The sequence below is a fragment of the Sebastes umbrosus genome, chromosome 4 (assembly GCF_015220745.1).
Source record: "Sebastes umbrosus isolate fSebUmb1 chromosome 4, fSebUmb1.pri, whole genome shotgun sequence".
Taxonomy (NCBI): domain Eukaryota; kingdom Metazoa; phylum Chordata; class Actinopteri; order Perciformes; family Sebastidae; genus Sebastes; species Sebastes umbrosus.
Genome location: NC_051272.1, coordinates 31,330,560 through 31,381,798, shown reverse-complemented (window position 1 = coordinate 31,381,798; position 51,239 = coordinate 31,330,560). Strand labels below are relative to the sequence as shown.

Below are 51,239 nucleotides of genomic sequence, written 5' to 3'. Positions count from 1 at the left end.
ATACCAAATAGGCTAGAAATGATTGAAAAGCATCATAAACCACCAAACAGAATACAGAAAGTTAGTGATTTCAGTTTTTTAGTGAACTCAGGCTGATTAATCATCATATTACACTATGATGTCTGAAGGTTGGCAAACATGCTGATCAACCATACTTATCTATCATTGACCATGATTATTGACTTGACTTTTCATCTATAAATGCGTCAAAATTGAAAATTTGACTGAAAAGAAAATCCTTGGGGATTGAGGAGTGGTGACCTCTGACCCCTACGGTGACCTCTGACCCCTACGGTGGGTAATGTCACAGAAGGCCTACTCATAAAATGCACTGACTTCACTGATACCGAATCTCCCTCCAAACTAAATTGTAAAGCTGACGGCCCTTCAATATGATCTGATCAATACAATACAATCAAACTTTATTGTTCACCAGGCTGGAAATTTGTCTTCGGCTCACAAAACACAGAAAACAACAGACATTAAAAACCAGACAGCAGTTAGTAAAAAACAAAGACAGGTTATGTTACACATTAAAACAGTTCATGTCAGTGTCTGTGGCTCAGATCTGCTCAGTCACTGTGTTGAGTTTAGAATATTGATGGCATTTGGGATGAAAGACTTTTTAAACACATGTTTAGTTGCCAGAGGGGCTCTATAGCTCCTCCCGACTGGCTGAGGAGAGGATGGGAGCTATCTGCCAGGATACTCCTCGCCTTCTTCCTCGTCCTTTCTGTAAAAAGTTGAGTCAAGGGCTTTTGGGGTTTACCAACTATTTTGCCTGCCATTGACACAATCCTAGACAGTTTATTCTTCTATCTACAGTGTAGGTGACCGTACCAGGCAGGAAGGTTAAAGGTTAAAACCCTCTCAACAATAGTTTTGTACACTAATTCTAAAATCTGCCGGCTGACACCGAGGCCACTGAGTTTCCTTAGAAGATAAAGGTCTCTGTGAGCATCTCTTGAAAATATACTCTGTATTTACAGAGAAGCTCACCTGGGTGTCCAGGACTGTACCGAGGTATTTAAAGTGTCCCACAGTTTCAACATGTTGGCCATCAAGTGAAACTAGCTCTGTGATCAAATGTTGTTTTGTGCAGCACATGATTAATTCTTTCTTCTCAGCCACATTGATTTCTAGCTGGCTAGTGTGACACCGTGTCTGAAGGGCTGTAGTGTGGGCCAGATAGGCAGCTTCACCTAGTGGGCCTGTTTCCTGTAAAAGGTCAACTAAGGCCATGTCATCCGCATACTTAAACAGTCTAAAATGTTTCTCATTGATCATAAATTCATTAGTAAAAAGAGAGAATAGCACAGGGGAAAGAACACAGCCTTGTGGGCAGCACGTCTGACATGTTCTCTCTGATCCACACAACTAACCCTGTGTTGATGTTGAGATCAATGAGCCTTTTCAGGAGAATATGCGTCTTCATTGAGTTAAAAGCTGAGCTAAAATCCGCGAATAAAGCTCTGGCATAACCTTTAGGATGCATAAGGTGTTTTGTGACTGTGTTAAGCAGAGTCAGCACAGCGTCATCTGGGCCTCTGTTGCTCTTATTTAAGCGAACTGGAGCAGATCTAGCACTGTGCTGGTCAGGTGGTTGGCAAGAACTCGTTCCATGGTTTTACACAATATGGAGGTTATTGCGATAGGCCAAAGATCATTTGGCTTACTTGCGTCGGCTTTTTTAGCACAGGCCTAATTATTGTGAATTTCCATGATTTTGATGAAGTGGCCTTCAGTCCAGTACTATTGTCATGACAGACAGAGCTTTATTCTGTCTAGCTGGCACTAATGTCATAATCGCTGGTTGAAAAATTAGCATTATCATGATGTAGAACTACTCGGCTACAGCCTTCCTAATGGAGTAAAAGGATCAGGTGGAAGTGTCAGGTGTGTTGAAAGGAGTAGCCACATAGTGCTTCTCACCTGCCGACATAAAGAAACAGCCCATAGTAAGAGTGTGATTGAGAAAAGTGTCAATTATGTGAGAGTTCTGAATAACATCTGTAGAGACCCTCCCTGTAATTTATCACACACTTTTTGGATAAAAGACATTCATGTGTTAATGAAAAGAACAAAACAAAAAAATATCTATGTATGTATTTATTTGTGTATTTATTTAGCCTATTTATCTTCTACTGTTACTTTGATCCTGTTCTTAAATAATGTTACACTTTTATAGAATGACCAAACTATCTTCTTGGCTTTTATTTTGACATGTTTGCCTTCACTTCCTGGTCACGTGACTGCCGTTCTCCGCTCTTCGATTCAAAACAGAAAATAACAGAAAGAAACTTGAAGAAACTAAATCGGATCGTTTTTTTTAATTTGTTTTTTTCGTTTTTCGTTTGGAAACAAAAAACAAACAGAGCACCACGTGATTCCGTTTTTCGTTTGTGGTTTAAAACGAAAAAACGAAAAACCCACGTGACTTCCGTTCTTCAATTCAAAACGAATAATGAGAAAAGGAATTCGCAAAAACAAACAAACGGCCCGGTTTGGGTTCGTTTTTCATTTTTTGATTCAGAAACGAAAAACGAGAAAACGGCCGTTTTCTCGTTTTTCGTTTAAAACGAAAAAATAAAAAAACGTTTTTTCCTTTCTGAATTCCAAAGGAAAAACGGAATATCCGATGATACCCAGACCCACATGACTGCTGGATTTGGGGAGCACAGGAGCATGCTCCCTGGAAACAGGTACAGGTGTGCTGACTGGGCAGCTGACACAGACAGGTGCATTGAGTGAGTTCATTCACTGTTTGAGCTTTGATTGAGGAGGTTTCCTTTGTTCCTGAGTGGGTTGAGAGGGTAGTTTATGCCATTTTATTTGATATTCTAAGTCATGTTTACTGTTGTCGCTGTAAAGTTGTACATCCAACATCTCTCTAGTTCATTCTGACATTAGTATTGTAAACAGTTCCCATGTACCCTTTACATAACTGCACATCCCCAACCAGTATGTCACGCTATTTTCGTACACCAGAGATAGCTGATACACGTACCCCTTAGACATACATACGTCCGTCCTACGAAGGTGGTTCACTTCTTACCGGTGTTGATCATCAGGGTAACTGATGCTGAACAGAACCTGCTCCTGATCAGGTCATGTTCCAGATAAGAGATACACCTCCTGCTGACCAATCAGAGCTCAGTGCGGTGATTGTATGATAATATCACACACATACTAAGAAGTTACAGTCATAATCCATTCATCAATAACACACCTTAAAGCTATTTATATCTAGATGACTATGACCGACTTTTGAGTGTTCCGTTAAAAAAAACATGTTTTTGTTGATATTTTGTTGTATTCATGTTTATTACATGCAAAGAGTCAAAGAACCAAAGCCATATAAATCTAGTTTCCATGGAAACATAAGAATGGAATGTCATCGATTACCGCTCATCGATGTCACGCTCTAAATGAAATACGATGATGTCATTCCATCGCATGACGTAACAAAGCCACACTCTAAATGGAACTACGATGATGCCATTCCAACCTATGGCGTAACAAAGCCACACTCTAAAGGAACTACGTTGAAACATTAACGAGTAGAGAAATCTGACAGCTTTCTGTTAGTCTGTAGAAAGTTGGTAACAGAGACAGTTATCAGCAGCATCCCATAACAGCACAGCAAATCTTTGCATTTGAGAGAAGACTGTAGTTATGGTACCAGTAAGTATTTATTTCCTTTTATTAACACGTTATTTTTATTATTTTTTAAGTTGATATCTCATAAAAAAGCTGGGACAGTGTATTGACTCTTTGAGTTCAAAGTCAGGGCTCTTTCTCTGCAGTTTAGTTTGCTATAATCTAGTTAAACACTGAGAGGTTCAGCTTTATTGTGTTTTGTATATCAAGTATATCAAACATATACACAACTGAGCACCAGTTTTCTTTCTTTTCTAAAAATGGGATTACTATTTATTTTCTAACAGCTTTTAAATTCAGTATGTGTGTCCCCTATCAGGTTTATTACTTCACCTACTGGCTATACTACAGTAGGTGAGGTCATTTGTGTTAATGTATATACTACTATACTGTAATTACTTGTTTAATTACATTTTGCTCTCCTTCACTTGGTTCAAAGTCTTATTATACATTTAAAAATGTCAACTACATTACAGTGTGTTGTAAAGCATTTCATTGTTTCAATGCTTAATAGAACAAAGACTGTAGATGAAACAGTTTATGCTCAATTTGAACATCGTTGCACTGTCTTGTGCTCGATCTGGGAACAGATTTGAAGATGTTTCTGATTACTTGGACCCTCTTTCATCACAGATCTTTAATTTACGCTCCTGCCTAAACAGAAATAATTATCATCATTGTTTTAAATTCTGTTCAATGTTTAAATTCTGTTCAATGTTTAAATTCTGTTTTATGTTCAGCTCAAGAAACTAGTGCGAATGGCACCAAGGAGGAGGTTTCCTATCAAAGACAAGCCCCAGGCCACCCGGGCCCTGAAGTTCATCCAGCTCCAGCTGATGGAGCTGGCCAAAGACTGTGACAACAAGCTGAAGAACGGTCAGGTCAGCCCCAACTGCTTTGTGGAGCTGGAAACCCAACTGGAGAAGATTCTCCACGAGGTAGGCCTTTCTCATCTTTGAGGCATTTTTTAAAAGGCTATAACATGTGATCAAACCAATTTCAGTGTATCAACATACAGTGCTGGCAGTAATTGTAATAGCAAAACAGCCAATCAGTTAAAAGTGCCAAAAAGAGAATTCCACTGAATTAAATAAACGTGAGCTTAATAAAGCCAGGTCTGTCAGGTCACTGGTTTTAGTCTGTTTGAGCAGATTATTTTTTAATGCCCTTTAACGTATTATAATTCCAAAAGGTCATATTGTGTTTTTTTTTAATAATATCATTGTACTTGTATTTGTTCACTTACAGACTGCAAAGCAATATAGAGTTGTAATATGATTATTGTTTATAATTCCACTGAAGGTGTATTTAAATTTAAAGTATTACACAGTCCCATTGGATAAACTGAAAAAAGGCTGGGTTGTCAAGCTCAAAACAAGGCTGCTTTTCTGATATACCTTTAGCTTAATATACATTTTGTATTTCAACCTTTTTTGTCCTTCCTGCGTTTGATTTAGACCCGCGCAGCCTGCAAGCCTCCTCCAACAAAACCGGCGAAGAGGGACTTCAAAATCATCAGAGAGGTTTCCCGTGGCGCCTTTGGGTGAGTAAGACAGACTGCTTTCTTTGTGTTCAGACTGACTCTTCGGATAGGGCAGAGAGTCCAGTCAAAGCAGAAAAGAACTTGAAATGTGTTGTAGAATTGTTTTGTCCCATCTGAACAGTTTCTTTTCAAATCAGAGCTGATATTCAGTCATAGAAGCTGCTCACATTTCCTTTTCCCTCTTATCCAGGACTGTAAACCTTGTGTGGCACATCAAGACCAAGGAGATCTTTGCGATGAAGCAGATTGCACTGAAATACCCCAGCCAGAGAGCTGATGTTCTGTTGGAACGGGACATGCTCACCTACCTTGACCACCCCCTCGTCGTGCCCATGTACTGCTCGTTTGAGACAGTAGGCCAAATGTACATGACGATGGAGTATGTGAAAGGTAAGGAGTTTTTTCTGGATTGGTCATGCATGCATGTACACTATATCCACTGTACACATCTGACACACACTAAGAAGACCTAAACATAGCATCTGACCTGTTATGTCTCTCTCTAACCTTGTAGGTGGGGATCTTGAAGACTTGTTGGAAAAGGAAAAGCATTTTCGTATGGACATGGCCCATTTCTACATGGCAGAGCTTGTCTTGGCTGTGGAGTACATCCACAGCTACGGCATCCTGCACATGGACCTCAAACCCAGCAAGTGAGTTCTCAACCTGTCTCTTAAGAGAGGACATCTTGAACATTTTGTATTATTTTTCGATGTCTGGTTTTAGGCCCTCCTTAGTTACTGTTACTACGCTTGTCATGCTTTTCGTTCTTGCATGGTACAGTTTACAACAACATCGGTGGCAGATATACCATTTGAGATTTCTAATTTCTCGGTCATCGGCTGGATATTAGAAGCTGCTACTGACGTTATTTCATGAGTTGGTGGAAAACACAGTCTCTGGCTGACTTTTCGTTTCCAACTGACCCATTTTAAAGCTAGAAAGGCACTTGGAGAGCGCAGACCTCCACTGTTTATTTATAATTAATTTATACATTTCATTTATACATATAAACACTGTTTAAAGCCATTCCTTTGCTCTTATATTTTTGGTTTAGGAAACTCAAAGCCTGACAGAACTGACATGCCTACATATAGTTGCTCAGCTGTGATTGGACGATTGCTGTTCAGGGGAGGGGTTTAACAAATCTTTTTTTAAGTTGGAGCAGAATTTACAGAAACTCTCCCAGTATTGATATTCTTTATATTTTTTACACAATCTTAAGTCAGAATGTGCGTGACTAGTTTAGGCCGTATTCTATCTAGTAATGTATCTATTACAGGGCTGTCAAAGTTAACGCGATAATAACGGGTTAATGCAAATTCCCTTTAACGTCACTAACTTCTTTAACGCATTAACACAATTGATATTCTGGAGGTTGTACTGGGATCAGTTTTAAATATACAGTGAAGATACTGGTATCATATGAAACTAGAAAAACCTAAGGAATCCATTGGTACCAATGTCATAGCTTGTCGCGAAGGAGGTTAAATACTGCTGCTAAACTTCTGCTAAATTTTGGCGAGGGGGTCGAAGTGTTCCCTTGACCTCTGACCTCAAGATATGTGAATGAAAATGAGTTCTATGGGTACCCACGAGTCTCCTCTTTACAGACTAGCCCACTTTATGATAATCATGCAGTTTGTGGCAAGTAAAAGTCAAGTCAGCACACTGACACACTGACAGCTGTTGTTGTCGGTTGGGCTGCAGTTTGCATGTTACGATTTGGGCATATTTTTTATGCTAAATGCAGTACCTGTTTAATTGACAAAAGTATTCTGTGTAGCCCAGAAACCCCCAATGACTTTCCTATTTGGCTCGCTTGCTATTGAAGTGGAATAGTCCTGGCATATAGTCTAACATGAGACATGTTCTGCTTCCCTCCATTGTAGTCTGTTGATCACTAAAGAGGGACACATCAAGGTGGCTGATTTCGGGCTGTCCAAGATTGGGTCAGTCAGCACGGCAGCCTTGATGACTGAAGCAGACTGTCGGCGAAATGCCAGAGAGTTCACCGACACAGAGGTTAGTCTCTTCTCTTCTCCACTTATTTAAACTTGTGTAAATCCTGTGTTATATGTATTTTCGTACTTCATTTTCCGTTTCCTCCCCTCTTTCATGTCCTCCTACAGACATGCGGCACACCTGTCTTCATGGCCCCAGAACTGTACCTAAAGACGGGCTATGGGAAGCCCGTAGACTGGTGGGCCGCAGGAGTGATTCTCTATAATCTCCTGTACGGTGTAGTACCTTTCGATGGCAACAATAAAAAAGAGGTCGCTAAACTTGTGACCGAAGGTAAGAATCTTTAGCTCCATTCATTATCTTCTCATCACATGCAACCTTCTACACATTTGTCATTCTAGCAGTTCTGAATGAATCTTTCTGTATTTTAAAACTGATTCAAAATGCACCCACTTTGAGATTTAACTTTAAAAATCTGGCACAAAGTAGCTTTCATTTCTTGTTTCTTTTAAATTTGGGATTTATTTCTTTACGCTAGGTTTATGATGTTTTCCTCTAAGAATTATGTCATTCAGTCCCTTTGGTGATGTCAATTAAATGTAAATTCCTTGATCAGATCAACTGATATGTGCTTCTTTTCCAGATGACATCCACTTTCCAGATGGGGGACATCCCAGCCTGGAGTTTGCCAGGCAGCTCATCAGTGGTCTCTTGGAAAAGGACCCTGTGAGGCGTTTGGGTACACGTAAGTGACAGCTTTACTAATGATAGACAGTATGAGAAACAGAGAAACTGCATTTTTATTAGAATACTAACTGGTGTCATGGTTAGAGGTGCGGTGCGCTACATACTGTATGAAGGGAAAATGTAGTCCATAGCGAGACTAGACCCTGAGACCTCCAGAGACCTTTGAACGTAGTGTGGAGTGTTTGGATCAGGTGCCAGGCCCAACATGTGTAGATGTACAAACTAACTGTTTGATTGTGTCACTTTTTATCCAGGAGGAGCCAGTGAGGTGAAAAGACACCCGTTCTTCCAGGGTGTGGACTGGAAGAAGCTCCCCTATGAGACACCTCCATATGTCCCTGATGTGAAAAAGATGCTGGACGGCAGCAGCTTTTCATGTATTTATCTCTCATATATTCCTTTTTTATTTCTATTCCAATTTGGTAATGCAGTGATATCTTTCACCGGTTGTCCACGTTAGGTCAGATAATCCTTTATTATATGTTGATGTAAAGTGTTCCAGCAGCAGAAGGAGCTGCTGTATCTCTCTTTCACTGAAGGAGCTATTTATAGTCCATCTTTGGAACATTGTAGTTTCACCACGGCACCACCGGCGTCACTAACATCCGCCGCCATCGCATCATAATCACGGCGCAGAGTGCAGTCGGATTCTCTTAACACCACGGTTGTCTTTTCCCTAAGTCCTCATGAATTCTCCTTCACATCTTTCCTTGACCTCATGACGTTTTCCATGGAGGTCAAGGAAAAGTGGACAGGAAAAGACATTCTTTTTTGACTTTTCGACCGCAGCCAAAGACTCATGTCTGACATGAGGAGTAGACTTGATTTTTCAGTAATGTCTGGTGTGAATTTCAATTAGAATAAATATGTCAGCCTTTCCCATGACTTAACGCATGTTGGTTGTTGCAGGTACTCCTTCAAAGCTGCGCCTCACATCCTCTGATTCTGATGATGACTATGACGAACCACCTACGGGGCAAACAAACTTCTGCACTGTTGCCTTCCGCTTCAACAAGGTAGGGTACAGTTTCTTCTCCAGCTCCTCACCCCTCACTGCTGTTTGAGGTTGTCTAAATCTGTTTCTCACTGTTGAATACACATTGAATGTAAATAACTGACAGCAGTTTTCTCTTAAAACTCCAGGTGTACGGCAGCCCAATGCCCCTGTCCCCCTGCACGCCTATGAATCGGCGCCTGTTGTCAGCAAAGCCGGGAGACAGCGAGGCAAAGGAGGAGCAGCAGGAAATTGAGGCGTCTGATGAAGGTTTTTCTGACGAAGAGGACTCCGACGACATGGGTTTCAGTGAAGCCTGTCTCGGACAAAGTGGACATGGCGAAAGTCAATCTGACAATTCTTCACCTTCCCCCCACCACTCCGCTCCAGGCCAAATGGACTCAGTCTACTTTGACAGTGATTCTGATGGAGAGGACAACAGCAAATTTAATTTCAGATTACCCTGTCTCCGACAAAGTGGACGGGACGAAAGTCAATCTGACTCCGCCCCTACACCTCCCCCCCACCACGCTGCTCCAGTCCAAATGGACTCAGAATACATTGACAGGGATTCTGAATGGGAGGACATCAGTCAGCATTCCAGTGAAGCCTCTCTCCGACAAAGTGGACAGGACGAAAGTCAATGTGACTCCACCCCTTCACCTGCCCCCCACCACGCGTCTCCAGTCCAAATGGACCCAGTGGAAGAGTGCCTGAGCAAGGACCTGCTCGATGCCACCTGGTCCCTGCTGGACATCCAGGTCCAGATGGCCGAGCTGGCCAGAGACTTAAGCAACACGCTGCAGAACGATCTGGTCAGGCCCGACTACTTTATGGAGCTCCACAGCCAACTGGTGGATATTCTCCAGGAGGTAGGCCTTTCTCATCTTTGAGGCATTTTTTTTTTTCCAGCCGATTCACTTGTTTATACATTGTCAAAAGTTCAGATAACAAACAGGAAACTTCGGACAAGCATCGATCAGATTGGACAGAATATTTAACAAAATTGAACACACTTTTTAAATCTTATTAACAAGGCACTCACTTTTCAGTGCTTGTGGCTGCTTTTCTGATATACCTTTAGTTAGCTTAATATACTTTTAATATTTTATTTATTTATTTATTACATAACGTTTTTGTCCTTCCTGTGTTTGATTTAGACCCACAAAGCCACCTGCAAGCCCACTGTTGAGGACGTCTCCAGTGAGGAGGACAGGGAACCAAATAATCAAGGCAGATGGCCACCCACCCAGAGCCCGGTTCTGCTCAAGGTTTCTACCCGTTAAAGGGGAGTGTTTCCTTGCTACAGCGCATAACCACAACTGTGCAATGCTCATGGGGTCTTACCCATATATATACGTATATATGTGATATCTATACGTATATATGTGATATATATATACGTATATGTGATATATACACATATATATACAATATACATATGCATGTATACTGTATATATGTGATATACTGTATATATATGTGATATGTATATATATGTGTGTGTGTGTGTGTGTGTGTGTGTGTGTATATATATATATATATATATGTGTGTGATATATATATACGTATATATGTGATATATACACATATATATACAATATACATATGCATGTATACTGTATATATGTGATATACTGAATATATATGTGATATATATATATATTTGTGTGTGTGTGTGTGTGTGTGTGTATATATATACGTGTGTATATATATATATATATACATATAATGTATAAATATATAAATAAAAAATGTTAAATTTAAAATCACGGTGGATGTAATGAAGCTTTCTGAACATAATGTGTGTTTATATATGTGTGTATGAATTATATATATATATATATAATGTATAAATATATAAATACAAAATTGAAAATCACGGTGGATGTAATGAAGCTTTCTGAACATAACAGTAAGACTAACTATTAAAGGGTTAGTGTGTGTTGATGATGATCATGCAATGATTGTTGAATTCTTGAAGCAACCTAGAAATGTAACAGTCAAATTGAGTGAACATAAGCAGTTACAGCTGCTAAATGAAGCAATATAATATAATAGTTTAAAAAACTATTTCTGCTTTTTCTGCGGAAAATGTGTGTGAGTGCTGACAGCTGAAATTAATTGCAAAGCATTGCTGAAAATACAGAAATCTAAAAGCGCAAATGTGGAATAGACTTCTAGAAAGTAGTGTTTGGATAGAGTAAACCTTTTAAACTATAAGTCAGTGGACGGAAAGTATTTGCACGAAATAACCCTTTAAGTTATTAGAAAGTAGTATTTGGGTAGAATTGACTTTTATTTTGAAACATTAGGTCCATCCCTAGTTTCCTGTTAACATACAGTGAGAGTTGGGGATTTTATTTTTTTTAATTTATTTATTTTTTAAATGATATTATTTTTTTAAGGAGATCAGTTAGATAGGAAGGGGCGTGTCCATTTACAATTTAAAGTCTGATCTGACATGGATGAGTAGCCAATGATGGTAATACTGGTGTAATATGCCCTCTTCACAGCAGCCATTTTGACATGTCATGGCATGATAATCACAGGTGTAATTAATAACATTGATTATGGCTAGTTAGTTAGTTAGTTTTTTTTGTTTTGATTGTCTATCTCGAGTCATTTCACTGCTCTTTTTGCCCTCTCTTGTTTTATTCATACTGTGTGATTTAAAATTGTTGTTTGTTTGTGTGGACCCCAGGAGGACTATAGTGACCACTTTGTGTAAGTTAATTGACATCCAAATACAGGATAAAGAATGACTAGAGCTTTTATATGGTCTTGCAATGAAAGGTAACACTTCATTTTACAGGTCTGCAGATTTCATGGTAATTAGATGATAATTAGCAAGTTACCTATCTGAAATTTCTTTGGAATCACTGCCAAATTACCCCAATATTTACCTCACAATTTATCGAAAATCACTTTATTATAAACATTATTTAACAGTTATATGCTAAAATAGCATTTAATGGTTAAAATAGGGCCCATAGGCCATAACTAATAGAAGACACTTCTGATCAGGCACAAATCTCACCATTATTGGTAGCTAATGTAATGATTCAGGGAGTTTTAAAAAAAAATTAATTTCAAGTTATAAGTTTCAAGTTATATGCTCATTATTATCTATTTACCAGCAGACATGGAAATAAAGCATATCAATTAACTTTGTATTCTTTTCCTGGAATAGTATTAAAGCAATTGGGAAATAGCGGAATATAATGAATTAGAAATCGTGTATTTTGAACTACATTAATAATGTAGTGATTTGAACTATATTATACTATACTATATGTACCTGTAGGGAGATACTGTAAATATGTCCATTGAAACAAGGTGGAACACAAAGTATCATTATTGCTATGAGGTAAGTAAGTTGGTTTGATGGCTGAAAATATTCATTAACAAGGTCTTGTCATTAAAATTTAGTCAAGTCATTTTGAGGCAGAAAAAAACTTTCAGTGACAAGGTAGGAGCTGCAATCAGTTTTTGGCAGGTGAAAACAGTATTTTATGGGTTGCAATGGTCCTTTAAAGGAATTTCAGCAGGTAAAAAGGACTGAGTGGGCTATGATCTGTCAGATCTAATCCTCATAAATGAAATAAAAAAACTCACTGAATCACTGAAAAAACTTTCAGTCACAGCAATTTATGGTTTGTAGGTAGGTAAAATAACGAAGAGTCATAATTGCAAAAGAAACCTTTTCTTTATTTGATATAATAATTGACTGGAGGATGTGTGGTGTCCACGGCGCGGCCTACGGCAAAGGTACAGTAAAACAGCTTCAGCAGCCATTCCAGTAACGTGATGAATATACAGTATACAATGTGCACAAGCCACAAAAGAAATGTTATTTTGGTATGGGAGCAGTAAACTCTAATTCCAGATTCGTCAGGCTTTTAGAACTGGAAAAAAAGCAGCATACTTATACCATGGCAGTAGAAAAGAACCTATCACACTTGGACTGAGTCAGTAGTAATGCTCTCTCATCTTTTAGGGAGTTACTTTGCCAGAGATGCGTCCTACTCCAACATATATGCCAGGGCCAAAAGAAACCTGAACAAGATCATGTTTGTTGCTCTGGTCCTGGTGGGGGAGTACACCAAGGGAAGCAGCAGCTACGTCCGGCCCCCACCAAAAGGAAACGGCACAACCCTCTACGACAGTTGTGTTGACAGCAAGAGCGACCCCAGCATCTATGTTGTCTTTGAAAAACAACAGATTTATCCAGAGTATATCATCGACTACTCATAAGTCACAATGCTGTTGTTTTCCTTTGCCGAATGGTCAGGGGTAAATCTCTATTAAGGGATGATCTTTACTTTGACTAGAAGCAGTTAGTGGCTTTGTTAGAGGTTTGTGGAGTTCTACAGTGGTGGAAGAAGTATCAACACCACAATGTAAGAATACAAATAAAAGTTCTGCTTTCAAAATCTTAAGTAAAAGAACAATCCATAATTTTATGAACTGATAATGTTACAATATTTTCCAAGGAGAAAATAGAGGTAGTCAATGGGATTTTTTTGTGCAACTATTGTGTCCTGATGAAATGTGTCAGAAAATACTTATTGCAGAATGTATACCTAGAACATAATGCTATTCTTCTAGCGCTAGTCTTTTGTTGTGATTGGTGTCTATGTTGTCGTGATAACACTGTCTGCTGGCAGTCTACATGAAGGATGCTGAGGACGACAAATAGTCTGGTGTTCAGATATGGAATGAAATTAAGTTATATAATAAACATATTACAAACAGCCATTAAAGTAGTCAATGTCATTATATAACGATAGAACAAACCAACAAAGAGAAATCTCATCATCACACGTGTTAATATTTAATTACACAGAAGCGGCATTTGGCCAGTTTTAAATGTACATCGTTCACACAGGCACATTCAGTCGTCTGCCATGTGTCTTTATGAGATCAATGATTGAAAAAACCCTAAAAAGAAAACAAGACGACAGAACACAAGAAATATAACATCCCGCAACATCAGAAAGGCACCAGAGACGCTCTTCTTAAGACTGAAATAACTAACTTAGAGACAGATTGATATATGGGCTTCTGTCTTAATGTAAATCAGAGTTTGTACAGTATCAGCTGTATGACTCCGTGGGAGCTGCATATGCAACCGTTTTTCTAGCTTTTTTAGCTATTGAACATGTTTATTCAACATTGGGCTGTAATTTAAAAGGGCAAAGTGATTATGGATGTGTTATTCACAACAACCAGTGCTCCTATTGAGAGAGTGGTGATCAATACCCTGACAGGCCAGTAGAGGTCACTGGCTAGTCGAACCAGTGCTGGTAGAAGAGGGAATAACACCAGGTAGGCATCGGTCAGGCCTTCTTAAATTAATTTGACAACATGCGCCCACCTTGTCATTATCTGTATAGAAAACACTTTTCATAAAGAGCATAGACCACATGTAAAAATCTGTTGATACATCTGTTAGAATCTAAGCTAACACTCCTCAAGGAGAGACACTGAATCCTGCTGTTTTTCTGGATACTACTGCCTCATTTCAAGATACTGAAACTTGCTTGATAAAGGTCTGTAGCCGGAGCTACAGGGGCCATGGCCATCTTGTCTGACCAACTGAGTATTGATAACTAAATTACATTAGCATCTGCTGTGCAGAGACATATCTGTGTACCATTAAAAACCTGGAACATAACTGTTAATCGTTTTATTTTAAAACGGAGTGCATATTCTCCTTAACTAAGGAGTGTTTCTCTTTCAGCTCTCTATTTCTTTTAGCAATAAAAAAACAAGATGTGATAACAGCATGGACTTTATTCATCCAAGGCTGGACATACTGATCAAGTAATAAAAATATAATCCCCTCAGTAAAACACAGTACAGAACAATGTGATGAAACAAAACAAACAAAATGTAACGATTAACATTAACATATTTGGGGGTTACATGGTACGTAAAATATTGCTGCTTTTCAGTGTTCTTCAATGTGGAAATGTGACAAAGTGCAGTAATATGTTGTTGAAAGTGGAGGTCACATGGGTCTGGGTATCATCGGATATTCCGTTTTTCCTTTGGAATTCAGAAAGGAAAAAACGTTTTTTTATTTTTTCGTTTTAAACCAAAAACCAGGAAACGGCCGTTTTCCCGTTTTTCGTTTCTGAATCAAAAAATGAAAAACGAACCCAAACCGAGCCGTTTGTTTGTTTTTGCGAATTCCTTTTCTCATTATTCGTTTTGAATTGAAGAACGGAAGTCACGTGGGTTTTTCGTTTTTTCGTTTTAAACCACAAACGAAAAACGGAATCACGTGGTGCTCTGTTTGTTTTTTGTTTCCAAACGAAAAACGAAAAAAACAAATTAAAAAAACGATCCGATTCAGTTTCTTCAAGTTTCTTTCTGTTATTTTCTGTTTTGAATCGAAGAGCGGAGAACGGCAGTCACGTGACCAGGAAGTGAAGGCAAACATGTCAAAATAAAAGCCAAGAAGATAGTTTGGTCATTCTATAAAAGTGTAACATTATTTAAGAACAGGATCAAAGTAACAGTAGAAGATAAATAGGCTAAATAAATACACAAATAAATACATACATAGATATTTTTGTTTTGTTCTTTTCATTAACACATGAATATCTTTTATCCAAAAAGTGTGTGATAAATTACAGGGAGGGTCTCTATAGATGTTATACAACAGGGAGGGTCTCTACAGATGTTATACAGAACTCTCACATAATTGACACTTTTCTCTCTCACACTCTTACTATGGGCTGTTTCTTTATGTCGGCAGGTGAGAAGCACTATGTGGCTACTCCTTTCAACACACCTGACACTTCCACCTGATCCCTTCACTCCACTAGGAAGGCTGTAGCCGAGTAGTTCTACATCATGATAATGCTGATTTTTCAACCAGCGATTATGACATTAATGCCAGCTAGACAGAATAAAGCTCTGTCTGTTATGACAATAGTACTGTACTGAAGGCCACTTCATCACTCCAGATACTGTAGATTTAACAGATACCTGCTGTTTTCAGACGGCTGTAAAGAGTCACCCGAGTAAAGGAAAGGCCTTCAGTACAGTTCTATTGTCATGACAGACAGAGCTTTATTCTGTCTAGCTAGCATTAATGTCATAACGTAAGTTATGTCCATAACTATGGATCTATGAGACCGAAGGATGACCGTCACCACGGTCTTCACCTTGAATGAAGCCATTCTTCTTCCTATCTGCGAGACCATAATATCAACAAAGTCATGTGACTGACCTTAAGAGGCTGGCCGTAGGTTATAAAGCAACCGGAAAACCATGCCTCTTCCTCCTGCCTGGAACACCTCAGCCCGTTCTGAGCGACAAGAGATGGTGACGGTCATCCTTTGGTCTCATAGATCCATAGTTATGGACATAACTTACGATCTATTTCGACCTCACTCTGACCGTCACCACGGTCTTCACCTTGGATGACTAATATCAACATTGTCGCGAGGAACGGAAGATTCCACCGCCTCACCAACATGCTCGGCGGCCGACATAAGAACTGTGGAGCCAATTGCCGTAGACGTCACATTGACTCTATAAAACCTTGCAAACGTGCATGGAGTACTCCATGATGCTGCTGCACAAATGTCCCCAACAGCAACTCCCTTTAGAGCTGCCCATGAAGTGGCCACACTGCGTGTGGAGTGGGCTACCAGACCTTCTGGAACTGGGAAATCTTGGTTAGAGTAAGCCTGAGAAATTGTCTCCACCAACCAGTGGGACAGACGCTGCTTAGACAGGGGGTGACCAAACTTCTTGCCCCCATAACAAACGAACAGCTGAGTGTGTGCCTGCCTCAGCGTCCGAGTACGATCAACATAGGCCTTCAGTGCCCTTACTGGACACAATGTATGAAGATCCGCTCCCTCTTGGCAAGATGGATCAGGTTGGAATGTTTCCATTTCAATAGCCTGATTCACTGTCTGAGGGCTTACCACTTTAGGGAGGAAGAACGGGTTCGGCCACAGGGACACCCCTGTATATTCTGCTCTCCACCTCAAGCACTCGCTGCTCACAGACAGTGCGTGTAGCTCGCTCACCCTCTTGGCAGAGCAAATGGCCAAAAGGAATGCAGTCTTGTGTGACAGAAACTTAAAATCTGACTGTTCCAGTGGTTCGTATGGGGCTGTAGCCAAGGACCTCAACACCAAAGGTAGGTCCCATGATGGAGCCCGTAAACTCCTGCCTGGGCGCAGACGGTTAGCACCTTTCAGAAACTGGGACACTATGGGGTGCTTCCCTACCGAAAGACCCCCCAGTATGTCATGGAAAGTAGAAATAGCCGCAGTGTAGCCCCTCAGGGTGCTAGCTGCCCTACCTGCATCCAGCAGCGACTGGAGGAAGTCAAGTACCAAAGCCACCGGGCAGGTGACGGGATCTGCCCCTTTATGGTGGCACCATGATGAGAACAACTTCCACCTTTGCTTGTAATTGTAGCGTGTGGAGGGTGCTCTAGCATTATCTATGGTCTCCCGAACAGCGTCACTCAGGTCATGAGAGACGGACTGAGAAGGGGCCAAGCCCACAGCTGCATAACAGCTGGCTTGGGATACCAAATTTTTCCTCCCGCCTGGGACAGAAGGTCCGCCCTGAGTGGCAAGGGCCAAGGTCGGCCGTGAACCAGGCGAAGGAGGGCCGGAAACCAATGTCTCCCCGGCCACCGTGGGGCTACCAACAGAACCTTGTAGTGCCCCCGGTTGATTCTGTCCAACACATGAGGAATCAATGGTAGTGGGGGAAAGGCGTACAGTAACCCCTTCGGCCACTCGTGAGACAGAGCATCCAGGCCCAGAGGACCGCCTGGAGGCCTCAGGGAAAACCACAGCTGGCAATGGGCTGTCTCCTTGGATGCGAACAGATCTACCTGAGCCATGCCAAATTGAGTCGACAAACTCGCCACCACCTCTGGGTGTAGTCTCCATTCCCCCGGGAGAGGCCCCGATCTGGAGAGGAGGTCTGCAGCCCGATTCAGCACCCCTGGTACATAGACAGCCTTTAGCGAGGCCAGACGTGGAAAAGCCCAAGGCAGAAGCCTCTGTGCAACCTTGAGGCAACGCAGAGACTTCGTGCCTCCTTGATGATTGACATGGTAAACTGCGGCAGAGCTGTCCGACTTCACCAGGACATGCCTGCCGCGTATGAATGGGAGAAAGGCCCTGAGAGCCAGATGCACAGCCCTCAGCTCGAGCACATTGATGTGTTCGGTGTCCCATGGAGGTTTCCAAACACCTCTCGCCATTCTGCCCTCCCAGACTGCTCCCCAGCCTGTCATGGAGGCATCTGTGGACACCAAAGTCCTCCTTGAAGGCAGATTGCCCAAGGGTACACCTTGTGTGAGCAACTTGTGGTCCCTCCATGGGCTCAGAGCTCTCTGACATGACTGAGTCACTCTGAGCTTCACATGCCTGTCCCTCCGTGGATGGAGGTTGAACGCATTCAGCCACCGCTGTAGGGGCCGAGCCCTGAGCAGGCCCAGCGGAATCACCAACACTGCTGCTGATATCAACCCCAGCAGTCTCTGAAAGTGAACCAACTGTAGGCGTTTGCCCAGTCGGAAGATACGCAAGACCGTTAGGATTCTCGCAACCCTCTGAGGGGTAAGGGACGCCTTCATCATAAATGAGTTCAGGCAAAGTCCCAAGAATACTGTTTCCTGCCTCGGTTCGAGGTTGCTTTTCTTTAAGTTCACCCTGAAACCAAGGGATTGGACATGAGCTAAGACCCTCCCGGTATGCTGCATGACCTGTTCGCGAGATGAAGCGCAGACCAGCCAGTCGTCCAGGTATGGCAGGATCTTTAAGCCTGCCCTCTGGAGTGGTGACAGAGCGGCTGCTACCACTCGAGTGAAAACTCTCGGAGAAAGGGAGAGACCAAACGGAAGGACCTTGAACTCGTAAGCTTGCCCTTGAAATGCGAACCGTAGAAACTGCCAATGTGCCCGACAAATGGGGACGTGGAAGTACGCGTCTTTTAGATCGATAGTGGTGAACCATTCCCCTTGCTCTATCGACTCTAGAATGTGCCGTGTGTGCAGCATTCTGAACGGCAGAACCTTTATGTAAGTATTTAGGCGCCGGAGGTCCAGGATGGGACGTATCCCACCATCCTTTTTGGGAACAAGGAAATATGTTGAATAAAAGCCAGCTTGCTGTTCGCTGGGCCTTACCTTCGCAATTACTTTCTTCTGAATGAGGATTGCAATCTCCTCGGACAGAACTTTTGCCTGGACTGGGTCCTTGACCAACGTCATCTGGACCCTGGAAAAAGGTGGGGGCCGCCGCCGAAATTGAATTCTGTAACCCCTTGCAACAGTAGCCACTACCCAGGGGTCTGAGACTTCCTTCTCCCAGCTGTCCAGGCGTAGCTGGGAGTGAACCTTGGTGGCTGCCCCACCACTCCTATGCAGAGGCCCCTTGGGTCCCTGGACTCTTGGGGGGGCGTCTCCTTTGAGGAGCCCCTCTTGCTGTAGGCCGGGGCTGAAACCCTTGATGCTGCAGTCGCAGTCTTCCTGCAGCATCACCCGAACCTTGTGCACCTGAGCCCTGGCGCCTGCCACGCATCCAGGGCTCTGGATGACCCCAGGCAGCCTGGAATTGGTGCTGCTGGCCCGTTGGTCTCTGCCTCGTCGCTGCAGGCCGACTGAATGTGCGCTGCACGCTCTCTCGAGTACGCAGAGACTGTTCAGCTTTCTCCAAGACACTCTGGGAGTCAGAGTGAAAGACTCTACCCGGTACCACCGGCATGTTGGTAAGCTCCTTCCTGATGTTCTCGGGGAGGGTTGTCTGAGCTAGCCAGATCTGTCTGCAGGCCATCATGGCTGACGACATAGCGGAACCGATGTCACGAGTAAGCTGAGAGTGTGTGGACAGGGCCGCATCTATCAGGTTTCTGGTGTCCTGATCACCCGCACTAGCGGTCCTTCTGAGCGCTGCTAACAAGAGAGCGAGTGCATTTCCTGCACGCGCCGCGCGGGCGGCTGCATTATAGGACCTACAAACCAAGTGGTCTGTCTTCTTGCACTCCTTACGAGGACAGTGTGGATTAGTGGTCACCCTATCTGGGCCTAGAGGGGTTAAAGCTGCCATTTCCCTCTCTACAGGCGGCATATCGCCCAAACCCGACTCATGGGGGTACTGTGCCTTGGCTAGCCTCCTGCACCCCGAATTAAACTGAGGGGCGCTACCAGGATTATTCCATGACCTCCTTAACATCTGACAATAATCCTCGGCTGCAGGAATAGTCACTGAGGGACGAGACTGCGAGATGCCAGCCCAGACTCCCTCCGATGAGCTAGGGGTTTCAATTGGAATTGAAAGGCCCATAATCTTAGCCGCACTCAAAACCTTTGAAAACACATCACTGGGAACAGAATCGCCAGTACCATCGTCTACGGACGCAGACTCACCTGTGTGAGATAGGCTAAGGCAATGTGACTCTTCAGCAATCTCTGGGTGACCCTCGTCCTCCAAGAGAGAAACCTGAGCATAAAGTGATATAGCATCAGGGTGATCTGTCTGATGTTCTTCATATGCCGGCAAGTCCCTAGGGGAGATCCCCTCCGAACAAGCCGCAGTCAGTGGAGCTGCTCTCTGAGCTTCCATTCTACTCACCCTGTCTGCCAGACCACGAATGGCGGCCAGGATTTAACACTGAGTATCCTCCTGCCCCCCTGCCCCATCTACAGGTGGGGCTGGACTCTGCAGTGGCGGAGAGTTAGTCTCTGTGGCACGTTTTTTTCCATGCCCCTGGGACTGCCCCTGTTTACGCTTGCGGGAGCGGTTTTCCGTGCGACGCTCTCGTTCCCTACTAGGGGGAGCAGCTGCCGCAGTGTGTTGGGAATGCCCCTCAAGCCTAGCCCTTCGGGCCCTTTCCTCCAGAGGCAGATCAATGGCTGCTGGACATGGGCAATCAACGTCATCCATTAAATGCGCCATGCCCAAACAAGACGGACACTCACGGTGACCGTCGCGAATGTCCATGGCTGCCCCACAGAACCGACAAGTCTGGGGAGCCATAATAGTACCAATTAACCCCTCCTGCTGCGAACAGTAGTCAATGGGGATATATGCTCACTGGCTCAAAGGTATAAACAAAAATACTGCTCATAAGAACTAAAAATCACCCCTTTCCTGTACGCGGACGTACAAGGGGGAACAAATAACCAAACCCACCTACTGCGCACAGAGGTTTAAGGGAAAAATGAAAACGCCCTTTAAAACACAAGGGGAATGCAAGACAAAATCCTTGGCTAAATAAAATATGCCGAAGAGGGATTCGAACCCCGGCCTACCGCGGTAAGAGCGCCCGCTCTACCGGGTGAGCTATAACACTCAGTGGGCCATTTATCGGCGCGCCACTATTTAAATAAAGAGCACCACTCGTGTACGCACGTGTATGAAGAGTGAAACAGAAAACTTAATTTGCGAAACAGCTGAAAGCAGTAACTCTGCAACTGCTTCCAAGGGGAGAATAAGCAAAGCTACTCACCCAAACGCCAACTTACGCAAAAACGCCAAACAGGCTATGGTAATCAGCCGCAGGTGATATCATTCATCTTACCTGCAACAACAGAGAGTTACATACAGAACTCATGGGAAAAACCACAGAAATCCTCAGGGACACAAGGCACCTGCACACTAAAGTGACGGATTATTGGCTTCCCGACATACTTACCGGTCTCCGATGAGGCGAGAAAGGCAAAGAGGAAGAGGCATGGTTTTCCGGTTGCTTTATAACCTACGGCCAGCCTCTTAAGGTCAGTCACATGACTTTGTTGATATTATGGTCTCGCAGATAGGAAGAAGAATGGCTTCATTCAAGGTGAAGACCGTGGTGACGGTCAGAGTGAGGTCGAAATAGATCCACTGGTTGAAAAATCTGCATTATCATGATGTCGAACAAATTAAGTAAAATTACATATTATACCAAATAGGCTACAAATGATTGAAAAGCATCATAAACCACCAAACAGAATACAGAAAGTTAGTGATTTCAGTTTTTTAGTGAACTCAGGCTGATTAATCATCATATTACACTATGATGTCTGAAGGTTGGCAAACATGCTGATCAACCATACTTATCTATCATTGACCATGATTATTGACTTGACTTTTCATCTATAAATGCGTCAAAATTGAAAATTTGACTGAAAAGAAAATCCTTGGGGATTGAGGAGTGGTGACCTCTGACCCCTACGGTGACCTCTGACCCCTACGGTGGGTAATGTCACAGAAGGCCTACTCATAAAATGCACTGACTTCACTGATACCGAATCTCCCTCCAAACTAAATTGTAAAGCTGACGGCCCTTCAATATGATCTGATCAATACAATACAATCAAACTTTATTGTTCACCAGGCTGGAAATTTGTCTTCGGCTCACAAAACACAGAAAACAACAGACATTAAAAACCAGACAGCAGTTAGTAAAAAACAAAGACAGGTTATGTTACACATTAAAACAGTTCATGTCAGTGTCTGTGGCTCAGATCTGCTCAGTCACTGTGTTGAGTTTAGAATATTGATGGCATTTGGGATGAAAGACTTTTTAAAACACATGTTTAGTTGCCAGAGGGGCTCTATAGCTCCTCCCGACTGGCTGAGGAGAGGATGGGAGCTATCTGCCAGGATACTCCTCGCCTTCTTCCTCGTCCTTTCTGTAAAAAGTTGAGTCAAGGGCTTTTGGGGTTTACCAACTATTTTGCCTGCCATTGACACAATCCTAGACAGTTTATTCTTCTATCTACAGTGTAGGTGACCGTACCAGGCAGGAAGGTTAAAGGTTAAAACCCTCTCAACAATAGTTTTGTACACTAATTCTAAAATCTGCCGGCTGACACCGAGGCCACTGAGTTTCCTTAGAAGATAAAGGTCTCTGTGAGCATCTCTTGAAAATATACTCTGTATTTACAGAGAAGCTCACCTGGGTGTCCAGGACTGTACCGAGGTATTTAAAGTGTCCCACAGTTTCAACATGTTGGCCATCAAGTGAAACTAGCTCTGTGATCAAATGTTGTTTTGTGCAGCACATGATTAATTCTTTCTTCTCAGCCACATTGATTTCTAGCTGGCTAGTGTGACACCGTGTCTGAAGGGCTGTAGTGTGGGCCAGATAGGCAGCTTCACCTAGTGGGCCTGTTTCCTGTAAAAGGTCAACTAAGGCCATGTCATCCGCATACTTAAACAGTCTAAAATGTTTCTCATTGATCATAAATTCATTAGTAAAAAGAGAGAATAGCACAGGGGAAAGAACACAGCCTTGTGGGCAGCACGTCTGACATGTTCTCTCTGATCCACACAACTAACCCTGTGTTGATGTTGAGATCAATGAGCCTTTTCAGGAGAATATGCGTCTTCATTGAGTTAAAAGCTGAGCTAAAATCCGCGAATAAAGCTCTGGCATAACCTTTAGGATGCATAAGGTGTTTTGTGACTGTGTTAAGCAGAGTCAGCACAGCGTCATCTGGGCCTCTGTTGCTCTTATTTAAGCGAACTGGAGCAGATCTAGCACTGTGCTGGTCAGGTGGCTGGCAAGAACTCGTTCCATGGTTTTACACAATATGGAGGTTATTGCGATAGGCCAAAGATCATTTGGCTTACTTGCGTCGGCTTTTTTAGCACAGGCCTAATTATTGTGAATTTCCATGATTTTGATGAAGTGGCCTTCAGTCCAGTACTATTGTCATGACAGACAGAGCTTTATTCTGTCTAGCTGGCACTAATGTCATAATCGCTGGTTGAAAAATTAGCATTATCATGATGTAGAACTACTCGGCTACAGCCTTCCTAATGGAGTAAAAGGATCAGGTGGAAGTGTCAGGTGTGTTGAAAGGAGTAGCCACATAGTGCTTCTCACCTGCCGACATAAAGAAACAGCCCATAGTAAGAGTGTGATTGAGAAAAGTGTCAATTATGTGAGAGTTCTGAATAACATCTGTAGAGACCCTCCCTGTAATTTATCACACACTTTTTGGATAAAAGACATTCATGTGTTAATGAAAAGAACAAAACAAAAAAATATCTATGTATGTATTTATTTGTGTATTTATTTAGCCTATTTATCTTCTACTGTTACTTTGATCCTGTTCTTAAATAATGTTACACTTTTATAGAATGACCAAACTATCTTCTTGGCTTTTATTTTGACATGTTTGCCTTCACTTCCTGGTCACGTGACTGCCGTTCTCCGCTCTTCGATTCAAAACAGAAAATAACAGAAAGAAACTTGAAGAAACTGAATCGGATCGTTTTTTTAATTTGTTTTTTTTCGTTTTTCGTTTGGAAACAAAAAACAAACAGAGCACCACGTGATTCCGTTTTTCGTTTGTGGTTTAAAACGAAAAAACGAAAAACCCACGTGACTTCCGTTCTTCAATTCAAAACGAATAATGAGAAAAGGAATTCGCAAAAACAAACAAACGGCCCGGTTTGGGTTCGTTTTTCATTTTTTGATTCAGAAACGAAAAACGAGAAAACGGCCGTTTTCCTCGTTTTTCGTTTAAAACGAAAAAATAAAAAAAACGTTTTTTCCTTTCTGAATTCCAAAGGAAAAACGGAATATCCGATGATACCCAGACCCACATGACTGCTGGATTTGGGGAGCACAGGAGCATGCTCCCTGGAAACAGGTACAGGTGTGCTGACTGGGCAGCTGACACAGACAGGTGCATTGAGTGAGTTCATTCACTGTTTGAGCTTTGATTGAGGAGGTTTCCTTTGTTCCTGAGTGGGTTGAGAGGGTAGTTTATGCCATTTTATTTGATATTCTAAGTCATGTTTACTGTTGTCGCTGTAAAGTTGTACATCCAACATCTCTCTAGTTCATTCTGACATTAGTATTGTAAACAGTTCCCATGTACCCTTTACATAACTGCACATCCCCAACCAGTATGTCACGCTATTTTCGTACACCAGAGATAGCTGATACACGTACCCCTTAGACATACATACGTCCGTCCTACGAAGGTGGTTCACTTCTTACCGGTGTTGATCATCAGGGTAACTGATGCTGAACAGAACCTGCTCCTGATCAGGTCATGTTCCAGATAAGAGATACACCTCCTGCTGACCAATCAGAGCTCAGTGCGGTGATTGTATGATAATATCGCACACATACTAAGAAGTTACAGTCATAATCCATTCATCAATAACACACCTTAAAGCTATTTATATCTAGATGACTATGACCGACTTTTGAGTGTTCCGTTAAAAAAAACATGTTTTTGTTGATATTTTGTTGCATTCATGTTTATTACATGCAAAGAGTCAAAGAACCAAAGCCATATAAATCTAGTTTCCATGGAAACATAAGAATGGAATGTCATCGATTACCGCTCATCGATGTCACGCTCTAAATGAAATACGATGATGTCATTCCATCGCATGACGTAACAAAGCCACACTCTAAATGGAACTACGATGATGCCATTCCAACCTATGGCGTAACAAAGCCACACTCTAAAGGAACTACGTTGAAACATTAACGAGTAGAGAAATCTGACAGCTTTCTGTTAGTCTGTAGAAAGTTGGTAACAGAGACAGTTATCAGCAGCATCCCATAACAGCACAGCAAATCTTTGCATTTGAGAGAAGACTGTAGTTATGGTACCAGTAAGTATTTATTTCCTTTTATTAACACGTTATTTTTATTATTTTTTAAGTTGATATCTCATAAAAAAGCTGGGACAGTGTATTGACTCTTTGAGTTCAAAGTCAGGGCTCTTTCTCTGCAGTTTAGTTTGCTATAATCTAGTTAAACACTGAGAGGTTCAGCTTTATTGTGTTTTGTATATCAAGTATATCAAACATATACACAACTGAGCACCAGTTTTCTTTCTTTTCTAAAAATGGGATTACTATTTATTTTCTAACAGCTTTTAAATTCAGTATGTGTGTCCCCTATCAGGTTTATTACTTCACCTACTGGCTATACTACAGTAGGTGAGGTCATTTGTGTTAATGTATATACTACTATACTGTAATTACTTGTTTAATTACATTTTGCTCTCCTTCACTTGGTTCAAAGTCTTATTATACATTTAAAAATGTCAACTACATTACAGTGTGTTGTAAAGCATTTCATTGTTTCAATGCTTAATAGAACAAAGACTGTAGATGAAACAGTTTATGCTCAATTTGAACATCGTTGCACTGTCTTGTGCTCGATCTGGGAACAGATTTGAAGATGTTTCTGATTACTTGGACCCTCTTTCATCACAGATCTTTAATTTACGCTCCTGCCTAAACAGAAATAATTATCATCATTGTTTTAAATTCTGTTCAATGTTTAAATTCTGTTCAATGTTTAAATTCTGTTTTATGTTCAGCTCAAGAAACTAGTGCGAATGGCACCAAGGAGGAGGTTTCCTATCAAAGACAAGCCCCAGGCCACCCGGGCCCTGAAGTTCATCCAGCTCCAGCTGATGGAGCTGGCCAAAGACTGTGACAACAAGCTGAAGAACGGTCAGGTCAGCCCCAACTGCTTTGTGGAGCTGGAAACCCAACTGGAGAAGATTCTCCACGAGGTAGGCCTTTCTCATCTTTGAGGCATTTTTTAAAAGGCTATAACATGTGATCAAACCAATTTCAGTGTATCAACATACAGTGCTGGCAGTAATTGTAATAGCAAAACAGCCAATCAGTTAAAAGTGCCAAAAAGAGAATTCCACTGAATTAAATAAACGTGAGCTTAATAAAGCCAGGTCTGTCAGGTCACTGGTTTTAGTCTGTTTGAGCAGATTATTTTTTAATGCCCTTTAACGTATTATAATTCCAAAAGGTCATATTGTGTTTTTTTTTAATAATATCATTGTACTTGTATTTGTTCACTTACAGACTGCAAAGCAATATAGAGTTGTAATATGATTATTGTTTATAATTCCACTGAAGGTGTATTTAAATTTAAAGTATTACACAGTCCCATTGGATAAACTGAAAAAAAGGCTGGGTTGTCAAGCTCAAAACAAGGCTGCTTTTCTGATATACCTTTAGCTTAATATACATTTTGTATTTCAACCTTTTTTGTCCTTCCTGCGTTTGATTTAGACCCGCGCAGCCTGCAAGCCTCCTCCAACAAAACCGGCGAAGAGGGACTTCAAAATCATCAGAGAGGTTTCCCGTGGCGCCTTTGGGTGAGTAAGACAGACTGCTTTCTTTGTGTTCAGACTGACTCTTCGGATAGGGCAGAGAGTCCAGTCAAAGCAGAAAAGAACTTGAAATGTGTTGTAGAATTGTTTTGTCCCATCTGAACAGTTTCTTTTCAAATCAGAGCTGATATTCAGTCATAGAAGCTGCTCACATTTCCTTTTCCCTCTTATCCAGGACTGTAAACCTTGTGTGGCACATCAAGACCAAGGAGATCTTTGCGATGAAGCAGATTGCACTGAAATACCCCAGCCAGAGAGCTGATGTTCTTTTGGAACGGGACATGCTCACCTACCTTGACCACCCCCTTGTCGTGCCCATGTACTGCTCGTTTGAGACAGTAGGCCAAATGTACATGACGATGGAGTATGTGAAAGGTAAGGAGTTTTTTCTGGATTGGTCATGCATGCATGTACACTATATCCACTGTACACATCTGACACACACTAAGAAGACCTAAACATAGCATCTGACCTGTTATGTCTCTCTCTAACCTTGTAGGTGGGGATCTTGAAGACTTGTTGGAAAAGGAAAAGCATTTTCGTATGGACATGGCCCATTTCTACATGGCAGAGCTTGTCTTGGCTGTGGAGTACATCCACAGCTACGGCATCCTGCACATGGACCTCAAACCCAGCAAGTGAGTTCTCAACCTGTCTCTTAAGAGAGGACATCTTGAACATTTTGTATTATTTTTCGATGTCTGGTTTTAGGCCCTCCTTAGTTACTGTTACTACGCTCGTCATGCTTTTCGTTCTTGCATGGTACAGTTTACAACAACATCGGTGGCAGATATACCATTTGAGATTTCTAATTTCTCGGTCATCGGCTGGATATTAGAAGCTGCTACTGACGTTATTTCATGAGTTGGTGGAAAACACAGTCTCTGGCTGACTTTTCGTTTCCAACTGACCCATTTTAAAGCTAGAAAGGCACTTGGAGAGCGCAGACCTCCACTGTTTATTTATAATTCATTTATACATTTCATTTATACATATAAACACTGTTTAAAGCCATTCCTTTGCTCTTATATTTTTGGTTTAGGAAACTCAAAGCCTGACAGAACTGACATGCCTACATATAGTTGCTCAGCTGTGATTGGACGATTGCTGTTCAGGGGAGGGGTTTAACAAATCTTTTTTTAAGTTGGAGCAGAATTTACAGAAACTCTCCCAGTATTGATATTCTTTATATTTTTTACACAATCTTAAGTCAGAATGTGCGTGACTAGTTTAGGCCGTATTCTATCTAGTAATGTATCTATTATAGGGCTGTCAAAGTTAACGCGATAATAACGGGTTAATGCAAATTCCCTTTAACGTCACTAACTTCTTTAACGCATTAACACAATTGATATTCTGGAGGTTGTACTGGGATCAGTTTTAAATATACAGTGAAGATACTGGTATCATATGAAACTAGAAAAACCTAAGGAATCCATTGGTACCAATGTCATAGCTTGTCGCGAAGGAGGTTAAATACTGCTGCTAAACTTCTGCTAAATTTTGGCGAGGGGGTCGAAGTGTTCCCTTGACCTCTGACCTCAAGATATGTGAATGAAAATGAGTTCTATGGGTACCCACGAGTCTCCTCTTTACAGACTAGCCCACTTTATGATAATCATGCAGTTTGTGGCAAGTAAAAGTCAAGTCAGCACACTGACACACTGACAGCTGTTGTTGTCGGTTGGGCTGCAGTTTGCATGTTACGATTTGGGCATATTTTTTATGCTAAATGCAGTACCTGTTTAATTGACAAAAGTATTCTGTGTAGCCCAGAAACCCCCAATGACTTTCCTATTTGGCTCGCTTGCTATTGAAGTGGAATAGTCCTGGCATATAGTCTAACATGAGACATGTTCTGCTTCCCTCCATTGTAGTCTGTTGATCACTAAAGAAGGACACATCAAGGTGGCTGATTTCGGGCTGTCCAAGATTGGGTCAGTCAGCACGGCAGCCTTGATGACCGAAGCAGACTGTCGGCGAAATGCCAGAGAGTTCACCGACACAGAGGTTAGTCTCTTCTCTTCTCCACTTATTTAAACTTGTGTAAATCCTGTGTTATATGTATTTTCGTACTTCATTTTCCGTTTCCTCCCCTCTTTCATGTCCTCCTACAGACATGCGGCACACCTGTCTTCATGGCCCCAGAACTGTACCTAAAGACGGGCTATGGGAAGCCCGTAGACTGGTGGGCCGCAGGAGTGATTTTCTATAATCTCCTGTACGGTGTAGTACCTTTCGATGGCAACAATAAAAAAGAGGTCGCTAAACTTGTGACCGAAGGTAAGAATCTTTAGCTCCATTCATTATCTTCTCATCACATGCAACCTTCTACACATTTGTCATTCTAGCAGTTCTGAATGAATCTTTCTGTATTTTAAAACTGATTCAAAATGCACCCACTTTGAGATTTAACTTTAAAAATCTGGCACAAAGTAGCTTTCATTTCTTGTTTCTTTTAAATTTGGGATTTATTTCTTTACGCTAGGTTTATGATGTTTTCCTCTAAGAATTATGTCATTCAGTCCCTTTGGTGATGTCAATTAAATGTAAATTCCTTGATCAGATCAACTGATATGTGCTTCTTTTCCAGATGACATCCACTTTCCAGATGGGGGACATCCCAGCCTGGAGTTTGCCAGGCAGCTCATCAGTGGTCTCTTGGAAAAGGACCCTGTGAGGCGTTTGGGTACACGTAAGTGACAGCTTTACTAATGATAGACAGTATGAGAAACAGAGAAACTGCATTTTTATTAGAATACTAACTGGTGTCATGGTTAGAGGTGCGGTGCGCTACATACTGTATGAAGGGAAAATGTAGTCCATAGCGAGACTAGACCCTGAGACCTCCAGAGACCTTTGAACGTAGTGTGGAGTGTTTGGATCAGGTGCCAGGCCCAACATGTGTAGATGTACAAACTAACTGTTTGATTGTGTCACTTTTTATCCAGGAGGAGCCAGTGAGGTGAAAAGACACCCGTTCTTCCAGGGTGTGGACTGGAAGAAGCTCCCCTATGAGACACCTCCATATGTCCCTGATGTGAAAAAGATGCTGGACGGCAGCAGCTTTTCATGTATTTATCTCTCATATATTCCTTTTTTATTTCTATTCCAATTTGGTAATGCAGTGATATCTTTCACCGGTTGTCCACGTTAGGTCAGATAATCCTTTATTATATGTTGATGTAAAGTGTTCCAGCAGCAGAAGGAGCTGCTGTATCTCTCTTTCACTGAAGGAGCTATTTATAGTCCATCTTTGGAACATTGTAGTTTCACCACGGCACCACCGGCGTCACTAACATCCACCGCCATCGCATCATAATCACGGCGCAGAGTGCAGTCGGATTCTCTTAACACCACGGTTGTCTTTTCCCTAAGTCCTCATGAATTCTCCTTCACATCTTTCCTTGACCTCATGACGTTTTCCATGGAGGTCAAGGAAAAGTGGACAGGAAAAGACATTCTTTTTTGACTTTTCGACCGCAGCCAAAGACTCATGTCTGACATGAGGAGTAGACTTGATTTTTCAGTAATGTCTGGTGTGAATTTCAATTAGAATAAATATGTCAGCCTTTCCCATGACTTAACGCATGTTGGTTGTTGCAGGTACTCCTTCAAAGCTGCGCCTCACATCCTCTGATTCTGATGATGACTATGACGAACCACCTACGGGGCAAACAAACTTCTGCACTGTTGCCTTCCGCTTCAACAAGGTAGGGTACAGTTTCTTCTCCAGCTCCTCACCCCTCACTGCTGTTTGAGGTTGTCTAAATCTGTTTCTCACTGTTGAATACACATTGAATGTAAATAACTGACAGCAGTTTTCTCTTAAAACTCCAGGTGTACGGCAGCCCAATGCCCCTGTCCCCCTGCACGCCTATGAATCGGCGCCTGTTGTCAGCAAAGCCGGGAGACAGCGAGGCAAAGGAGGAGCAGCAGGAAATTGAGGCGTCTGATGAAGGTTTTTCTGACGAAGAGGACTCCGACGACATGGGTTTCAGTGAAGCCTGTCTCGGACAAAGTGGACATGGCGAAAGTCAATCTGACAATTCTTCACCTTCCCCCCACCACTCCGCTCCAGGCCAAATGGACTCAGTCTACTTTGACAGTGATTCTGATGGAGAGGACAACAGCAAATTTAATTTCAGATTACCCTGTCTCCGACAAAGTGGACGGGACGAAAGTCAATCTGACTCCGCCCCTACACCTCCCCCCCACCACGCTGCTCCAGTCCAAATGGACTCAGAATACATTGACAGGGATTCTGAATGGGAGGACATCAGTCAGCATTCCAGTGAAGCCTCTCTCCGACAAAGTGGACAGGACGAAAGTCAATGTGACTCCACCCCTTCACCTGCCCCCCACCACGCGTCTCCAGTCCAAATGGACCCAGTGGAAGAGTGCCTGAGCAAGGACCTGCTCGATGCCACCTGGTCCCTGCTGGACATCCAGGTCCAGATGGCCGAGCTGGCCAGAGACTTAAGCAACACGCTGCAGAACGATCTGGTCAGGCCCGACTACTTTATGGAGCTCCACAGCCAACTGGTGGATATTCTCCAGGAGGTAGGCCTTTCTCATCTTTGAGGCATTTTTTTTTTTCCAGCCGATTCACTTGTTTATACATTGTCAAAAGTTCAGATAACAAACAGGAAACTTCGGACAAGCATCGATCAGATTGGACAGAATATTTAACAAAATTGAACACACTTTTTAAATCTTATTAACAAGGCACTCACTTTTCAGTGCTTGTGGCTGCTTTTCTGATATACCTTTAGTTAGCTTAATATACTTTTAATATTTTATTTATTTATTTATTACATAACGTTTTTGTCCTTCCTGTGTTTGATTTAGACCCACAAAGCCACCTGCAAGCCCACTGTTGAGGACGTCTCCAGTGAGGAGGACAGGGAACCAAATAATCAAGGCAGATGGCCACCCACCCAGAGCCCGGTTCTGCTCAAGGTTTCTACCCGTTAAAGGGGAGTGTTTCCTTGCTACAGCGCATAACCACAACTGTGCAATGCTCATGGGGTCTTACCCATATATATACGTATATATGTGATATCTATACGTATATATGTGATATATATATACGTATATGTGATATATACACATATATATACAATATACATATGCATGTATACTGTATATATGTGATATACTGTATATATATGTGATATGTATATATATGTGTGTGTGTGTGTGTGTGTGTGTGTGTGTATATATATATATATATATATGTGTGTGATATATATATACGTATATATGTGATATATACACATATATATACAATATACATATGCATGTATACTGTATATATGTGATATACTGAATATATATGTGATATATATATATATTTGTGTGTGTGTGTGTGTGTGTGTGTATATATATACGTGTGTATATATATATATATATACATATAATGTATAAATATATAAATAAAAAATGTTAAATTTAAAATCACGGTGGATGTAATGAAGCTTTCTGAACATAATGTGTGTTTATATATGTGTGTATGAATTATATATATATATATATAATGTATAAATATATAAATACAAAATTGAAAATCACGGTGGATGTAATGAAGCTTTCTGAACATAACAGTAAGACTAACTATTAAAGGGTTAGTGTGTGTTGATGATGATCATGCAATGATTGTTGAATTCTTGAAGCAACCTAGAAATGTAACAGTCAAATTGAGTGAACATAAGCAGTTACAGCTGCTAAATGAAGCAATATAATATAATAGTTTAAAAAACTATTTCTGCTTTTTCTGCGGAAAATGTGTGTGAGTGCTGACAGCTGAAATTAATTGCAAAGCATTGCTGAAAATACAGAAATCTAAAAGCGCAAATGTGGAATAGACTTCTAGAAAGTAGTGTTTGGATAGAGTAAACCTTTTAAACTATAAGTCAGTGGACGGAAAGTATTTGCACGAAATAACCCTTTAAGTTATTAGAAAGTAGTATTTGGGTAGAATTGACTTTTATTTTGAAACATTAGGTCCATCCCTAGTTTCCTGTTAACATACAGTGAGAGTTGGGGATTTTATTTTTTTTAATTTATTTATTTTTTAAATGATATTATTTTTTTAAGGAGATCAGTTAGATAGGAAGGGGCGTGTCCATTTACAATTTAAAGTCTGATCTGACATGGATGAGTAGCCAATGATGGTAATACTGGTGTAATATGCCCTCTTCACAGCAGCCATTTTGACATGTCATGGCATGATAATCACAGGTGTAATTAATAACATTGATTATGGCTAGTTAGTTAGTTAGTTTTTTTTGTTTTGATTGTCTATCTCGAGTCATTTCACTGCTCTTTTTGCCCTCTCTTGTTTTATTCATACTGTGTGATTTAAAATTGTTGTTTGTTTGTGTGGACCCCAGGAGGACTATAGTGACCACTTTGTGTAAGTTAATTGACATCCAAATACAGGATAAAGAATGACTAGAGCTTTTATATGGTCTTGCAATGAAAGGTAACACTTCATTTTACAGGTCTGCAGATTTCATGGTAATTAGATGATAATTAGCAAGTTACCTATCTGAAATTTCTTTGGAATCACTGCCAAATTACCCCAATATTTACCTCACAATTTATCGAAAATCACTTTATTATAAACATTATTTAACAGTTATATGCTAAAATAGCATTTAATGGTTAAAATAGGGCCCATAGGCCATAACTAATAGAAGACACTTCTGATCAGGCACAAATCTCACCATTATTGGTAGCTAATGTAATGATTCAGGGAGTTTTAAAAAAAAATTAATTTCAAGTTATAAGTTTCAAGTTATATGCTCATTATTATCTATTTACCAGCAGACATGGAAATAAAGCATATCAATTAACTTTGTATTCTTTTCCTGGAATAGTATTAAAGCAATTGGGAAATAGCGGAATATAATGAATTAGAAATCGTGTATTTTGAACTACATTAATAATGTAGTGATTTGAACTATATTATACTATACTATATGTACCTGTAGGGAGATACTGTAAATATGTCCATTGAAACAAGGTGGAACACAAAGTATCATTATTGCTATGAGGTAAGTAAGTTGGTTTGATGGCTGAAAATATTCATTAACAAGGTCTTGTCATTAAAATTTAGTCAAGTCATTTTGAGGCAGAAAAAAACTTTCAGTGACAAGGTAGGAGCTGCAATCAGTTTTTGGCAGGTGAAAACAGTATTTTATGGGTTGCAATGGTCCTTTAAAGGAATTTCAGCAGGTAAAAAGGACTGAGTGGGCTATGATCTGTCAGATCTAATCCTCATAAATGAAATAAAAAAACTCACTGAATCACTGAAAAAACTTTCAGTCACAGCAATTTATGGTTTGTAGGTAGGTAAAATAACGAAGAGTCATAATTGCAAAAGAAACCTTTTCTTTATTTGATATAATAATTGACTGGAGGATGTGTGGTGTCCACGGCGCGGCCTACGGCAAAGGTACAGTAAAACAGCTTCAGCAGCCATTCCAGTAACGTGATGAATATACAGTATACAATGTGCACAAGCCACAAAAGAAATGTTATTTTGGTATGGGAGCAGTAAACTCTAATTCCAGATTCGTCAGGCTTTTAGAACTGGAAAAAAAGCAGCATACTTATACCATGGCAGTAGAAAAGAACCTATCACACTTGGACTGAGTCAGTAGTAATGCTCTCTCATCTTTTAGGGAGTTACTTTGCCAGAGATGCGTCCTACTCCAACATATATGCCAGGGCCAAAAGAAACCTGAACAAGATCATGTTTGTTGCTCTGGTCCTGGTGGGGGAGTACACCAAGGGAAGCAGCAGCTACGTCCGGCCCCCACCAAAAGGAAACGGCACAACCCTCTACGACAGTTGTGTTGACAGCAAGAGCGACCCCAGCATCTATGTTGTCTTTGAAAAACAACAGATTTATCCAGAGTATATCATCGACTACTCATAAGTCACAATGCTGTTGTTTTCCTTTGCCGAATGGTCAGGGGTAAATCTCTATTAAGGGATGATCTTTACTTTGACTAGAAGCAGTTAGTGGCTTTGTTAGAGGTTTGTGGAGTTCTACAGTGGTGGAAGAAGTATCAACACCACAATGTAAGAATACAAATAAAAGTTCTGCTTTCAAAATCTTAAGTAAAAGAACAATCCATAATTTTATGAACTGATAATGTTACAATATTTTCCAAGGAGAAAATAGAGGTAGTCAATGGGATTTTTTTGTGCAACTATTGTGTCCTGATGAAATGTGTCAGAAAATACTTATTGCAGAATGTATACCTAGAACATAATGCTATTCTTCTAGCGCTAGTCTTTTGTTGTGATTGGTGTCTATGTTGTCGTGATAACACTGTCTGCTGGCAGTCTACATGAAGGATGCTGAGGACGACAAATAGTCTGGTGTTCAGATATGGAATGAAATTAAGTTATATAATAAACATATTACAAACAGCCATTAAAGTAGTCAATGTCATTATATAACGATAGAACAAACCAACAAAGAGAAATCTCATCATCACACGTGTTAATATTTAATTACACAGAAGCGGCATTTGGCCAGTTTTAAATGTACATCGTTCACACAGGCACATTCAGTCGTCTGCCATGTGTCTTTATGAGATCAATGATTGAAAAAACCCTAAAAAGAAAACAAGACGACAGAACACAAGAAATATAACATCCCGCAACATCAGAAAGGCACCAGAGACGCTCTTCTTAAGACTGAAATAACTAACTTAGAGACAGATTGATATATGGGCTTCTGTCTTAATGTAAATCAGAGTTTGTACAGTATCAGCTGCAGTGGCGGCCGGCCAATAGAGGGCCACGGGGCCTGGCCCCACCCACCTTGAGCCACCAAAAAAAAAAAAAAAAAAAAAAAAAATTATAAAATTATTAATTATAAAAATTATAAAAATTATAAAAATTGTCAATATGTGTGTTTTTGACCTATGGAATATACCCGTAATATTTGTAAAATAGGATAACTGCGCCAAATATCTGCTTTCCTCCTTGAACTCTCTGCTAGTGCACCTCTCAGCTGCTCACATGCACTTTCTGGGGCCAAATGGATTTGGCCCAAGGAAGGCGGGTCTAATAAGCAGTACAGCCAATCACTGATTAAAGATATATGATTACAAGCATGAATGACATACAATTCATCCAATCAGCGCCGTAAAAAAGACTTCCGGGGGGGCCAAACTGATTTGGCCCATGGCGCACGTTCACGTTCACGTGTGTCTCTCTCTGTTCTCGTCAGGGCTCATGTCAGTTCTCGCGTGATCTTGACAATGGAACAGCCAAGCACTAGTAGCGCTACTCTTGCAAGACTCAACCCTAGCTCGATCAAATCTCTCCTCCAAGACCCGTTTGAGAGAAGGACTTTGGCGGAGAAACTCCTGGTGAAACAACTGGGCCCAGATCAACCTCCTGGACTCAGCATAGAACAACAGACCGGCGTACAAGGCAAGCCACACATGCAGAGCTTCTGTAAAGACTGGTACGCGAGGAAGGCCTGGCTAGCTGGATGCAGTCAAGCTAATGCTGTATTTTGCTTCCCATGCGTGCTTTTTAAGTCGACAGGGTCAGACTCAGCATGGGCAGAGACGGGAGTAAGAGACATGAAACACTTGTCTGAAAAAATAAGAAAACACGAGAACACCAGGATGCACATAGATAACTCCGTGAAGCTAGCTATGCTAGGCAGAGTGAACATTGCAATGCAGCTGGACGAAGGACACAGGCTTGCGGTAGAGAAGCACAATGAGGAGGTGGATAAAAACCGGCACATTTTATCAAAAATAATTGATTGTGTCAAGTTTTGCGGGGCTTTTGAGTTAGCCTTGCGTGGGCATGACGAGACTGACTCCTCGGACAACCCCGGCGTGTTCAACAGACTTGTGGACTTTGTAGCGTCCCTCGACAGTGTGCTGGAGGAGCACCTCGAGACAGCCAGCGTTTTCAAAGGCACGTCGAAGACGGTACAGAACGAGCTGCTGGACTGCATGCTGTCGGTTGTAAGGGATTACATTCTGGAGGAAGTCAAAAACGCGGATTTTATCGCCATTCAAGCGGACGAGACGACGGACATTTCCACCCACTGCCAGCTGGTGCTCGTGCTACGCTACATAGATGCTAGCGGTAATGTACAAGAGCGGTTCTTCGAGTACATCACCATCCAGAACGCGACCGCTGACACCATCGCTACAGCGCTTATGGAGAGGCTGAGCACCATACTCCCACCCGGACAAACAGACAAACTTATTGCCCAGGCGTACGACGGGGCTGCCGTCATGAGGGGAATTGAATTGTATGAATAAGATGTCCTTATGTCAGTGTTGGAATAAATGATAGAAATGTAACTGCAAAGTAGTAATGCGTTTTTGATACCTTTTTTTGCATTGAATCGTACTAGGATGTTTGTTGAAATTGATTGGCCCTACCCAAAAAAAAATCCACCAGCCGCCACTGATCAGCTGTATGACTCCGTGGGAGCTGCATATGCAACCGTTTTTCTAGCTTTTTTAGCTATTGAACATGTTTATTCAACATTGGGCTGTAATTTAAAAGGGCAAAGTGATTATGGATGTGTTATTCACAACAACCAGTGCTCCTATTGAGAGAGTGGTGATCAATACCCTGACAGGCCAGTAGAGGTCACTGGCTAGTCGAACCAGTGCTGGTAGAAGAGGGAATAACACCAGGTAGGCATCGGTCAGGCCTTCTTAAATTAATTTGACAACATGCGCCCACCTTGTCATTATCTGTATAGAAAACACTTTTCATAAAGAGCATAGACCACATGTAAAAATCTGTTGATACATCTGTTAGAATCTAAGCTAACACTCCTCAAGGAGAGACACTGAATCCTGCTGTTTTTCTGGATACTACTGCCTCATTTCAAGATACTGAAACTTGCTTGATAAAGGTCTGTAGCCGGAGCTACAGGGGCCATGGCCATCTTGTCTGACCAACTGAGTATTGATAACTAAATTACATTAGCATCTGCTGTGCAGAGACATATCTGTGTACCATTAAAAACCTGGAACATAACTGTTAATCGTTTTATTTTAAAACGGAGTGCATATTCTCCTTAACTAAGGAGTGTTTCTCTTTCAGCTCTCTATTTCTTTTAGCAATAAAAAAACAAGATGTGATAACAGCATGGACTTTATTCATCCAAGGCTGGACATACTGATCAAGTAATAAAAATATAATCCCCTCAGTAAAACACAGTACAGAACAATGTGATGAAACAAAACAAACAAAATGTAATGATTAACATTAACATATTTGGGGGTTACATGGTACGTAAAATATTGCTGCTTTTCAGTGTTCTTCAATGTGGAAATGTGACAAAGTGCAGTAATATGTTGTTGAAAGTGGAGGTCACATGACTGCTGGATTTGGGGAGCACAGGAGCATGCTCCCTGGAAACAGGTACAGGTGTGCTGACTGTGTTTCAATCTGTTCCGTTCTTCACTAACCATACAGACTGGACGGTTAAAGCATTACAGTTGCTTACTTGTGACTTTATTCAGTAAGACAGTCCACATGTTAATTCAGCTCCAGCTAGCGTTACTTTTTCTGTGTCACACTCTAACAGTTCCCCGGAACAACAACAACTAGGAACCAACAATCCTATTGTTACATCTTTTCTTTTTTTCTTTGAAGTAAAGTCTCTTACTCAAACTAAGTAACCAATATTATAATTAAACAAAAAATGTAGATTCTCAACATCAGTCAGAATATTAATTATTAATGCCACTATCACTTGGAAACAAATAAAATTATCCTCTCTGGGGTACTGTGACACTTAAACGTTATCTTTACAGATATATATAACCAAACATTGTAATAAAATAAACTGTGCATATACATTACAATTTTCTTTCTCCTCTTTTTTTTTTTTCTCTAGCTTAACATTCCATAACATTGTAACAAAACAAACAGCGGATATCACATTTTAAACATTACTCATTTCTCAGAGGCCTTGCCAGAGTCCAGAAACCCTGCTTTCCTCACTGAGTAAAGTCTCTCAGGTAGTGAGGTCTGGTAACCTGACGACCTGACCTGGTAGTGACAGGGTGTTGGTGTCCCACCTGACCCCGCTCTACCACTTCCGCTTTTGGTGTGTGTACCACAGTCCCGGTTTGTGTAGGTGTGGAGGTTGTATCATAGTTGCGTCTGAGGTGCCGACGATTTCTTCTCAGAACACCACCTGACTCCAGTTTCACCTCATAAGATCTATGGCTTACAGGTTTCATCACCTTCGCCGCTCTCCAGACCTTATGTGGCTCGAAAGGCTGAACTCTCACACTGTCCCCTTTTTTCAGAGAGTCCATGTCTTTTGCAGTGCGGTTGTAGTATTTTTCTTGTCGCTGTCTATTGTGTATCAGTCCATGTGCGTTGTCTGTTATCTCTGGCTCCAACAGAGTGTCCCTGGTGGGAAGCAGAGTCCTTGTCCTCCTATTCAGAAGTCTCTGTGCCGGGCTTGTGTTGAGACCTTGGCTCGGTGTGTTGCGATGGTCCAGCATAGCCAAGTATGGATCTTGTCCCGCAGCCTTTGCTTTCAGCATGAGACGCTTGGCTGTTTTCACTGCCGACTCAGCTTTCCCATTGCTCTGAGCATATCCCGGCGAGGATGTCCTGTGTTTAAATTCCCACATCTGGCTGAATTGCTGAAACTCCTGAGATGCGTATTGAGGGCCATTATCTGAGATAACAACATCTGGTATCCCATATCGTGCAAAATGGGCCTTTAGCTTTCTGATTACTGTACTACTCTTTGTGTCTGGTAGATAATCTATCTCCCAAAAGTTGGAATAGTAATCTACTGTTATCAAGTAGTCCTTGTTATTAAAGAAAAACAAATCGGTACCCACCTTGGCCCAGGGTCTGTATGCCATGTCATGAGGGTGTAATGTCTCTCTTTGTTGCTTTGGGTCTACTGACCTGCATATGTCGCACTTGGAGATGAAAGTCTTTATGTACTCATTCATTCCTTGCCAATATACACATTCCCTTGCTCTCCTGAGACATCCTTCAACTCCCAGATGAGAAGAGTGGACACGATGAGTGATGTCAGCTCTGAGTGCATCCGGTATCACTGCTCTCTCACCCCTGAACACTATGCCATCCTGGAAACTCAGTTCATCCTGGAATGAGTGATAATGCTGGATGTCTGTTGGAATGTCATTTTTGTTCTGTGGCCACCCTGTCAGAATCCACTTTGTCACCATCTGTAACTTTGTGTCCTCTTTTGTAGCAGATCGGATGGAGCTCAGTCTCTCAGCAGAGATAGGCAGGTAGTTAACCATGTTCACAGTCTCTAACTCTGTCTCAGTGTCTCCCTTAGGACTCTCTGGTAAGTATGCCCTACTCAGTGTGTCTGCTAGCAACATATCTCGGCCTGGCACATAGACCACGTTGATATCATACTTTTGCAGCCTGAGTAGCATCCTCTGCAGTCGCTTTGGTGCACTAAGAAGTGGCTTCCTGTGAATATTCTCCAGCGGCTTATGGTCACTGTGTACCGTCACCTGTCTACCATAAGTATACTGATGAAACTTTTCCATCCCAAATACTATCGCCAAACATTCTTTCTCTATTTGGGCATAGCCCCTCTCAGTGGGTGTAAGTGCCCTACTACCAAATGCTATTGGCTTACCCCCTTGTGTCAGGGCGGCTCCCAGTCCTGTTTCCGACGCATCACACTGTAGCGTCAACTCCTCTTCCTGGTTGTAGTATTTCAGAACAGGCGTGTTGGCTATTTTGTCTTTCAGCCTCTGAAACGCTGCCTCCTGTACGTCAGTCCATTCCCACATGTTCTCTTTGTGTGTCAGTTGTCTCAAGATCTCACAATCATCTGACAGATGATCACAGAATTTTGACAGGTAGTTCACCATACCAACCAGTCTCTGTATCCCTTTAACATCTGTCGGCCTCGGCATCTCCTTGATTGCTCGTACTTTCTCTGGGTCAATCCGCAGTCCCTCAGCTGTCAGTAGGTGCCCAATATACGATACTTCCTGTTGTCTTAGTTTCAGCTTGTCTCCGTTTAGCTTGATAGTTCGCTCTCTGCACCTGATAAGCAAGCATCTGAGTTTCTCGTCGTGATCCTTGCCTGCCTCCTCCTGTGTCGCTCCTTCTCCCGTGACCAACACATCATCTGCAATGATGTGTATTCCAGGTAAGCCTTCCAGCGCTTGCATGAGCTTCCTCTGGAAGACCTCTGGTGCTGGGCTAATTCCCATCGGCATTCTCAGCCAACGGAACCGGCCAAATGGGGTGGCGAATGTGGTGAGGTAGCTTGACTCTTCCTTTAATTTCACGTGCCAGAAGCCGTGCTTTACATCACAGACTGTGAATACTTTAGCCTTTGATAACTCTGGGAGGATGTCATCAATTGTAGGAAGGGAAAAATGGCTCCTTTTGAGTGCCCGATTCAGTGGTTTTGGATCTATGCAGATCCGCGGTTTCCCGTTCGGCTTTGCCACTGAGACCATACTGCTTATCCAGTCTGTGCTCCGTTCCACTGGTGCAATGATCCCTCTTTTCTCCAGATCCTTGAGTTCCTCTTTAAGGGGTGCCATCATCGAAACTGGCACTCTCCTTTTTGGCAGTTTTACTGGTGGCACACTGTTGTCTATTTCAATGCTATATTCACCCTCCAAACATCCATCACCGGCGAATACATCTCCAAACTCACTTTTGATTTTCTCCATCGTCATGTGTTCGTCACTTTTTTCCTCATTTGTTACAGGACACCGTTGTTTTTTCACGATGCTGTCAATGGCCAGGATATTCTCATACTGTACTTTAATTAACTTCATGGCCTCACTGGCCTTCCTGCCCAGTAAAGGAGTCCTGCTGTTCTGGTCCACCACTTGAAACTCCAGTCTGTACAGTTTGTTGTTTCTGGGGTTTCTGATCTTGACCTTACATTTACCAAGCGGACATAACCTGGTCTTATTATACATCACAAGCACTTTCTCTGTGTGCTCCAGCTGTGTGTCTGGGTTTAGGAGATGTACGGGGATGATGTTGCAGGTGGCTCCACAGTCTATCTGGAAGTTAACCAGTGTTTTGTCCATCATCATTCCTGCAAAGAGTTGCTGTCCTTGACTATGTCTCTCTTTCACTTGGTTTATTGTCTCATTGTCCCCATATTCTTCTGATATGGTCATAATGTCCTCACATGTATCACTGTCATGTTCTGAGACAACATGCACTGCCTTATATTTCCTGCTGTTCTCTGCTCTTGATTTGCATTTTGCAGCAAAATGATTGTCTTTCCCACACTTTTTACACTTCTTTCCAAAAGCTGGGCATTTTGTCTTGTTTCTCTCATGTGTTTTACCACAAAACTTACAGCAGATTTCATTGTCTTTGCTTTTCTCTCCTGTGTATTTCAGTGCATGAACTTCCTCCACTGTCAGTCCTTGCAGTGTTTTGCTGTTCTCCCTTGATAGCTCAGCAGCTCTGCAAATTTTCAGGCATTTGTCCAGTGTCAGATTCTCCTCTCTGAGTAATCTCTCCCTCATTGCAGAGCTACTTGTGCCACACACAATTCGATCTCTTATTAGTGTGTCTTTAATGTCTCCAAAGTTACAACTACTGGCCAACACTCTCAAGTCCGTGACATATTTGTCGATGTTTTCTGCTAATCCTTGGTTCCGCACGAAGAATCTGTATCTCTCAACAGTCTCGTTAACTTTTGGATTACAGTGTCCGTCAAATAGCGCCATCATTGAACTCACTGTTCTCCTCGCCAGCGTGTCCAGGAGCTCTCTTCCACTCTCTCCGATGAGGTAATAAAACAGCTTGACTTTGGTACTTTCCTCAGCATCGGGCATGGTAAGGTCCGTGTACAGTGAAAACTCCTCCTTCCAACTCTTCCATATCTTTGCAAGGTTGTTGGAGTCCAAAATCAGTATTGACGGAGGTTTCAGTCCTTCCATCTCGACGTCAGCTATTTTTCTCCGCTCACCGTTGCCGTGTTCGGTTAGCCTCTTCAATGCTAATGAGCTAGCCAGCAGCACTTATCTTCATTTAACGGCTACTAAACTTTAGCACCGCTGCCACCATGTTTCAATCTGTTCCGTTCTTCACTAACCATACAGACTGGACGGTTAAAGCATTACAGTTGCTTACTTGTGACTTTATTCAGTACGACAGTCCACATGTTAATTCAGCTCCAGCTAGCGTTACTTTTCTGTGTCACACTCTAACAGTTCCCCGGAACAACAACAACTAGGAACCAACAATCCTATTGTTACAGACTGGGCAGCTGACACAGACAGGTGCATTGAGTGAGTTCATTCACTGTTTGAGCTTTGATTGAGGAGGTTTCCTTTGTTCCTGAGTGGGTTGAGAGGGTAGTTTATGCCATTTTATTTGATATTCTAAGTCATGTTTACTGTTGTCGCTGTAAAGTTGTACATCCAACATCTCTCTAGTTCATTCTGACATTAGTATTGTAAACAGTTCCCATGTACCCTTTACATAACTGCACATCCCCAACCAGTATGTCACGCTATTTTCGTACACCAGAGATAGCTGATACACGTACCCCTTAGACATACATACGTCCGTCCTACGAAGGTGGTTCACTTCTTACCGGTGTTGATCATCAGGGTAACTGATGCTGAACAGAACCTGCTCCTGATCAGGTCATGTTCCAGATAAGAGATACACCTCCTGCTGACCAATCAGAGCTCAGTGCGGTGATTGTATGATAATATCACACACATACTAAGAAGTTACAGTCATAATCCATTCATCAATAACACACCTTAAAGCTATTTATATCTAGATGACTATGACCGACTTTTGAGTGTTCCGTTAAAAAAAACATGTTTTTGTTGATATTTTGTTGTATTCATGTTTATTACATGCAAAGAGTCAAAGAACCAAAGCCATATAAATCTAGTTTCCATGGAAACATAAGAATGGAATGTCATCGATTACCGCTCATCGATGTCACGCTCTAAATGAAATACGATGATGTCATTCCATCGCATGACGTAACAAAGCCACACTCTAAATGGAACTACGATGATGCCATTCCAACCTATGGCGTAACAAAGCCACACTCTAAAGGAACTACGTTGAAACATTAACGAGTAGAGAAATCTGACAGCTTTCTGTTAGTCTGTAGAAAGTTGGTAACAGAGACAGTTATCAGCAGCATCCCATAACAGCACAGCAAATCTTTGCATTTGAGAGAAGACTGTAGTTATGGTACCAGTAAGTATTTATTTCCTTTTATTAACACGTTATTTTTATTATTTTTTAAGTTGATATCTCATAAAAAAGCTGGGACAGTGTATTGACTCTTTGAGTTCAAAGTCAGGGCTCTTTCTCTGCAGTTTAGTTTGCTATAATCTAGTTAAACACTGAGAGGTTCAGCTTTATTGTGTTTTGTATATCAAGTATATCAAACATATACACAACTGAGCACCAGTTTTCTTTCTTTTCTAAAAATGGGATTACTATTTATTTTCTAACAGCTTTTAAATTCAGTATGTGTGTCCCCTATCAGGTTTATTACTTCACCTACTGGCTATACTACAGTAGGTGAGGTCATTTGTGTTAATGTATATACTACTATACTGTAATTACTTGTTTAATTACATTTTGCTCTCCTTCACTTGGTTCAAAGTCTTATTATACATTTAAAAATGTCAACTACATTACAGTGTGTTGTAAAGCATTTCATTGTTTCAATGCTTAATAGAACAAAGACTGTAGATGAAACAGTTTATGCTCAATTTGAACATCGTTGCACTGTCTTGTGCTCGATCTGGGAACAGATTTGAAGATGTTTCTGATTACTTGGACCCTCTTTCATCACAGATCTTTAATTTACGCTACTGCCTAAACAGAAATAATTATCATCATTGTTTTAAATTCTGTTCAATGTTTAAATTCTGTTTTATGTTCAGCTCAAGAAACTAGTGCGAATGGCACCAAGGAGGAGGTTTCCTATCAAAGACAAGCCCCAGGCCACCCGGGCCCTGAAGTTCATCCAGCTCCAGCTGATGGAGCTGGCCAAAGACTGTGACAACAAGCTGAAGAACGGTCAGGTCAGCCCCAACTGCTTTGTGGAGCTGGAAACCCAACTGGAGAAGATTCTCCACGAGGTAGGCCTTTCTCATCTTTGAGGCATTTTTTAAAAGGCTATAACATGTGATCAAACCAATTTCAGTGTATCAACATACAGTGCTGGCAGTAATTGTAATAGCAAAACAGCCAATCAGTTAAAAGTGCCAAAAAGAGAATTCCACTGAATTAAATAAACGTGAGCTTAATAAAGCCAGGTCTGTCAGGTCACTGGTTTTAGTCTGTTTGAGCAGATTATTTTTTAATGCCCTTTAACGTATTATAATTCCAAAAGGTCATATTGTGTTTTTTTTTAATAATATCATTGTACTTGTATTTGTTCACTTACAGACTGCAAAGCAATATAGAGTTGTAATATGATTATTGTTTATAATTCCACTGAAGGTGTATTTAAATTTAAAGTATTACACAGTCCCATTGGATAAACTGAAAAAAAGGCTGGGTTGTCAAGCTCAAAACAAGGCTGCTTTTCTGATATACCTTTAGCTTAATATACATTTTGTATTTCAACCTTTTTTGTCCTTCCTGCGTTTGATTTAGACCCGCGCAGCCTGCAAGCCTCCTCCAACAAAACCGGCGAAGAGGGACTTCAAAATCATCAGAGAGGTTTCCCGTGGCGCCTTTGGGTGAGTAAGACAGACTGCTTTCTTTGTGTTCAGACTGACTCTTCGGATAGGGCGGGCAGAGAGTCCAGTCAAAGCAGAAAAGAACTTGAAATGTGTTGTAGAATTGTTTTGTCCCATCTGAACAGTTTCTTTTCAAATCAGAGCTGATATTCAGTCATAGAAGCTGCTCACATTTCCTTTTCCCTCTTATCCAGGACTGTAAACCTTGTGTGGCACATCAAGACCAAGGAGATCTTTGCGATGAAGCAGATTGCACTGAAATACCCCAGCCAGAGAGCTGATGTTCTGTTGGAACGGGACATGCTCACCTACCTTGACCACCCCCTCGTCGTGCCCATGTACTGCTCGTTTGAGACAGTAGGCCAAATGTACATGACGATGGAGTATGTGAAAGGTAAGGAGTTTTTTCTGGATTGGTCATGCATGCATGTACACTATATCCACTGTACACATCTGACACACACTAAGAAGACCTAAACATAGCATCTGACCTGTTATGTCTCTCTCTAACCTTGTAGGTGGGGATCTTGAAGACTTGTTGGAAAAGGAAAAGCATTTTCGTATGGACATGGCCCATTTCTACATGGCAGAGCTTGTCTTGGCTGTGGAGTACATCCACAGCTACGGCATCCTGCACATGGACCTCAAACCCAGCAAGTGAGTTCTCAACCTGTCTCTTAAGAGAGGACATCTTGAACATTTTGTATTATTTTTCGATGTCTGGTTTTAGGCCCTCCTTAGTTACTGTTACTACGCTCGTCATGCTTTTCGTTCTTGCATGGTACAGTTTACAACAACATCGGTGGCAGATATACCATTTGAGATTTCTAATTTCTCGGTCATCGGCTGGATATTAGAAGCTGCTACTGACGTTATTTCATGAGTTGGTGGAAAACACAGTCTCTGGCTGACTTTTCGTTTCCAACTGACCCATTTTAAAGCTAGAAAGGCACTTGGAGAGCGCAGACCTCCACTGTTTATTTATAATTCATTTATACATTTCATTTATAGATATAAACACTGTTTAAAGCCATTCCTTTGCTCTTATATTTTTGGTTTAGGAAACTCAAAGCCTGACAGAACTGACATGCCTACATATAGTTGCTCAGCTGTGATTGGACGATTGCTGTTCAGGGGAGGGGTTTAACAAATCTTTTTTTAAGTTGGAGCAGAATTTACAGAAACTCTCCCAGTATTGATATTCTTTATATTTTTTACACAATCTTAAGTCAGAATGTGCGTGACTAGTTTAGGCCGTATTCTATCTAGTAATGTATCTATTACAGGGCTGTCAAAGTTAACGCGATAATAACGGGTTAATGCAAATTCCCTTTAACGTCACTAACTTCTTTAACGCATTAACACAATTGATATTCTGGAGGTTGTACTGGGATCAGTTTTAAATATACAGTGAAGATACTGGTATCATATGAAACTAGAAAAACCTAAGGTATCCATTGGTACCAATGTCATAGCTTGTCGCGAAGGAGGTTAAATACTGCTGCTAAACTTCTGCTAAATTTTGGCGAGGGGGTCGAAGTGTTCCCTTGACCTCTGACCTCAAGATATGTGAATGAAAATGAGTTCTATGGGTACCCACGAGTCTCCTCTTTACAGACTAGCCCACTTTATGATAATCATGCAGTTTGTGGCAAGTAAAAGTCAAGTCAGCACACTGACACACTGACAGCTGTTGTTGTCGGTTGGGCTGCAGTTTGCATGTTACGATTTGGGCATATTTTTTATGCTAAATGCAGTACCTGTTTAATTGACAAAAGTATTCTGTGTAGCCCAGAAACCCCCAATGACTTTCCTATTTGGCTCGCTTGCTATTGAAGTGGAATAGTCCTGGCATATAGTCTAACATGAGACATGTTCTGCTTCCCTCCATTGTAGTCTGTTGATCACTAAAGAGGGACACATCAAGGTGGCTGATTTCGGGCTGTCCAAGATTGGGTCAGTCAGCACGGCAGCCTTGATGACTGAAGCAGACTGTCGGCGAAATGCCAGAGAGTTCACCGACACAGAGGTTAGTCTCTTCTCTTCTCCACTTATTTAAACTTGTGTAAATCCTGTGTTATATGTATTTTCGTACTTCATTTTCCGTTTCCTCCCCTCTTTCATGTCCTCCTACAGACATGCGGCACACCTGTCTTCATGGCCCCAGAACTGTACCTAAAGACGGGCTATGGGAAGCCCGTAGACTGGTGGGCCGCAGGAGTGATTCTCTATAATCTCCTGTACGGTGTAGTACCTTTCGATGGCAACAATAAAAAAGAGGTCGCTAAACTTGTGACCGAAGGTAAGAATCTTTAGCTCCATTCATTATCTTCTCATCACATGCAACCTTCTACACATTTGTCATTCTAGCAGTTCTGAATGAATCTTTCTGTATTTTAAAACTGATTCAAAATGCACCCACTTTGAGATTTAACTTTAAAAATCTGGCACAAAGTAGCTTTCATTTCTTGTTTCTTTTAAATTTGGGATTTATTTCTTTACGCTAGGTTTATGATGTTTTCCTCTAAGAATTATGTCATTCAGTCCCTTTGGTGATGTCAATTAAATGTAAATTCCTTGATCAGATCAACTGATATGTGCTTCTTTTCCAGATGACATCCACTTTCCAGATGGGGGACATCCCAGCCTGGAGTTTGCCAGGCAGCTCATCAGTGGTCTCTTGGAAAAGGACCCTGTGAGGCGTTTGGGTACACGTAAGTGACAGCTTTACTAATGATAGACAGTATGAGAAACAGAGAAACTGCATTTTTATTAGAATACTAACTGGTGTCATGGTTAGAGGTGCGGTGCGCTACATACTGTATGAAGGGAAAATGTAGTCCATAGCGAGACTAGACCCTGAGACCTCCAGAGACCTTTGAACGTAGTGTGGAGTGTTTGGATCAGGTGCCAGGCCCAACATGTGTAGATGTACAAACTAACTGTTTGATTGTGTCACTTTTTATCCAGGAGGAGCCAGTGAGGTGAAAAGACACCCGTTCTTCCAGGGTGTGGACTGGAAGAAGCTCCCCTATGAGACACCTCCATATGTCCCTGATGTGAAAAAGATGCTGGACGGCAGCAGCTTTTCATGTATTTATCTCTCATATATTCCTTTTTTATTTCTATTCCAATTTGGTAATGCAGTGATATCTTTCACCGGTTGTCCACGTTAGGTCAGATAATCCTTTATTATATGTTGATGTAAAGTGTTCCAGCAGCAGAAGGAGCTGCTGTATCTCTCTTTCACTGAAGGAGCTATTTATAGTCCATCTTTGGAACATTGTAGTTTCACCACGGCACCACCGGCGTCACTAACATCCGCCGCCATCGCATCATAATCACGGCGCAGAGTGCAGTCGAATTCTCTTAACACCACGGTTGTCTTTTCCCTAAGTCCTCATGAATTCTCCTTCACATCTTTCCTTGACCTCATGACGTTTTCCATGGAGGTCAAGGAAAAGTGGACAGGAAAAGACATTCTTTTTTGACTTTTCGACCGCAGCCAAAGACTCATGTCTGACATGAGGAGTAGACTTGATTTTTCAGTAATGTCTGGTGTGAATTTCAATTAGAATAAATATGTCAGCCTTTCCCATGACTTAACGCATGTTGGTTGTTGCAGGTACTCCTTCAAAGCTGCGCCTCACATCCTCTGATTCTGATGATGATGACTATGACGAACCACCTACGGGGCAAACAAACTTCTGCACTGTTGCCTTCCGCTTCAACAAGGTAGGGTACAGTTTCTTCTCCAGCTCCTCACCCCTCACTGCTGTTTGAGGTTGTCTAAATCTGTTTCTCACTGTTGAATACACATTGAATGTAAATAACTGACAGCAGTTTTCTCTTAAAACTCCAGGTGTACGGCAGCCCAATGCCCCTGTCCCCCTGCACGCCTATGAATCGGCGCCTGTTGTCAGCAAAGCCGGGAGACAGCGAGGCAAAGGAGGAGCAGCAGGAAATTGAGGCGTCTGATGAAGGTTTTTCTGACGAAGAGGACTCCGACGACATGGGTTTCAGTGAAGCCTGTCTCGGACAAAGTGGACAGGGCGAAAGTCAATCTGACAATTCTTCACCTTCCCCCCACCACTCCGCTCCAGGCCAAATGGACTCAGTCTACTTTGACAGTGATTCTGATGGAGAGGACAACAGCAAATTTAATTTCAGATTACCCTGTCTCCGACAAAGTGGACGGGACGAAAGTCAATCTGACTCCGCCCCTACACCTCCCCCCCACCACGCTGCTCCAGTCCAAATGGACTCAGAATACATTGACAGGGATTCTGAATGGGAGGACATCAGTCAGCATTCCAGTGAAGCCTCTCTCCGACAAAGTGGACAGGACGAAAGTCAATGTGACTCCACCCCTTCACCTGCCCCCCACCACGCGTCTCCAGTCCAAATGGACCCAGTGGAAGAGTGCCTGAGCAAGGACCTGCTCGATGCCACCTGGTCCCTGCTGGACATCCAGGTCCAGATGGCCGAGCTGGCCAGAGACTTAAGCAACACGCTGCAGAACGATCTGGTCAGGCCCGACTACTTTATGGAGCTCCACAGCCAACTGGTGGATATTCTCCAGGAGGTAGGCCTTTCTCATCTTTGAGGCATTTTTTTTTCCCAGCCGATTCACTTGTTTATACATTGTCAAAAGTTCAGATAACAAACAGGAAACTTCGGACAAGCATCGATCAGATTGGACAGAATATTTAACAAAATTGAACACACTTTTTAAATCTTATTAACAAGGCACTCACTTTTCAGTGCTTGTGGCTGCTTTTCTGATATACCTTTAGTTAGCTTAATATACTTTTAATATTTTATTTATTTATTTATTACATAACGTTTTTGTCCTTCCTGTGTTTGATTTAGACCCACAAAGCCACCTGCAAGCCCACTGTTGAGGACGTCTCCAGTGAGGAGGACAGGGAACCAAATAATCAAGGCAGATGGCCACCCACCCAGAGCCCGGTTCTGCTCAAGGTTTCTACCCGTTAAAGGGGAGTGTTTCCTTGCTACAGCGCATAACCACAACTATGCAATGCTCATGGGGTCTTACCCATATATATACGTATATATGTGATATCTATACGTATATATGTGATATATATATACGTATATGTGATATATACACATATATATACAATATACATATGCATGTATACTGTATATATGTGATATACTGTATATATATGTGATATGTATATATATGTGTGTGTGTGTGTGTGTGTGTGTGTATATATATATATATATATGTGTGTGATATATATATACGTATATATGTGATATATACACATATATATACAATATACATATGCATGTATACTGTATATATGTGATATACTGAATATATATGTGATATATATATATATTTGTGTGTGTGTGTGTGTGTGTGTGTATATATATACGTGTGTGTATATA

The 51,239-nt window shown here is 41.7% G+C and overlaps 3 protein-coding genes across 3 annotated transcripts; all 3 read left to right on the top strand.

Moving 5' to 3' along the window:
- The first annotated feature begins 3,544 nt into the window (after window positions 1–3,544).
- LOC119486916 lies at window positions 3,545–50,955 on the top strand. The gene is made up of 31 exons (XM_037767455.1): window positions 3,545–3,684; window positions 4,259–4,260; window positions 4,430–4,598; window positions 5,118–5,203; window positions 5,394–5,593; window positions 5,718–5,856; window positions 7,096–7,228; window positions 7,336–7,501; window positions 7,812–7,913; window positions 8,170–8,292; window positions 8,825–8,931; window positions 9,059–9,781; window positions 26,969–27,054; window positions 27,245–27,444; window positions 27,569–27,707; window positions 28,947–29,079; window positions 29,187–29,352; window positions 29,663–29,764; window positions 30,021–30,143; window positions 30,676–30,782; window positions 30,910–31,632; window positions 45,733–45,818; window positions 46,013–46,212; window positions 46,337–46,475; window positions 47,715–47,847; window positions 47,955–48,120; window positions 48,431–48,532; window positions 48,789–48,911; window positions 49,444–49,553; window positions 49,681–50,403; window positions 50,691–50,955. Exons 1-31 carry the CDS (start codon window positions 3,676–3,678, stop codon window positions 50,814–50,816), a joined length of 5,646 nt encoding a protein of 1,881 aa, XP_037623383.1. The 5' UTR covers window positions 3,545–3,675; the 3' UTR covers window positions 50,817–50,955.
- Window positions 12,639–13,351, top strand: LOC119486918 (protein mono-ADP-ribosyltransferase PARP12-like). Its single transcript, XM_037767457.1, has 2 exons — window positions 12,639–12,680; window positions 12,910–13,351. Exons 1-2 carry the CDS (start codon window positions 12,647–12,649, stop codon window positions 13,164–13,166), a joined length of 291 nt encoding a protein of 96 aa, XP_037623385.1. The 5' UTR covers window positions 12,639–12,646; the 3' UTR covers window positions 13,167–13,351.
- Window positions 34,490–35,202, top strand: LOC119486917 (protein mono-ADP-ribosyltransferase PARP12-like). Its single transcript, XM_037767456.1, has 2 exons — window positions 34,490–34,531; window positions 34,761–35,202. The coding sequence occupies exons 1-2, from the start codon at window positions 34,498–34,500 to the stop codon at window positions 35,015–35,017; spliced, it is 291 nt and encodes a 96-aa protein (XP_037623384.1). The 5' UTR covers window positions 34,490–34,497; the 3' UTR covers window positions 35,018–35,202.
- Window positions 50,956–51,239: the final 284 nt, after the last annotated feature.

What these genes read in the sequence shown, in the direction of transcription:
- LOC119486917 (XM_037767456.1), top strand. Translation starts at nt 34,498, where the DNA reads ATGTGTGGTGTCCACGGCGCGGCCTACGGCAAAG. An exon ending in CGGCGCGGCCTACGGCAAAG is followed by an intron (nt 34,532 to 34,760) that starts GTACAGTAAAAC and finishes CTCATCTTTTAG; the next exon opens with GGAGTTACTTTGCCAGAGAT.
- LOC119486916 (XM_037767455.1), top strand. An exon ending in GGACGGCAGCAGCTTTTCAT is followed by an intron (nt 30,144 to 30,675) that starts GTATTTATCTCT and finishes TGGTTGTTGCAG; the next exon opens with GTACTCCTTCAAAGCTGCGC. An exon ending in CGCTAAACTTGTGACCGAAG is followed by an intron (nt 48,121 to 48,430) that starts GTAAGAATCTTT and finishes CTTCTTTTCCAG; the next exon opens with ATGACATCCACTTTCCAGAT.
- LOC119486918 (XM_037767457.1), top strand. Translation starts at nt 12,647, where the DNA reads ATGTGTGGTGTCCACGGCGCGGCCTACGGCAAAG. An exon ending in CGGCGCGGCCTACGGCAAAG is followed by an intron (nt 12,681 to 12,909) that starts GTACAGTAAAAC and finishes CTCATCTTTTAG; the next exon opens with GGAGTTACTTTGCCAGAGAT.